The 72,089-nt window shown below is 36.3% G+C and overlaps 1 long non-coding RNA gene across 2 annotated transcripts; it reads right to left on the reverse strand.

Annotated features, from left to right (window-relative positions):
- Positions 1-1,559: 1,559 nt before the first annotated feature.
- On the reverse strand, positions 1,560-32,852 carry LOC132561011 (uncharacterized). Of its 2 annotated transcripts, none has more exons than XR_009554677.1 (3): positions 32,316-32,852; positions 4,677-5,918; positions 1,560-4,644 (listed from the first exon to the last, which is right to left on the reverse strand). It is a non-coding gene; the product is annotated as an uncharacterized LOC132561011 (long non-coding RNA). The 2 variants fall into 2 exon arrangements; XR_009554678.1 differs by having other exon boundaries at positions 1,560-3,400; positions 3,531-5,918.
- Between the last annotated feature and the right edge of the window lie 39,237 nt (positions 32,853-72,089).

A 72,089-nucleotide genomic window follows, 5' to 3' on the forward strand; every position in this document is an offset into this window, starting at 1 on the left:
ATAAGCAGGTGAGAAAGCTAATCCTATCAGTAGTGGAATAGGCTGGTACACAGCCTTGCACTGCAACAGCTTGGTGTCCTCTGCTCCACCAGTACAAGGTGATTCATTCTCATCACCAACTGCCTTTGTCTAGTGGGGCAGTGAGGCGGACTTCAGCTCTTTATAAACTTGGTCACATATTGGAGAAATGTTGTACCTCTGGACCAAAGTTAATCTTTAAAATATCCCTTTTTGATATTAATTCATATTGATAATACAACATCTATTTTCAGAGTGACATGTCTGGTAACACATTGAAGCTTTAACATCTGAAAGGGCTTGAATTTCTCTATGATTATATTTATTGCATTTATTCATTATCGTACTGTCATTGTCTGATATTGAATCTCAGATTACTCAACTTTTTAAAAAGCTATCAAAATTTGCATACTTTATTATCATCACAGCATCAAATGGAGTCCTCCTTTAGGTTAATAAATATTAAAACTTTTGTTTAGAGATGTAAGTTTAGTGTTAAAATTACTTTCTTTGTTGCCTAGTTTGAATCGGATAGAATGTGATGAGCCTCCTGTACATTGTTCAGTGTGGTAGTCACTTGCTACCCATGAATTCAGGAATTAAAAGCTGACCACCTAAGTTTTTTTACCAGTTCCAAGAACCCAAATCCAAAGCTAAAATAATATCACCTTTAACTGTTGAAAACATCAGGTTAAGTAAATAGCAATATGCTTTATTATTGTCCCTTATGAGGTGACAATATGGGGGAGAACAATCTATCATAAACAAGGTCAGTTGTAATATTAGTCAAGGCACGACAGCAATGTGTATGATTAACTATCATCAGGATGAACATAAATAGAGTGGTATTCGACACGAAAACCACTACAGCTATAGATACAAGATATAAACTGTACTGTTGTGTATTGTTCAAAAATTAGGATGAAATCGGTGAGGACAAGTATAGACAACTGCCTTTATTAGCTGGAGGTCAGGGCCAGGGTACTGAAGGAATTCTTTACAGTCGTATAATGATGGACAACGAAGAGATTGATATCTTTTCCATTTAATGAGTCAATAGGAGATATTACCTTTCCTTTTACATACTACCAATAGAATGGGTAATAAGTCCTTAACATGGCTATGTGAATCCATTTAAAAGAACCTAGGGGAAATCCATTCATGTACATGGAATGTCTAGCCATCTGTTAATCAACCACAACTGCTTAAAACTATGACAAAGTGTGAAATATCTTTTAAGATTATTTTCTATTTGTTTATGAGCCGATTTATACTTATGGGAGGATGTTACAAGATATAGAACAATATTTTGTACTTCTCGGCAGGATAATTAAATGAATAATGTAGATTCCCTTCATATTCTTACCTAAACTTTATGACAATTATATCGTTTCAACAATATCTAACCAATTCTTAATCTGCTGTAATACTATAACTGGTGCAAAATTTAAAAAAAGTCCCAAATATCTTCATTTAAATCAATTATATTCTTTCCTTTAAAGTGTTAAAAAAAGAAAGAATAAAGTCTTTTCTTGGGCATAAAAAAACATAAAAGGAAATAATCCAAGTAATTATTTTGTCATTTTCATCCTAACTATAGATTATGAATCGAGTCTAAATTTTTCACATGTATAATGCATTATATACAAGGAAATGGTACACCCAGCACTAAGAATGAGAAGCCAAGTAATGTTCAGTGGGAACCCTATGTATACGGTTATTTTCTGTTTATCATGCCCTTACTACTACCTGCAACAGAAGCTATCAGGCAACTTAGGGGATCAAAGCTTTTATCACAGACTTACACTAATCAGCCTCCCTACAATGCAAACAACAGATAGCATAAACACACACTGATAAGCTTTACAATGTTGCAGTGGAAAAAGTCTAATTTTATCTATGTCTGAACTGAACTCTCTGCCTCAAACAGACACTGATAGCACTGTGATAGCCCTTACATACAATGACATGTCTCTGGCGTAACCTAGGTGTTATCACCTAATGATTTTCATAACTAATGCAAGTACAAGCAGGATTAAATACAAACACAGGTCATAATGCCCCAAGCTAACATATTTCAAGCTCCAACTATTATATCAACATCCTGTCTGTATTCTTCAACCCATAAATTTCCAAAAAGGCTAACCAGCTAGCCCCTAAGCTGGCCAACCAACAAGCCTCCAACCTGGCTGTTCAAATCAAACCCCAACTGTGATACTTCAAATCATTAAGATACAACTTGGCCGTAATGCTACACAACCAGCTATAATACACCAACACAGAAATTTCCATCCAGCTACCCCTCAATCTCACATATCTCAAAAGAAGTTCTTATGCTTCAACCTACAAATCTCCAACCAGGCTGTAATACATTAACCGAGAAATCTCTAACCAGGCTACCTCTCAATCTCACAAATCTCCAATCAGGCTACCCCTTAATCTCACAAATCTCCAACCAGGCTGTAATACATTAACCCAGAAATCTCTAACCAGGCTACCCCTCAATCTCACAAATCTCCAATCAGGCTACCCCTCAATCTCACAAATCTCCAATCAGGCTGTAATACATTAACCGAGAAATCTCTAACCAGGCTACCCCTCAATCTCACAAATCTCCAATCAGGCTACCCCTCAATCTCACAAATCTCCAACCAGGCTGTAATACATTAACCGAGAAATCTCTAACCAGGCTACCTCTCAATCTCACAAATCTCCAACTAGGCTATCCCACAAACTCACAAATCTCCAACCAGGCTGTAATACATTAACCGAGAAATCTCTAACCAGGCTACCCCTCAATCTCACAAATCTCCAATCAGGCTGTAATACATTAACCCAGAAATCTCTAACCAGGCTACCTCTCAATCTCACAAATCTCCAACCAGGCTACCCCTCAATCTCACAAATCTCCAACCAGGCTGTAATACATTAACCCAGAAATCTCTAACCAGGCTACCTCTCAATCTCACAAATCTCCAATCAGGCTACCCCTCAATCTCACAAATCTCCAACCAGGCTGTAATACATTAACCGAGAAATCTCTAACCAGGCTACCCCTCAATCTCACAAATCTCCAATCAGGCTGTAATACATTAACCCAGAAATCTCTAACCAGGCTACCTCTCAATCTCACAAATCTCCAATCAGGCTACCCCTCAATCTCACAAATCTCCAACCAGGCTGTAATACATTAACCGAGAAATCTCTAACCAGGCTACCCCTCAATCTCACAAATCTCCAATCAGGCTGTAATACATTAACCCAGAAATCTCTAACCAGGCTACCTCTCAATCTCACAAATCTCCAACTAGGCTATCCCACAAACTCACAAATCTCCAACCAGGCTGTAATACATTAACTCAGAAATCTCTAACCAGGCTACCTCTCAATCTCACAAATCTCCAACTAGGCTACCCCTCAATCTCACAAATCTCCAACCAGGTTGTAATACATTAACCCAGAAATCTCTAACCAGGCTACCCCTCAATCTCACAAATCTCCAATCAGGCTACCCCTCAATCTCACAAATCTCCAACCAGGCTGTAATACATTAACTCAGAAATCTCTAACCAGGCTACCTCTCAATCTCACAAATCTCCAACCAGGCTGTAATACATTAACCCAGAAATCTCTAACCAGGCTACCTCTCAATCTCACAAATCTCCAACCAGGCTGTAATACATTAACCCAGAAATCTCTAACCAGGCTACCCCTCAATCTCACAAATCTCCAACCAGGCTGTAATACATTAACTCAGAAATCTCTAACCAGGCTACCTCTTAATCTCACAAATCTCCAACCAGGCTGTAATACATTAACTGAGAAATCTCTAACCAGGCTACCTCTCAATCTCACAAATCTCCAACTAGGCTACCCCTCAATCTCACAAATCTCCAACCAGGTTGTAATACATTAACCGAGAAATCTCTAACCAGGCTACCTCTCAATCTCACAAATCTCCAACTAGGCTACCCCTCAATCTCACAAATCTCCAACCAGGCTGTAGTACATTAACCGAGAAATCTCTAACCAGGCTACCCCTCAATCTCACAAATCTCCAATCAGGCTACCCCTCAATCTCACAAATCTCCAACCAGGCTGTAATACATTAACCGAGAAATCTCTAACCAGGCTACCCCTCAATCTCACAAATCTCCAATCAGGCTACCCCTCAATCTCACAAATCTCCAATCAGGCTGTAATACATTAACCCAGAAATCTCTAACCAGGCTACCCCTCAATCTCACAAATCTCCAACTAGGCTACCCCTCAATCTCACAAATCTCCAACCAGGCTGTAATACATTAACCGAGAAATCTCTAACCAGGCTACCTCTCAATCTCACAAATCTCCAACTAGGCTACCCCTCAATCTCACAAATCTCCAACCAGGCTGTAATACATTAACCGAGAAATCTCTAACCAGGCTACCTCTCAATCTCACAAATCTCCAACTAGGCTACCCCTCAATCTCACAAATCTCCAACCAGGCTGTAATACATTAACCCAGAAATCTCTAACCAGGCTACCTCTCAATCTCACAAATCTCCAATCAGGCTACCCCTCAATCTCACAAATCTCCAACCAGGCTGTAATACATTAACCGAGAAATCTCTAACCAGGCTACCTCTCAATCTCACAAATCTCCAATCAGGCTACCCCTCAATCTCACAAATCTCCAACCAGGCTGTAATACATTAACTCAGAAATCTCTAACCAGGCTACCTCTCAATCTCACAAATCTCCAACTAGGCTATCCCACAAACCCAGAAATCCCAAACCGAACTGTAATGCTTCAATCCACAAATCTCCAACAACAAGGTTTTAATGCTCCAGTTAACCCTAAAATCCGTAGAAAGGCAGTATTACTCTAGCCCTGAAATCCACAAATCTTGAACAGGGCTGTAATGCTAAAACAAACAAATCTTCATGACCTCTAATTTGCAATAAGCTGTGAAATATTCTTCAATTATTTAAGTTTTGTGACCTTCTTAATTGATCTAGATTCATGTCATTTAATAATCATGAAAGCCTTTCACCTCCATCAGTAAATGACAATAGGCCTATTGCATGTAGGGCCAAGTTATTCATTTCAAAATACAATTCAGATCGATTTCAGTTGTTTGGCAATAATTGGGATAAGATAATACAATTATACTGTCGGCTTAAGTCATGTTTGAGGTAAAATCCCTGACTGTCTGCTGAAGTCCATGTTAGAGGTAAAATCCCTGAGTGTCTGCTGAAGTCCATGTTAGAGGTAAAATCCCTGACTGTCTGCTGAAGTCCATGTTAGAGGTAAAATCCCTGACTGTCTGCTGAAGTCCATGTTAGAGGTAAAATCCCTGACTGTCTGCTGAAGTCCATGTTAGAGGTAAAATCCCTGACTGTCTGCTGAAGTCCATGTTAGAGGTAAAATCCCTGACTGTCTGCTGAAGTCCATGTTAGAGGTAAAATCCCTGACTGTCTGCTGAAGTCCATGTTAGAGGTAAAATCCCCGAGTGTCTGCTGAAGTCCATGTTAGAAGTAAAATCCCCGAGTGTCTCCTGAAGTCCATGTTTGAGGTGTAATCCTTGGTCATTATATCCATCCATTTGTTCATTTTTAAACATGGTTAATCAAATTTATCTAGATGAATTCCATGAAAACAAGATGGAATATCAAGGAAGACAAGTAGAAATCGTGGTAACCAATGGTGAAATAGGAAATATCATCCTCAATCATTGGCTGTTTTGTTATTGTTCCAAATCTGTTGTGTTTTAAGTTGATAATATTAAATGTTATCCAAGTGTGTTTCAGCTCTGTAGTTAGCATAGGCAAAACAATATTCTGGTTAATTGGTGCACACAAGGTCCGAGCTGTCTTTCCTGCTGATTCACTATTCCTTCAGTTTGAACACATGACCTGAAAGTAAGGAGAGAACAGTTAATATCAGTGTGCCTTTATTATGAGAATCTTCAAACAAGACTTAGCCAAATGATAAAAGTAGACAATTATATAAAGTTAAAATTGGTGTGATAAAAATATATAAAAGAGACAGGACAAGAGAAAGATGGACCAAATGCCTGTGCCAGACTGAGGCCAATGCAGAAATCCTGAATTTGAAGTCAGCCTATGATATAACAGGGAGAGCAAATTCAGTTAAAATTTGTTCAGATATTAAAATGAGGCGAGCTTTACTTATCTATATTTCCACGTTGGCCCTTCTCAATGTGTTCAAAGGAACTACATCCTTTCTTAATAATAAATTCAGTCATAATTCTCTTTGCCATTCTGAGCTAATTTGTTTTTGTCTTATAAAAGAATGGCTAATGAAGGGTGGAAGATGGGATGAGGAAAAACTTCACATGACACTCCAGTTAAACTAGAACGTTACATCAATTTTTTTTTCACATTTTCATTAATGTTTGCAGTAATTAATTGCAATATTTTATTTTTGCAGAGATTTTTTATCAAAATATGTCATTTGGTACAGTTACATAATGTGGTAATTCGTCTATATTTAATGCATAAGATCTATAACTGTTCTGAACACTTCATAGCTATAGATAGTTCCCAACTGGATCAGTGCTGATTAACATTGGTATAGAAAAGGTGGCCCTGACCTATAACAACATATAGGTGTATTGGGCCGCCCAGTACACCTTACTCTGCCAGATCAGTACATGTAGGGTTCATAATTACTACTATGGGGATCAAAGTATGTACTATAGTTGAGGTATACTACAAGCATGTATTAACAGAGTTCCTATGATCAAGTACGTATACAGTCATGTAATATATCGTATCACAGCATTGTGAGCTGAATTAACCTGTCCTTGATATAAAGAATATCAGAGCAGTTGACCTACTACAGCTGTGTTGTGAAATATTTCAATAATACATTTACACCTCTATCCGAAACTCAACATATAGGTAATATCTATTTATATACTTTACGTTTCATGACATAGTGTTTCTATTTGGTAATACATATATATTTTGCTGTCAAGAAATTTTAACATGAGGAACACTGTGATACTGAGTTTGTTGAATTGAAAACTGGCACAACACACATTTTTTATATGTGAAAAGCACCTTTCCATACAATTTCAGAGTTAGTATAGTAAGGTCAAATAATGAATTTAATCAATTTGACTGCATCACACGGCTGTTTTTGTCCTGCTAGGGCTTGTCAGTAATGCCAAGGCCCAGAATTTTGAAACCTAGGAGGTGAAGGAAGAAAATCACACTGAAAATTAGAAATGCCAAAATCTAGATTGGGAGGTGTAACATGCCCCTAATTCAATAATTTTTGTAATTTTCATATATCTGATAACAGAAGAAAATGTGTATTCTGGACATATACAGAATGGTTTGTTAAACTGTCAGCTAAAACCTGATTTTTTTGTACCCATTTTGGGTTTGGAGAAAAGGATCTCAACTAGAGCCACAAGCTGTGACAGACCATGCCACCTTGTTGGAACCACCTGTTGTCCAATATAACAATGTAGCAGAGAAGATTAGTGTGGCTCACCAGCTTGATCACAAGTCCCCACCCGTGGCTAATGCAGCATATATATATCCGGCCTTGTATAAAAATACACTGTGATGACAAACATTTACCATCAACTACAAATTAAATCCTCCCTGCATATTTTTATTTCATGGAGCAAACTGCGATCAGTCTGCATTTTTAATCTGTTTATCTGTCTATCCTTATTGATCTATTCCAAAGGATACATTTCCGTCATAGTAGGGAGTACAAAGGTGGGAGTGGGGACAAAAACAGGTGAACAATGTCAGTGGACGTTCAGGATATTTGAGTCTTTAATCAGAGAGAGGAAAACTGGCTTAGGATGTTTTATCAGATTCTTTTATATTATATTGTAATATTGGTTAAGTCAAAATATTAACTAAATAATTCAGTTATCTTTTTCTCAAATTAATGCTATCATGAGAATTTACCACATACATCAATCATACATTATAGAATTATTTTTTATCATCAAAATAACACAGGGCACAGATTCAAACGATTCATAGGCACAAACACATGGCAAAAAGTGTAATGTCTGAATATAGATGGGAGATGAGGGTATACAATAAAACTAATTATGCCTCTATTAAACCTGATGGAATAAACATTTAGAAAGACAATGATCCAATCTGAATTCAAAAATGTTTAAGGTTTATCAAATCTATTTCAAGACACATTTCTAAATGATGTTACAATGAAGAAAGCCATATGGGTAATAAAGGTGTGGGTGGACACAGCTGTTAAGGTAAACCAAGGAGAGGTCTGTAAGTGCATGTCTGAGACAGGACTCTTTAGTTGTAAAGCACACAATAAGTAACACATTAGCCTGTCTCACAGAATGATGACTATAACTTGTCCTGGTTAACTTCTCACCTTCTAACTGACCTCACTTGACCTCTTCATCATCTCCTGGACAGAATGATGGCTAGTAGGAACAGTGGTCACAGTCCATCAACACTGTCACTCTAAGCCAAAACTCTGACCTAAATCAATGATGCCTTAGTATCATAGTGTATTGCCCATCATGTTGAAAAATAGATATATCATCTTGAATGTCTGCATGACCTGATTCAAATACTTTCATATACCTACACTTCCCTACAATGATAAACAGTCAACACAACCTATGTCTCCATATTGTCACAGGCAACCTACACCTCCCTACAATGAGAATCTGTCTACAAAACCTGAACCTAACTCTTGTGAAAGGATGTCAACACAACCTACATCAACCTACAGTGACAGTTTGTCAACACAACCTATACCTCCCTATGGTGACAGGCTGTCAACAAAACCTTCACCTACCTCTTGTGAAAGGATGTCAACACAACCTACATCACCCTACCGTGACAGTGTGTCAACACAACCTACATCTTCCTGCAATGACAGTCTGTCATCATCTGCAGGGACAAATGATAGACAAGACTTAAAAAAGGACCACATCTGAAGGGACAGCTGATGGACCGGACTGAAATCAGCCATATTTGAGAGGACAGCTGATGGCCTGACTTAAAACAGGACTACATCAGTGGGGGCAACTGATGGCCTGACTTAAAACAGGACCACATCAGTGGGGACAACTGAAGGCCTGACTTAAAACAGGACCACATCAGTGGGGACAACTGATGGCCTGTCTTAAAACAGGACCACATCAGTGGGGGCAACTGATGGCCTGACTTAAAACAGGACCACATCAGTGGGGACAACTGAAGGCCTGACTTAAAACAGGACCACATCAGTGGGGACAACTGAAGGCCTGTCTTAAAACAGGACCTAATCAATGGGGACAACTGAAGGCCTGTCTTAAAACAGGACCTAATCAGTGGGGACAACTGAAGACCTGTCTTAAAACAGGACCTAATCAGTGGGGACAACTGAAGACCTGTCTTAAAACAGGACCACATCAGTGGGGACAACTGAAGGCCTGTCTTAAAACAGGACCACATCAGTGGGGACAACTGAAGGCCTGTCTTAAAACAGGACCACATCAGTGGGGACAACTGAAGGCCTGTCTTAAAACAGGACCACATCAGTGGGGACAACTGAAGGCCTGTCTTAAAACAGGACCACATCAGTGGAGACAACTGAAGGCCTGTCTTAAAACAGGACCACATCAGTGGGGACAACTGATGGCCTGACTTGATGATAGTCCAAACCCGATTGTCTCTCACTGAATTATATTTCTAAAAGCCTGCTGTTTTTTTTTCTTCAAATCAATCATTCCATCTCAAAAGACATTATTCTATGTTGCAAATGCAATTATTTTCAATGAGTTTTGGTCTTTCGCTATTTTGAAGGACAGGATATCAATTGCATAATAATAGTTTGTAAAAAAAGAGTCTGGTCTGTCTTATAATATATATGAAAAGTATATAGATATTTTTTAAACGTTTAGTAATTCTATGACGATTTGACCAACCGAAATCAGCATCCTTTTTTTCAGAATATTGTGTAATTTTTAATCAAAATATTTCAAAGAGAAATGGCAGATGGATATATATTCAGTATGCCAAGTTTGTGAAAATAGGTAAAGTAATAGTTTATGTACAAGTGCTTGGCAAATAAATCTAGAACAGAATAACCTTATCAACATCATTCTAAAGTCATAAAAATCAGAGCAAATAAAACATACGTCAAATTACATATCCTCTCACTTCTTACTGAATAAGAGAGGTATGTAGGGCCAGTCCACAACTATCATCTAGGTCAGTGGTATTAACAAGTATTTAGAATGTATACATATAGGTTACAGTGTGTTTACCTAAAGGTCTGCTGTACTTACAACTCCTGCTGTGTAGCATAATTAGCAGACATAGGACAAACTCTTACTGTTAACTTATTAGATTAATTCCACAAGTCATACTATCCCAAGAGACGAATATTAGTTCAGGGGCGGTCAATACTGCTAAAATATCACCTTCAAAAGATCCTGAATTGTCTAGAATCTGTGTAAGCCTTATGTTACTAGAACAAGAAGCTGTCTATAAAAAAGGTTATGATAACACTGCTAGACTCATCAGTAGACAGAAGCTGTGGAATTGGAATGAAGACAAAGGACATAAATGTTCTGTTCTAGTAATCATCTAATGGCCACCACTTAACCAACTCCAGGCCCATCCAAGTCTTGTAACACATTGCAGAGTTTGTGACAAATTAGACAAAAAATTATTAAATTAAGCAATTGTGATAAAGGAAAGCTCAAAGAAAATGACTTTTTTTTAAAATGAGAAAAAGTAGGCTGTAGCAGTATGTCCAATAAATGTAAAAAATCTAATTCATTTTTACCCATTTTTCAAACCATGGTACTTTTGACAGCCACAGTTTATTACATTTTATTTTTATAAATATATTTGAAAACTAAATAATATTTATAATTAACATTTTATTTTCAAATGTAACAACTTTCCTCAGTCTGTGGCATGATGTTTTGTGAGTCAAACAAAGCTTTAAACTATGATTTTTCTGAAGAATATGATAAATATGAACACAATGTTATGAGTCATTAATCAGTATCCTTGGCCTGAATAATTAAATGTTGTGTAATGCTGTCACCAACCATATACTAAGGATCAACTGTAAAGATGAACTAATTCTGTTTCACATTTTAGAAGGAGAGAGATATCATATCTCTGATAAGATAACGGAAGAAATTCAAGTATACAACTTGTGTCTATTTCTGTAATAAAGTGACACGACATTGTTAGATAAACAGTACAAAGGCTTTTCTTGACTTGGTAAATGGTGAGAATGTGCCAACAGGCTCACACCTGTTGATGACCCACACATATCAGGACCACAATTGTGTCCATAGTTTACTGTTTCATGTGTTCCAGGAAATGTAAAACAAACCGTTTCATTTTTTCTGTTTTTTACTTAATTAATTATTTAGGTTACATGACTATATAAAATCCATTTTTCATTCTTTCTGACAAAAACGTTTTTAAAACAATCTTTGTTTCTAACTGAATATTTAATAAACGTCACTTTTGTTACAGGACTCATACCTAACAAAGAAAACTAGATCGGCTTTCCTGAGGCTAACTTACTACACTGTATAACTGTATCCCTTACTGAAGTCACACAACTATGTTTGGTATAAAGTTCTTCTAACATAAACAGAAATCTGAAAACAGATATATTTCCAAACAAAATCATCAATATCTAAATTAAATTAAAGAAATAACCTTTTTGTCTTAATCAAGTTTTATAAATTCTACTGGCAAGATGGACTCCTAAAATGTTTTAAACTATGCAGGTATAAATGATGTGTATTATTTGAAACAATCAAACTTAAATAATATTAACTATATTGGTCAATGCAAGACTAATGAAGCCATCTTTGAATCCACAGACTACCCCAGTATATAACTTTTTCTCAGGAAGCCAAAGGCCAGAGTGACTGTCTGATGACTTAACAGAGAGTAAATACTTAAACGAAGAATTAAGAAAGTCACCTTGAAAAAGAGAAAGTTATAACCAAAGGTGGCTATGCCTATTAGACCCCAAAATATTCATCTTGATTCTTGATATTGAAAGGCTACATATCATTACTGTATATCTCATGGTTCTCTAGACAAGTTTTTTTACATTGTTTGATCATTAACCATAAAGGAAGGTCAAGGTTAATTTTTTTAACAAATCTGACCTATCAATAACATTGCCAATTATCATGATTGTAATTATTTCAGCCTTTCCACACATTTGATTTAAGGACAGCAATCAAAAAAGGGTTCATTCAAGTGAACGAAAAATCTATGCAAAATAGCATGTCAACTGACAATGAAGAAAGACCTCATAATATTGTGAGAAATGAAATTAAAGGAACAGCAAAGAAGTATAAAAAGAAAGAACACAACAAATCAAATTAAATCAAAGCAGCTGAATTCTTCAGCTACAAAAACACTCTGTATGTACATAATACACAACAATAAAATGTTAAAATGTTCTGAAGCTGTTTGTGTTGTGCTTTGAAAGTTAAAAACCAGTCCCACTATTACAAATGGGAAAATGTATCAATACACATCAAGTACATATATGAGACATGTAGGTAAATATACATCTGATAGGCAGATTTTACACCTGTAGCCATCCATAAGCAAATGTACACCACAATGGACATGTTTGTGCAAACTGCAGTCAATCGGTATTGCCGATTTAAAAAGTTTCTATACAGATCATCATTTTTGTCAAGTCTGAATAAAGGGACCCCTGTGTTCCTAGTGCAAAACTTGGTGTTAGTTTCCCACCTAGAAGTTAATTCAGTCCAACTGTTGTATGATTATCCCTACAGGAGGCTACCCTTGCTGATGCATTTCACTTGGAAACACTTACAAGCTGTTTGTAAACCACTAGCTACAGTTGTGCAGGCTGTGGTTACAAACACATTAACATTTTTTACTTGACTTTAGCTATGAAATAGCAATGGGGAGTTTTCCTGCTTTATGGTCTTCCCACAAATCCATTGTCCTTTGGTCTACAAAACTACATTGGCTCTCTTATCTGCTCCATCAGCTCTTGGTAGGGGTCAAAGAGCCTTAGACCAAGGGAAAATGTAGTCCTACCCCAGGTCATGTGGGGTCACTGACCCCATAATCTAGACTACTTTTGACCTTGTCACAGTGACATATATACACCCTCACTCTCACCTCTAATAGACATTCCAGTTATCATACTCTTTCTTTTTTAAGATTATTCTACACCAGCACCCATGTACTTCTACTGGTACATCAGAGAAACATACTGTTGTAACACATCAGCCGTGACCATTTCTTACCTTAAATACAAAAGGACGACCAGTTTTTTCATTTCATTATGTTAGCTACATAGAATTTGAACAGTAGCACGATTTTCAATTTTCAATTCAATTCTCTTTATTAGCACAATAACAATTAAATGTGTTTCTTTACATTTTTGCTTTCAACATCATGCAAAATTTTGCACATACACACACACACAACCACTCACTCGTGCACACACACACTTTCCTTGGCCTAGTCCATTGTAGTGCAGAAATGACAAGCTTTTAAGCTTCAATTAGATCCAATGGGAAACCTTGAGGACAAAGCATGACATGTCAAACTTAAAATCAAGGTCAGACAACGATCACCTCAATCTACCTTAAATATTACAATCAATACTTTAAGCACAAAAGAAACTGTTAGAGAACCATCTCGTCCATCAGAGATATTGAAGTGATCCCTTTTGAAATGAAGCTGATAACAAGAGGATTATGCTTTTAAAGATATTTGACTTCTAGATTTGTTTTTTCACTTAATACATAACGCTGCAAAAGAAAGACAAAATTCTGTGTAGATCTCAATGCAAAGCTCATTATATTATCAATCTCATTTTAAGTCATCCAGTAATTCCATTTTTCATTTACTTCATAAATATAGCACAAGGACACAGATTGAATCGAGGATATGAAATCATGTCATCACTTCATTTGATACAATAATCAATTGAGCTATAATCATATCCACAAATCACACCAAATTAAGGAAGAAACACTCTTCCATCCCAACATCTCACAACATGTCATCAAGAGTGAAAAAAAAAAGAAGAAAAAAACACCTGAGATGCCACAGACAAGGCTTCTACAAACAAAGGGTCACAACTCTGTATATTAAGTGCCAACTCAAGAATGAAATAACATACAACTACTTGCAAGTGAAAACAAGATGTAGTACACATTTTGCCTTCGACATAGAAAAGAGTGTATGCCTTGAATATAGTCCCTCCACTAGGAAGTACCAAGCATTGATGGAGGACTGTTTAACCGTAAAAGTGTCAGTCCAATTCTTAATACAACTCAAAATTGTAGTGACAAGAAAAGGATTTATATTATCCTTTCTGTTTTAGTACAAATACATAGTTCTTTCTTTTTCTAAAAAGTTATCTAAATCTGTCTTGTTTTTGATGATAAAAATCCTAGCATTCATTTTTTAGTCTAACCTTGGGTGTCCTGCCCTGACCCTGTCCTAATCCAGTCTAGTAACCCTGGTTTACCTTTATGCTACATATGACCTGTGACATTGTAAGTATATACATCCAATTAGGAACAAGTTTCAAAAAGACAAAACAAACCTTCCAAAATCACCTCCCTATAGCACATAAATCACACTTTTATCAGAGAATTATCTTTCAATATTCAAGACAAACAATGAAACGGATAGAATGTGCAAGATATCATCGTCACAATAACCCATTGTACTTAAAGGGTGTTATTCAACAATACATTTCAGATGTCAGGTCAATTTGATGATGAGTGTATTTTTGTCCCCAATCTATTACTACATAATTACTGCTGTTATGCCTACAAAGCTCTGCCCACCATGAACTCAACATTATTCTACAGAATCTAATACCCCTCCTGGCGATCATTCCTTGAAGTCTTCTCGTACCAATTCAGCATTCTATACTTGTATGACAATCCTGGACAACAATAAATCCGAAATGTCAACTGATTTACATCCTATTAAAATTCCTTACTTGTTTTTTGGAAGGAAAATTAGACACTCAGCTTCCAGGCCGATGATAGAGACGAGGTGTGGGGCGATGTTTGATAAAGAGAAAAAAGAGAAATAGACAATTGCATCAATTACTATCATCGCCTTTCCTAGTGACACCCTAATAGTAGAGTGTAATGACAACAGAGGCTACTTTAAAACACTCTTACCAACATGAAAGGAAAGATAGTACAGATGACCTGCAATCAAATATAGCAGTACACAAAATTAAATAATCCAAAGCAGATATATGATAGTAAGATTGATAGTAACTTTGTGCAACTGAAAGCTTTAACTTAAGGGCTGTTGTCTGTGTTTACACAACCAGCCACTGTACCATTACACAGTTATATGTCCGGTTTGCTGGGTCATTTCCCGTTCTACATAACATTATATCCCCTAATACCAATCTAGTATCCTGCCTGTTTCCGCAATTCCAGGATGTGCCTATCATTTGAGGTACAATTGTACTTATGTAATAAGCTTTAAGAGCTGTGGTGAGAAAAACAATATGGTACAATTGAGGAAGTGACAATGCGTTTCATGTCAAAAACAACTTAATAGCAGAAATATCCATCTTTCCAGCATTCTACCACAGTAAAACTGCTTTACAACAGGATCCAAAATTATTTTTCCCCATGTTAATTTTCAAGATTTTTCATCAATTGGAAAAAAACCCTCAAAAATCAAAGAATTTCAGGACAACTGACAATAAATACTACTTTAATGTGCAGGTTTCCTCTTTCCAGTTAAAAATTCTTATTAATACATTAGACTACAGCAGCATGTAGACATGTAGGTAGATCTGTTGTGTCTGGTGGTTGTGAAGCCTAATGACCTATTAGTTCAGTTTGTACTGCCAGTTAACCAGGACTAGTACAGGGGATGGGGACCTACCCTTCCCAATCCTTTCACACACTGTTATGTATGCACTAATTTTACTTAACAAGTATTTAATTGCCATAAGATCAAATGGGTCAGGTCAGGGTGATCTCCCTTGACCATTCTATCACATCTGGGGGCCCCCTATAGAGGTCAAGGAGGTCATACTAAGGCTAAAGATATTAGGTGTTTCTTTAATAACCATATCTAGTTATCTATATCTAGACAACAATCAAGAAGTTGTTTGGGATCAGTCTTTATCTGATTAGAGGTTATATGGAAAGTTATTCTGAAACAGCTTGTTATAACAGACTGACCACTGTTCCTATGTCTTCACAGTCATCAATCATATGCTGAATGTGATCAGTGTGTCCTCCATAGATTCATCACTTTCCATCTTTACAAATGTTGATATTGCAATGCCTTAATGTTCCATGAAAATTAAAGTCAATTTGCTTTTAGAAATCATGGAAAGAAGGGGGCAGTAGCTCCTAAGCATTTGCATCAATTTTACATGATAAATTGATCAGATTTCCTTTCAAAAATACATGAACATTTTCATTGAAGACACCAAAAAATGCTCAAAATATATGTTGAAATCTCCTTATCAGTTTAACAGAAAATGTTTAAGTTAATAGGAGCCCCATAAGGCCTGTATCACTCATCTGCCTTTGTTTTTTATCCAAACTAAAAGAGAAAGATTTCCAATGGTTTGTATTTATTTCTCCCAGTTGCCCCACCTCTATGCCCTCAGGAGGTCAGTGAAACAATTTACACAAATCTCCTTCACCCAAAATGCTTCAGAACCAAATAGGGATAGAATCCCATCATTACTACAGAGGAAGGATCTGAAAAAATTGGGGCTTCATTTCCCATATTGGGCCCTGCCCCTCCAATCTTGAGGCAGAGACCCACTGTGTATACAAAACTGACTCTCCTTCATCCAAGGATGCTTAAGACCAAATTGGGACAGAATCCACACATTCCTACAACACCCCGCTTCTCAGGCCCAAGGATTTAGGGGTTAGGTTGGTGTTGGGGTTCAGATACACCATTTATACAAAATTGAGTGGTCTTGCTCAAAGGGTGCTTTTCACCAAATTTGGTCAAAATGCACTCAGTTGTTAGTAACTATTAGTGTCTTACAGAAATTGTTAATTGGTGACAGGTGCCATTGTATGGCCTATGCTCACATCAATCCTTTGCTAAAAGTCGGAAATTTCAAACAGGCCGAAGTAGACCATGGATTATTGTGTAAATTATAAATGTAGATATCCTATTTACAAAATGTCGCTAGATATCAATTTTTGATCTACTGCAATAACGGGTCATGTTTGCTTAACAGGTAACGTGAAAGTGGACAAACTTTTCCTGTATAGGTAAGTTTATAGTTAATTGTTGTGTGTGCGTCAGTCATGGTGGTCATGTTGTTCTTGTCTAGTCAGGTGATCGTGTCCTATCCCGGTCAGGTCAGTCTGAGATCTCTTTATACCAATTGGTTGGTAGCCGTCATGCCACCTCACCATAACGGAAATGTCAATACTTTCAGTCTGTGTAATAACATTTGTTAGTCTTTTCTTGAAGAACAGATTCAAAATCTGTAGCAAAATTACTTGTAAAAGAATTTTCATAAAATGTAAAAGATAATATCAACGGACGTCTTTCTAACAAAATAATTTCCTTACCAAAAGATCAATAAATGAAAATGACCTGACAAAATCAACAAACAAAATGCCTTGATAGTCAATATTTTTTCTGGCTGTCTGTGAAGTCCTATCTTAGAATTGGATCAAACTTTGTCTCAAGAACTTGGCATGTAGCTCAACATATACATATGTGAGTAAACTTTGTGAGAGTTGTTCATTCATATCATAGGTGTTAAAACAGCTCAGGTATATACATTTGACAGATTATATAGGAATGCCATGTGTTATATATACAGTACCTGTCTCAATATATTTAACATGTCCCACATTCACTACCACTACTACAGTCACGTTTCTAACGACACATGACCTATACAGTAATCTTTGTCTAAATCTTCACTTACAAAGTTTGCTCAGATGAATCATAAAATATTTTAAAATCTATAAACAACATTTACACAGGCAGATATTTTAAACAAATAGACTTTTCAAAACATTTCAATATTACTGTTGGCTTAGGACTAAAGATATTTGACTCGCTTCATTCCATCACGCTTCAGTCAAACCATACACCCAATAGCAGTAAAATACACACTAACTTCAAGCTATTCTTACATACATTAATCAGTGGTTTTAATATTTCATTTTTGAAACTTTATCAGTACAGGATTTTACTTTAACAAACAAAAGATGGATATGGACCAGGATATGAAACCAGCAATTCTAAGCAAATCAAGCAGCTTATCATCTGGCCCAACAATATGATGAGGATCTATCTGAATTTTCATGGCTATACCCCTGAACTGAACCTGTAGTATCACTGATTCATGTGCTTACAAAATATCAATATTGAGTACTGTGTCATTAAGAAGTTGAACTTTTTTTCTTCTATCAGACATATTCTAGTCATGCCGCAATAGGAAGGAGAAATAAAAGACACCACATTGTTTGAACTAGCGACCCTTCAGTCTCTAGCCAGACACTGTACCGCTTGGCTAAAAGGTAATTCCCACTAGCCACGGCAAGCGAGGCGACCTGAACTCTCAACTTCTTCACAACTCCTTTCTTCATAAAGTGTTCAGGCCCAACGACAACAACAATCCATGTTTGATATCTCCAAGAAAGCATCTCAATCTCCTATAGCTTTTAGCATTGGAGTGGTCAACAGCACTAATACATTAAAAAGTAAAATCATCTTTTGTTCCACCATCCACTAATAATACAGGCAGTTGAGCAACGTCCACCATTAATGTTCAGCTGATCACCATTCATTTAGTATTAATTTGATACTGTCTGGATCTCAACACAGACACACTATAATTCATTAATAATGAAAAAACATTCAACAAGATTATTGTCCAGTTTAATAAATGCATGCAGTATTACTGTCATTTATAACTTTCTCCATTATACATTCTGTATTCTTTCCTGAGGCTTCTGTAAATGACAAATAGAAATGAAAAGGACATCTCGACTGACACATTAATAAAATTTTGAGCACAAAATAAATGTTGTCGTACTGTATCAAACAGAACTTGGAGATCAGTCTATGGCACTGTTATCAATTAGCCCCAAAAATCTATCACAAATAAGCAATTGAAATTGAACAAAGCTAAAGTGAGCACTTGAGGTTATTGTACTAAAACTACAGGATCCTTTTCTCCACGATACCTGAACAAAACTTTTTAAGAAATATGATGAATACAACAAAAGTTCTCAAGACCTGTACCAAAGGAACAATGGAACAGATATTCAAACCCACTAATGCTACTTCTCTAAAACAGCTATCTGGCCACAAAACACATTTTAACTTCTGCATAGAATAATTGCATAGCAATACAGATGAATTGTGTTGAGATTAATCGTAATAATTGGTGTGGGGGCGACAAAGTATCTAGGCATGTGAATGTGGTCAGTTTGGAAAACCAAGGATGGACACCAAGTGTGGGTACAAATGCATCATTTTTCTTACTTATCTAGACAATCACTGTGGGTGGTATATACACTTGTACCCCCAAATGTCCGCAACACATTCTGATCTAGTAATTTAGGATGCATCACAGTCCTTGGAAAGAAAATAGCCTTGAAGCAGATAACCACTGTAGTTAATGAGAGCTTGATGTAAATTTTTTATCTGATCTCATTAGCATAAAACATTAATGTCTATACTCATTGCCAAGTATACTCATAAATTGTGGTTATGACAGACATGCATAATACATTTAGAAAACAATCCTTATTACTGTATTGGTCAGCCAGGAATGTATCAAGATCCAGCAGTGCCATCAAACACTAAACATCAGCAGTAGATGATGTATTTGACACTTTCTTGGCAAAGTTGATCATAGTTTCTGAATAATTTACTAATAAAATTTGTATTTTCTGCTTCCTGTCTGGAATATGCAGAGCCACAATGAATTATTTTATATCAATTTATTATCATAAGAAGTTTAAGAGGATAAATTCCTTGTCCAATACATATAACAAGCATTACACACTGTATTCACACTTCATGTGACATAACGATATTTTCTATGTTGTTCCATATCTATTATAAACTGAATTCTGACACCTGTCTAATCTAACCATTCTTTAAATTATTTTCTAAATGGTGACAGTCAAAAATTGTCTATAAGACATGAATGCCTCCTGCTCCCATGCATAGTAGTATCATTGTTTGATGAATTTGCTGAAGTTAATTGTCGAAAGTGACCTTTGGTTTTTTAACCTTGGCCTATGACCAGTTTAAAACAATAGGGTGAAGAACTTGATGTTAATGTACTTTTGGGTAAAATGGGATAAATATCAACCAAATCTGTATATATATCTTTCCTTCCACCCCCTGGAATGATGACAGCATAAATACAATGACCTTGCAACTTAGGGGTAAGTTTTGGGAATATTTTTCCATGTGTTTCTCTATGGACAATATTCTGTCAAAAGCTTGATGTTGAACTTGTTCAGATCAGTCATGTACAAGTAACTGACCTGTCAATTATAGTACACCTATAGTATGACCTGTCAAGGGCCATAGGATAAGTGGTTGTGTACCTGCCCCCTAGGAGGTGGTGGGGGAGGGAAGACACCATCAAACGGGTGCAAAGACATCCTAGTGTCGTGACTTCACAATGAAGGCTACAGGCTTAGAATAACTAACAACGGTGTCACCATACAAATGCAGCTAGTGTGAAGAGCTAATTATATTTTATCACTACCTATTCACTTATCAGTATGTCATGATTTTCTCCATGACTTATTCATATTAACCTGCACTTGGTTGCTGTGATCTGTGTGGATCACCTTACCAATTACCTGTGGTCCTAGTACACTTGTAGGTACTGTGGCCACACAAACCTAGCAGAGTGGTATTGACATTTCTCTATTACCAGTCTCACTGACAGACAGAGGGCAAACAGTGACATGTTGCACTAGTTTCAGAAGTGAATGAAGGTTCATAATTACAGGTACACTAGAATACATGGTAGAGGAAATTGTAGGTGTACAATTTTTATGTTGTATGTGTTCCATTTCATTGTAGGCATTCACTAGCCTGTTTGAGTAAGGAACAAAAGAGATCATTTGTGCTGCTTTAGATCACACTGGTATAGCAGGTTGATTACAGGTGTGACATCCTGTACCGATATGACACATGATTTGTCCAGCACAGAATACCATTCCAAATATAAGACATGATAATTCATTTCAAATATACCATTTAAAACCGACAACTGAAGAGAACAAGCAATCTTTTATTGTATTTCAAACAAAAATATTCCTGAAATCTACTATATTTCAATATCAGTGTGACTTTATCATGTAGACAATATGCAGGATAATCTATGGATTCTTCTTGAATCTGTGACTAAAATTTCTAGATAGCCTACAGTCTTTCTTAAATTACTAGCCTACAGTCTTTCTTACACTACTAGTATCAATCAATTTTCCCACAATATATAAAACAAAGTGTTAATGTTGAAATGAAACAAAGTTAACAAACTGAAACATCACTATCTTATATATGGTTCATAAAGTACATCTGGAGACACACAATGTCCATATATGGCAATATCAGATCAGTTTAGGAAGTAAACACCCAGTATACAACAATGTATATCAATGTGTTACAATTAGTACAACTGTTGACTGACAAGTGCCTTTCTCTCAATAACACCTCATCTCCTCATGTAAAGGTAGATCTGATAGAACAGGAGTATTCAGCTAATGACAGTCCACACTAAAAGTGAAATTATACGCCATGAAGGCAGTGTAAGTACCCAAGAAGTGTAGGAGATACAGCGTGGACAAACTTTGCTTTGATATAGGTCAAAGATGAAAATGAAGGTCAGAGTGCCCTACTTTTGATGTAAATCTGCAACACCCCAAAATAACAGGAACACATATGAGGTATGTTTTTTTTTAAATTATCAATGAAGTACTTCAACAGACAACCCAATTCCTTCTTTAAAATATTAATGCATTGCATGTTTTTGAAAACAAAATAAATTTTTCTTGTCTGTCAAAAACATCTAAGTGAATCTAGGTACAAAATCAAAATTTCAAAGCCATAAAACAAACACTCCAATATATAAAGATTAAGAATATAAAATGGTGATTGTATTTTTTTTTAATTCCCAATCAGCAAAACCAATGCTCTACCAATATTGTTACAAATGTCAGAAATCCAGTCTGGTTGTTCTCATAACATTGTACCAACAAGCATGTATATCAAATGGAGTTTTTTAATAGCTTTGTAACTCAACCACATCAATTATAAACGTATACACATGAGTAAGCAGGTTATTGTCATATATATGCTTTACATCTATCCCACAGCATGCCATATCATCCAGGAGGTCAACAGCAGCTCATCCTAAACCCAAGGCCCTAATGATGAATGAAGACACACTGCCTTAATCATACAAAGATAGCATATTTTCTCTCAATGTTGGGGACAATTACTCTGACATGTTCAATGATAAGTGATATTTGTTTATTTTGCTAAAGGCTGATGTTCGACATCACATCCTCCAATGTGTGTTTGATAGTGGGAGGGCAGTCGAGGTTAACCACCGAACCTCAAGGTCACCAATGTAATGCTAGACAACGGCTATAAACATAATACTCCTCTTTTAAAGTCCAGGGACCCCAAACAGAAACCTGAATCGGACTAAGAGGCATGTGAAGTTCAAGGATAAGCAACCAATAACACACCAGAGTAAACGACCTTCATATAGGAGGTGAATGGTATTGGTAGACAGACATTCACTCCCCCTTTGTAAGGATGTAAACATTGGACAAAAACATAAGCTACTGAGGCCTACAAAATATCAATATGTCAATATTCCATACAAACTTTCACCAGTATTTGAATGATCAGAGATCAATTATCATGAACAATTGTATTTTTTCTTTCCAAATTTCAAGCATAAAACAAAATGCCTACACAATGTTAAGTAGCACTCAATAATTATCAGGAATGATTATGAAGTTGTTGAAGAGCAAATAATCAAATAATTCCCTATACACCCAACTGTCAACACTATCTATTGCCAATTCTAGACTGGTTCCCCACATCCCCAGTTTGCCATGTTCTGTACAAGGCGTTTTACAGTGAAACAACAAGAGATGCATTTAATTTGATAATGTTTTGATGACGAAAGTTAATCATCATGCATTTATGGTTCTTTCACCAAAACTACCTCTTGTAATGTTTTGACTTATAAGAGAGTTATTACTGTAATGTCTTGCAGTGGAACAAGGGTCAAAGCCATATTCTCTATAAGCCACTCAAAACCTGAACTAGGTATCAGGATGGTTATTGTCACAAAAACATCTAATTACAGTTGTTCTATAGTCATACCATCAACACAAGACATCCACTGATAATTTGGCAGGGGAATGGTGACAAAATGCCTTTATAATATATCTTCAAATTTTCTAGGATAAGTGAATATATATATTAACATGATGATGATCTACAGTAGTATTATTTTTGAAGGTTTTATTTATTGTTCTGTATAAAAAGCAACAAAACACTTATGCCAATGACCAGATGGGAGATTGGCACTAAACTTGTGAAGTGTTAATAGTACCTCTATAATACTACACAAGCTTTCTGAACGGCTGTTTCACCTCTAGCCAGGTAGTTCAAGATAACTGGTGGTACACAGAAGGAGAGCAATGTAATGTATAAAATATATAGGGCTTCAGCTTCTATTCACTTTATAGGTATAGCACGTGTATACATAAACACATGGTCAGTTTCTGCTCCAACTAGGTCACAAAAATGTAAATATAGAACTCTAACAACTAGGACCCTGTGTAGAAATGATATTTTGGAACTGTTTGGTTTACACAATATCTACTGGCAAGCCTATTTGTGCACAAGGTTTGCTAAACAGCAAGGCATGATAACAACACATGAATGCACAACTTTCTAATACTTATGATACACAAGCTATAGGAAAGGTATCATGATGCATCAATTCACCTGTTCAGATTATTGGTGATTTCATCTGTTGTGGATGTTACTTTGCCTGTATCCAAGTGACATCAGGGTTTTTTTTATGGCTTTTTGGGGCTGATAATGAAATTATTTCATATTGAAGTCAAATGCCTAAAAGTTGCAATTTACTTTTGAAAGTTTTCTTCTCATTACAACAATTTTTAACTCAAAATGAAGCCAAAATGCCCCATCCCAAACCAGTGAAACCTGCCCCCACTTCTCCCAATGACATACAACAAAAAGAACAAGCCATTTGATTAACATGACACACTGTCACACAACAGGAAATCTAACTAAACAACAAAAGTGACATGACATCAGTCCTAAACAAACAGAGTAAAATTATACTATCATCATTTTCAAATTGTTCATTGCAGTTGGACTGCCTTTTGTCAACCAGAATACTTTTCACCCTGGCTGTATGTTTATAGACCTTGAGGAAGATTTCCTCAGAACTGGAGGTATCTGTAGACATTTCACCCTGGCTGTATGTTTATAGACCTTGAGGAAGATTTCCCCAAAACTGGAGATATCTGTATCTGTAGACATTTCACCCTGGCTGTATGTTTATAGACCTTGAGGAAGATTTTCTGAGAACTGGAGGTATCTGTAGACATTTCACCCTGGCTGTATGTTTATAGGCCTTGAGGAAGATTTCCCCAAAACTGGAGATATCTGTAGACATTTTACCCTGGCTGTATGTTTATAGACCTTGAGGAAGATTTCCTGAGAACTGGAGATATCTGTAGACATTTCACCCTGGCTGTATGTTTATAGACCTTGAGGAAGATTTCCTCAGAACTGGAGATATCTGTAGACATTTCACCCTGGCTGTATGTTTATAGACCTTGAGGAAGATTTCCTCAGAACTGGAGGTATCTGTAGACATTTCACCCTGGCTGTATGTTTATAGACCTTGAGGAAGATTTCCTCAGAACTGGAGGTATCTGTAGGCATTTCACCCTGGCGGTACATATAAAGACCTTGAGGAAGATTTCCCCAGAACTGGAGGTATCTGTAGACTTGAACAGCTTTTGTTTCTATTGACTTTATTCTGATGCAACAAGTCTAGAGTACGTAAAGGTCAAGCTTGTCCACATGATATAAACTTGTGATGAAATACAAAGGCATTATTACACTATAGACACCCAGTCTGTAGCTGATAACTGCAAAGTTACACATGCCAACACTGTAATGAGGTCTTTTTATGCATGTATCAACTTAAATAATAATTAAAGCTATCTACATTAGTCTAGTAGTATAATTAGTCATTCTTCCCACAATGGCCTTATAAACGACTACACACTTAAATTTCTATAGTGTAGTTATTTACAGACTTGGTACTTTAATTATCTACCTGCACAGTTGTTAATATACATGTTACAAATAATACTAACATTTCAAAATGAATCCAATAAATATACAAATTTGGCACATTTACACTAGATAAGGTAAGGATGACCGACTGGGCAGTAGTCTAGATAATGAAGACCAAGGCGAAGTACAGGTTGACGTGACCATTACTTATCTGGCTCCTGTCCACCTGACACTTGACCAACCATCACAGTGACTTCTAAATGTGTAGTGGTCATTTTGGCCTTGCATTGCCGAACCTAAACCATACGGCAGTAGTACTAGTATGTTCGTACATTAATTGGTAAAGACTATAATAAGCCACACAAACACAACAATTCAAAGAACTGCAGATAATTAGGGTCAAGGTTGGTGGTCTGAAGCCAAAAGATGAAAAGGGGACAAAATGACCTGGTAGCATTGATCAGCATATCTGAAATTTTTGTTGGTAAGATGCACTCTTAACAAAGATAAGAGGTACAGAACAATTGCCAAAAGATATAACCAGGGCGTAAATCAGTCAGTTGACCAAGGACAAACAAGGCAACATTGGTTAGTGGACTGAGGACACCAGGATATAAATTTGTCAGTTGTTCAAAGACAAACAGGGCAAACATTGGTTAGTTGACTGAGGACACCAGGATATAAATTTGTCAGTTGTTCAAGGACAAACAAAGCAACATTGGTTAGTTGACTGAGGACACCAGGATATAAATTTGTCAGTTGTTCAAGGACAAACAAAGCAACATTGGTTAGTTGACTGAGGACACCAGTTGACTGAGGACACCAGGATATAAATTTGTCAGTTGTTCAAAGACAAACAGGGCAAACATTGGTTAGTTGACTGAGGACACCAGGATATAAATTTGTCAGTTGTTCAAGGACAAACAGATTCAAATTGGTTAGTTGTCTGAGGAAACTAAGACATAAATTGGTCAGTTGTTCAAGGACAAACAGGGCATAAATTAGTCAGTTGACTGAGGACATCAGAGCATAAATTGGTCAGTTGTTCCAGAACACAGGGCACAATTTGGTCAGTTGACTGAGGACACCTAGAGTACAGAATGATTGTCTTTAGATGATATAGTATATATATATATATATATAGAAAAAACTTGATTTGACGAGATGCGAGTAAATTATAAATAAAAATGATTTTTGACAAAAGAAGAAAGACGTCACATTTTGCACTAGCGCTTTCACTGTATCGTTACATTTTGCACTAGCGCTTTCACTGTATCGTTACATTTATCATTATATATATATAGATGAAAGGTATAAACAAAGATGACAGCTGAACTGCCTAAGTCATAAAAAAGTACTTCATTGGCACTTATACTATAATGCTGACTAAACACTAACTTTCCAAAGTCAAAGATGACCAGCACTGGTGAGATATAAGTCAAATATCTATAGAATGACACATTACACCTGCACAATGACTTTATAATCAAGACTTTGTAACTGATCTGGATCAATATATTTACACAAAGCACAGGTCAGATGTCTGGACAAACCATCAGTATGACAATGGGAAGTGACCACTGGACACTGACCAGTACAAATGAGATAGCCTAATAGCCGAAGACAGTGTTTACACCTGATTAGGTTGTGAAGAAGGAGTACAATGCTTCATGTATCACAGACTGATGATAAGCCCAGATTGTATCACTACTTCGCATTCCACACCTGAAGAATTGCAATTTGAATTCAATCAAATAAAGAGAAAGTAGAAGTACTACATTTACAATGTAAATGCCAATCCATGGTCTCAGTAAAGCATGGTATTATTAACCATTGGAGAATGTGATACGTCACCTCCAGCTAGGAAAACTTCTAATTGTTTGAGAGTACCTACATCTCAAGTCATGATAGTCTGATGCAAATTTATACACGTATAAAATTGAATATTGTTATAAGCCTGAAAACAACAACTTATTTCTGTATTGCATGAGAATGAACGATTGAAAGAGGATTTAAAATCAATACCTGAATATACTTGGGAGTTAGTTTAAAGTATAATATCATATGCACTGAAGTCTTATACCAATTGCTTGGAGTGTTTGGCCTTTCAACTATTTCTTTCCGACAGATCTACAATTTTATAATCAGGCACTTTCAACATATGCCATTATAATTAAAATGATGGTTGCTTTTCTGAACAATGACAGGTTCAAATAAAAGCTGAACAGGACATCCGGAAAATGAACTTCATCCCTCTACGTCGATTCTCAGTTTCTGAACAATACTACAATAATAAGAACCATAGAGATTCTGTAATATTACTGTTATTTATTGATGGGATTTGTTTTGCATGACTGAATGGTGACAATCTTTGCAAATGAAATGTTTGGTTCACAAAATTATTGCCATGGGCAGGTTTGTCATTGAGGTGTTTTTCACTAATATATATCTTACAAGGAATTCTATATGAACGTTGCTTTTAAAATATTTAAGTGGAAATTGCTGTTTCTTTTGCAGATAACATGTTTGTGTCAAGGTAGTGTCAGTGCTTAGCTTTAATTACATTACATCAGATTTCAAACAGTCCCCAGGGTACCTAACTTTTTCTCTACTTCTTGATTTATTTCAAGAACATCATATACATTGATCACATGACATCATCTATGGACTTTTCACATTTAAATAACTCAATTTTGTAAATGTTTCAGTAAATACACAGAAATAGGTAATTTTGGTACAAGCGACATGTACTACTTAGGAATGCCTGGAATCTTATACACACCCACTGGGCAGTAATATGTGTAAATACTAACAACACCAGTGTGATCTGAGGTCAACTAGAGATCAACGATATTGTTATAGTAGGCAAATCAACAAACATTTTATTGTACAAAACCTGATACAATCTCTTTTTAATTCAAGTTTTTTTTAAAAACACTTCATCATATTCTAAATCTGTAAGAGAGAATTGAAATCTGTAAGAGCTATCGTAATCTAGCTAGAATCAGCCGATAACTTAACTGTCTTTTTTAACTTTATATCCTGCTCCTACCAGAATGTGTAATTAAGACATGGGTAAAACTTTGCCACACAACTTTTTACTTTTTTACAAATAGAATGAAAATACAAGTTGGGTTAAGAAGGGTATCACAGAAAACCTACTCATATATATTTTTTAGTGTGCTTTCTAATTGAAATCTACTTAATTTACATATTCAAAGTCATATGTCACTATTAATGAGGACTTTGAGAAAATAATCATCTTAAATGCAAATTGTCTATCAAATAAGGTCTCCAAATAGCTTACAATATATAAATGGATGGAACAATTCCTATGTTTAGACAACTCTAACACAGAAGAAGTCTTTACTGTTACAACACATAGAAAACACCTTATATAAGAGTAATTGCTAATAACATCTACATCTACATCAAACACCTTTACAACTATAAGATGTTGGGTGGATGTGATGAGATATATACCGAGAATACAAGCAAACAATTGCCACTTAAATTCTTAACAAGACAAAAATATTGTGGGATCATCTATAATGGTTAAAAACTAGATATTTGAACACTTAAATAAAACAAGATAATTTCAAGTGAGCTATGTTTCAGTGGTTCAATAAATAGGGAAACAACTTTCAAATAAAGGTTACAGTGACCTAGTTTTTATACAAAACAATCCTTCGTACAATTACAAATTTCCTTGCCAAATATGGTATTACTATCTTTGAATACAGGTTGTTTGAATACAGGTTATATTGCTAAGTATCAAAAGATTGATGACAAGAGTAATTTTCTGAAGTCAAATGCTAGTAACAGACTTTGCTAGAACATAATGCAATACCCAAGCAGATCCACAGGACAGATGGATTTCATGATGTCAGTCTGCAGCATCTCTCTACATGCTTGATTTTACATGCTACTGACCTACTATACATCAGTGAATTAACAGTAAGTCTTACTACATAGTATAGAAGGATAAATCTGGACTATATACCAAGCTTACAAGACAAGCAGAAGTTAACCGAGATTATGCTAGATAACATCAGGTATTCCATATCAATTGGAGTGTAAACATATCCCCTGATATATCTAAATATTATCTGAACGTGAAACAAAAACATCATGTTTTGACAAGTTCATCTAACAGTGTTACAGGTTAGTGTTCCATGGCTGACCTGCCTGATAATTGACCCTAATTCCACTGCAGTCACAACAATGTTAAAACATGTCTTCTACTCCCCAATTTACTAGTCTATGTATCAACATGCTATGCCATACAGAAGATTTCTGAAGCTTTTTGAACAAGCAGGTGCTCTTTTAATGTGAAATTTGTTTCATACAAAGTAGTGACAACAAAGGACCATGTCAAGTAAAAAAGCACCAGATTAAAAAACTGTCCATTTAAACTACTTTTTATTGCCATCAGATTACTAATAATCTCTCTATTAGTTTTGTCATATATATCAATTTAGTACTAGGAGTTAACAATCCAAAAGATATGTCTACCACTTTAAAAGAAAATACTGAAGGTATTAAATGAAATTGAACGGTCAGCTGAGACCAGCTAATGCTTGTCTACATTAGGAGATCAAACAGATTAAAGGAGGCTCATACCTTTATTAGCCTCCGGTACTGGAATTAACTCTTAATACTTTCATTTTTCAGCCCATATATAAATTGTGGTCTTTATCTTTGAAAGGTGGGGGAATAGGGTGCTGCTGACCATTACTTTGGTCAACAACTGGACACAAAGTTTATTATCTTATAAATACAATGAATTAAACCAAATGTTCAGTATTGTTAATTTGTCACACCTCGGACCAGTTACGTAGAAAAATCATAAGATCTTGTTGCTGACACACTCACACAAGACATTATGTAACTGGATTTAGGCCAGACAGATTCCTATCTATCCAGATGTAACATGGAGCTCACTCTCATTGATAATGACAAGACTATTGTTTCTCTACACACGCCATCAAGATGATCTTTGTGCACCACATACCAAATTTCTGTATCCTTTCTTCATTACCATAATTCACCTAAGAAAATTCCAAAACTCCAACCTGGTTAATTTAGGATGCCAGGAAGAATTAAATTTTCTTTGTCAAATTATTGCTTTGTTTTTAATTTTTTTCTTTTATCTCTTTTCTTTGGATGGGTTTATCACCTTGTCAACACCAAGGATCATTTTGAGGTAGGGTCTCCATGCAGAAGCTGGCAGTTACCTCAATGAGCAAAATATTGGGGCCCCATCTCGTGTCATTCAGAGCAATTAGAGTACTTTGTCCAAGGACACAACCAGGACAGCAAAGACTTGAGTTATCATAACCCCTCATTTCATAAATGTAAGATAAAATACAAGCATGAAGTAGACAATAAGATGTAGTTGTACTGCCACCATTTGTCCACTAATTTTTTCACATTATAAAGGGATTACCAGATGAATGATATCACAAGAAATTGTGTCAATTGGTCCTCAATATAACAATTGATTTCTTGTTGTTCACAAATCCAAAAGCAAGTCCAAAACTGGAGCTGTATTAAGTTTAGACTTCCAGCTTTACTATGTTTATAAATTTCTGATGTTATCACCAGTTTTATAATGAAACTGGATGTTCATGTTCAAACAGCAGTTATTATGTGAATGGACACCCACTAGACAGTCACAGAGCCTACCTTCTGACAACCATGAACACTAGACAGTCACAGAGCCAGCCTTCAGACAACCATGACCACTAGACAGTCACATAACCTAACTCCAGACAACTATGACCACTAGGCAGTCACAGAGCCTCACTTCAGACAACCATGACCACTAGACAGTCACATAACCTAACTCCATACAACTATGACCACTTGGCAGTCAGAGAGCCTGCCTTCAGACATCCATGACCACTAGGCAATCACAGAGCCTACCTTCTAACAACAATGACTACTAGACAGTCACAGAGCCTACCTTCTGACAACCATGACTACTAGACAGTCACAGAGCCAGCCTTCAGACAACCATGACCACTAGACAGTCACCTAACCTAACTTCAGACAACCAGGGCCACTAGGCAGTCACAGAGCCTGCCTTCAGACAACCATGACCACTAGACAGTCACCTAACCTAACTTCAGACAACAAGGGCCACTAGGCAGTCACAGAGCCTGCCTTCAGACAACCATGACCACTAGACAGTCACCTAACCTAACTTCAGACAACAAGGGCCACTAGGCAGTCACAGTCTAATTCCATAGACCAGGATGATCAGCTGCTCATACTGAATCACTACATACTCCCTAAAACAACTGTTCCTCCATCTGGTGCCAATAAACACACCTAAGTGTGGCCCTTTACATCCACTGGGGGTCACTTTGCTCTGATGACCCAATAAGGTCTAATTGGTGCTCACAAAAAAAAAGTTGATACATTAATTGCACAGAAGTCAGATTATCATTACAAGGCTGGTTTTATATGGGAAGATGAAACAGCTGTTTAATTGCTACCAAACATCGTCACAAAACCCATCGAGTGTCTACAATCATATGCATGATTTGTCTACAAGATTGTGTTATTACAATCCCCAAAAAATAGCCCTCAAAAAACACAACTTATATGCTGCACTAATAGACATAATGGAGAAAAATTATGAGTTACATAAGTTAACATTCCTACTGACATTCTTATATAACCATATATTTCTACTATTTTAGATAGGAATCTGTTGATCAAAGGAGCATGGTGGGACAGCACATCTGTAACATGATGACACCCCCCAATATGCCCCTAACCACCAAAAATTTATGCATTTTAAATCCAACAGAAACCAAACAGCTGCTGTGTTCTGTCTTAATTTTACTTAATATTTACTAGTTTTTTAATGATAGTTTTTTTATTAAACAGAAAACTGAGAAAGGAAAAGCTCACCTGATGTTACTGATGATATTTTCTTCAGTAATTTATATCCTTCAGAATATCAATTACACAATATAATCTTGAATGTGTTAAGTAGAAGTATCCCACTCAATTATTGTTTCCTGTCCCATCTTTACATGAAGAATGGATGTAGCCTTTGGAATCTGATGTCCATTTTGGGCAGGGTCACATCTTTTCTAAATCAGAACTGCTACCTCAGTATTAAGTCCCAGTACATGGTTCTGAACCATCTGATGAAGCGGTCGAACACTTGTTGGGTAAGTTTGAACAGCAAGAGTTAATTTCTATCTTACATATCGTTCATCAGTGCTGGAATGTAGGATGTGAAGGAACAGAAATTACCATGTACTTGAAAAACTCATCCTTCATGATTATCGTCCGACACATATTTCCACAAATAATTCCACGTATCACCTTTACTGACCAACAATTTGGCCGAAATCTTTTAAATCAAGTTGTTAAAGATGGAAGAAAAAACAACTTTACAAATAATTTTCCAATCTGTGGTAAAAATATTATACCAATCCAGATCAATTGACTTTGGGACAACACTATTTATATACAGACAGGTTGCTTTTTTTCTCTCTTCTGGCGGGGAATATTTTCATAACATGTTGATAACCTCACTTGTCACAACACTAGGTTGATTCCCATGAAGGTTCACACAAGGCATCTCTGCCAGCATTCACTATTGTTTGCTTGGTCTTTTCTTTCCTTGAATCAGGTTATTTCTTCAAAATGCCCAATTAAACTTCTGGCTTTCTTCATTTCTGGAAGTTTCTGTTGATAAACCTGTAAAGGAAGAAAAGCATTATGAGAAGAAATCCTTAATTTCACTCTATAGAAAACCATCTAAGAAAGCACATGCTAAATACTTATAATTATCAAATCAAACTCATTTTCTTATCTATATGACTGACAAGGGACATCCCAAAATGAAATAATTATGGTGATCTATAACAACCCTTTTATCACTTTACAGAAAGCAATTAAGGTTTAGATTTTCAATATACATACTTAGTACACATTCCAGTGGAGGTTTTAGACCTTATATTCCTTGGATTCTTAATTTTGTTTGGATACGGTCAGTATCGTTTTAAAAATAAACACCCCATAACACTGCAAAACATTGTAGGATATATGCTTACCAGGAGATACCCAAAAATTCAGATAATGGCGATATCGTTTTTAAACATTTGCAATCGACAGTAGTAATATCTTACTGTGATAACCTATTGAATTATTATAGCTGAAATATAAGCAATGCATTAAACTGTATAAATATCTAGATATTCATTTTGATTTTTCTTCGACAGAGATTTCAAAATTTGCCATGTGCAGGCCCTTAAAATCAATGATGAGATCCAGAAAGATGAAACATTTGTATGATTCAGTTAAATTTATTGTTTGAATCTAAAGTGTAAAATTTTAAATTTGTATCAAAGTGTTATTCACTTTTGTATCTTTCATACAACCTTTAAAATTCTTATACAAAATGTCAATGCACTAAGAAAAAAGCTTTTGCTAATATCTGTACATTACAATAATATGTGGCCACAGATTCCTGAGCTGTGTACACTATAAACAATAGGTCTATAACATATCATTATTATGCTCTAATTTGTTGTGTATTTCAGTAAACAGAAGGTGTCTTTAGTAGAACATTACTGTAAGAACTGAAAGTTCACAGACCAGTTGAGTTATTGATGACAGCTCTATAAATCAGTCATTAGTTTGTCTGGAGGGCCTATGGAATGACAATATAACACCTGGTGCCGTGTAACTTGTACACATGTTTACAGTAAAACCAATAGGTATACCTTGATACAGAAATGTCTGTTCCTGATCAACACGAGCTACATGATGCTAGAAATACCATCAGTTCTGACAAATTCCATTGAAAATGGGTCACTTTCATTTCATTATTTATTCATTCTTCCTAATCCATCACTTCTAATCCATTTGTGCTAACTTTGGACAAGAAATACTTTAAGCTAAGGTTGCTAAAGACACATTTTTTTCCTTTAAGCAAATAAGGATTGCTAAATTTATCTATTTGTGCTATATCTAGACCAGAAATCCATTTAGCAAAGGTTGCTAAGGGCACACTTTTTTCTTTAAGCAAATAAGGAGACCATTTTTTCAAATGATGATGACATAAAGTTTGACGGAAAAACAATTGCCGTTTCTATGTGAGATGTGCTCTATGCCGTGTTATGGTTGTCACAGGGATGTCTTGTTAGCATGAAAATTTTCTTGGCAGTACCAGGGAATTCAGATTTCTGAAAGTCTCAATCACCATGATGTATACATTGAAAGGGATACTGAACATTGATATCTCAAAACATTTATTCAACCTTGCTAACTGACATTTAAGTCAATCGTCTCTATAGAATAGTCAGCATGGGAAAATGAAAAGTTCTTGATCATTTCTGTGACAGAAAAATCCCTATATCCCAAATATAGCCAAAGCGGTTTTTTTTTCTTTTTCAAAAAAATTGATTAAATTTTGTTATTGCCAAAAGATTTAAGAGCTGTAAGCATGATTAAAGTCCATAATTTCTAAACCATTATGAATCCATCATTTCTAATAATCTAATTTGTATTGTTCTATGTTCAAGATGAGACCTGAACAATTACAGTCTATCTAGGTATCGGGTATATGACAATTGAAATATGAAACACATGTAAAACACTTGGATGCAGATCAAATTTCTGAAACAGCTGCAAATTTTTTTTTGAAAGAACATGTAAATTGAACACAACTTAAGCCTGGCAACAGCTTGAAAGATCCTAAATGCTATATTAAGTGTTTTATGATGTACTGGTGGTGTAATTCATGCTGTTTGTGGTATTGATCCAGACAAATCACAACCACTCGGCAGGAACTGGGAGCTTACAGCAGAGAAATACATCACTGCTGTATATGACATCGAACGACTTCTCATCTGAAGAAAATCAACCTTGTTCCATGAATTCATAATCAGAACCAATCACGACTGCCTTGTACTACTTTATTTCACAAGACCTTGTCAAGTTAACATACAGAAACATGTCATAGGTATATCACTATAGGCATGTGCAATAATATTCTGCACAGCAACATTTGATGTAATCTCTTTGGTAAAAGGCAGCCACTGACACATAATCAAGTTCCCTTCACTTGAAATTTACCTTTGAAAAAAAAACTGATATGATTTAGTTTTTTTCACACGCGTGACATTGAGAACGAATATCAAAGTATAAAATGGACCTCACAACTACCAGTAATGTTTAAAAAAGTTCAAGGAAGTGTAGAAATGTCTGAGGACATAAATGAACTTTATGGCAGGTAAATGATAAACCCACTGATAATGTGTTATTGTGTCATCACTGATTAAATTGTTAGTGTTCAGGGTTGTAACAATATCAAGTTATAAGAAGATTTATCCTGAGTACAGATATATTCAGATAGCTTAATGTTGGATTTGTGATTTTTGTTTCTTACAAATGAAGTCGAAGTTGACACTGATCTTTGATCATGGCAGTGATCTTGTCTGTAGAGATTACAGATTTACAATATTGGTATACTGTACACCTACAGGTAAAGGTTGTAACATCAAACCCTTCACTAAGTGAGTAATGAAGGACAATCAATGGCTGTACTCTTGTAATGTTGACAGTTTAGTCCCCCCGACTAATGTCACTATACAATCGTCATCATTTGAGAAAGGTACGAAGACAGTGTCCATTTCCAAGCTGTCCAGGGCTGATAGGTGACTATCAGTTTACAATGTGACAGGAACTGTTAACAAGTCCTTTACGATGACACAAGTGTTACTGGGAGGGGGTGGCAATTACGACCCAGACAACATAAATGTATGTCTACGAACTTTTATCTTACACAAGCAAACATAGGTGGCATCAAGTCAAGACTTATGACCACCTAGAGATCTTACAGGAAATGACCAGTCTGTCCCCTTTAATAGCCATTTATTGTTGAAAAATCAGGAGCTAATTTTTGATCTTGTTACTGACCCAGATGTCAGAGAAAGTTGTATTTACTACTGATATAGTGCTGACAATATTTCATGCCTCTCGCCTTTTATCAAGTACCTTGTAACCTTATGCATATTGCATGCAATTGATATGTAAGTGCTGGCTGACCCTGTGCAGAATAATGACACAGTGTCCTTGTTACTGTCAAATAGACATCCCTCCCCCTCCATCTCATCCCTTTGTAGTAAATTTTGCCTTAGGCAGCTACTGCATACTACAAAATATCATTAAAGGCATTGAAGTTTAATGTGTTTTAACAGTTTTGAAGATCTTGTTTCCTGTTCATGTGAAGATTTACTGTGATTTTTTAACCTTTAAGACATCCGTTCAACTGTATGAAGATCATACTGTGACAAACTGATGTACATATTCATCAGGATGCTTCCTGACGAAGTCCTGCTTCATCTTAATAATAATTGGCATTTTGGGGGAAAAAAAAAAAGAAAAAAAAAAAAAAAAGAAATGAGAATAACTTGTGCGAATTACACAACAGTAAATCAGAAATAAATGTGGTCTTGAATCCCAAACTTCCCTTGATAGCCAAGTACACACACAGTAGACTGATGTCTGTGTTTGAGAAATCTATTGGATATGATTAACCTTTCTATCATTTGTCACCTTGGTTAAACAAATCAAAGTTTTATAAAAGGGGAGCTGTATTTGACAGGAAGTACCTTTTGTATGCAGCCCTACAGTGAGAGGCTAAGCCCCAAGTAGAGGTCAGCTTAATCCCCTGATTCAACATCCTAATAAGGGGTCACCTTAATCCCACTACATAACAAGCTCTACCAGGTATGTCCTTGAAGCTGTCCAATTTGTTTGTGACCACTGTTAGGTTGTTACACATAATGATCATTTCCTCCTCTGTTTACGTAACAGTTTCTGTGTTAAACCAAAGTTTTCTCAGAGCTTAAAGAACCATAGACATTTGACCTTTATCATAAAGCCACAAAACCTACACTTCAGACCACTTTTCTCTACACACAGCTTAATTATTTTTGCACCTTTATGTCTTGTAATGTAAACATGCTTTAATCTTGTCTTTGTCAATAAAATAGGAACAAATAACTTTGTAGAAATCTGACCAGCCCCTGTATCTACAAACCAGATAAAGGGCAACATATAACAATTAAATGACTCTTTCATAACCAGGTTTCTAATTTCATAAGAAGGAACTAATAACTTTGTAAAAATTAGACCTGCCTCAGTATCTACATAAAAGCTGTATACATAACAGTTTTAAGTTTCATTTTCCCTAATGAATATCTTTCTAGAATATCCTGAATAACAATTGACTAGGGAATGTACAAATAAAAGCTTATTCTTGTTCAGATTTAAAGTTACTAAGGCATCTCAAGAATATGAAATTGTGGTGTACTAGCTGAAGACATCCATTGATTCACAAACATTGCTATTCAAGGTTTCATGTTTCTAAACTCATCTATAATTTTTGACAACACTACATATTAACTAGATGTCTTTATCATATTTTCTATCACAATGAAGGTAACATTATGGTCAGGTAACTCTTTAGTCCCACCCCGAGACAGATAATTTAGCTGGTTGACCTTTAGAATTAATCTTTGGTACCCCTCCTTTATATCTCGGGTCAAGTAGCTGGGAAAAACGCTACTGGTCTTTCTTATCAATAGGTAAACTTCTAATAGTCTAAGATAGCCTTATGCCTAATCCCGCGTCCTATGGGGGACATCATCTTAAGAGGATTGCAAAATCTTTAATCTCACCGTGCAGCTTTATTTAGAAGTGTTTATCTTGTATAAGTTACAAAAGTTCTCAGTGACAAGCTGCAGGTACCTACATGGTTTCTTTAACAGTCCTGAGAGTACATACAAACCCAGGCTTCCAAGAATTACTGTCAAGTCACCCTAATTACTATACCGGTATTTCATTTCCCTCCAAAATCTTTAGTTTCCCCTTAAGCAATACCTTGGTTTGTCTAATTCCTAAAAAAATAATCTGTTTTTAAAGTAACCTTTTAACGAAAGGAATTTGGAAGTTACATTTGAAATATATCCACTTCTAAACGACGTAGAAATGTGGAAAGATCATAATTTACCGGTCCGTCTTCAAGTGAAAAGTGTGATGTTAGTTGAGATTTGAACAATTTACATATCTAGAAAACTTTATTAAACAATCTTTGTATACACCTTTTATTGCTAGTCATTTAACAATACAAACCACAATGTCCTGCGAAAAAAAACCCTTTTTATTGCTAGTTATTTTAAATAAGAATACAAACCACAGCTTCCTGTATTCTAGTTCTTAAACAACACAAATCAGAGGTTGAATCCAGAAATACTACCAAATCAGTAACAACCTTCTATATCTGTTGCATCGTAAAATAGAACATGTAAAACCTCTATGGTCGTGAAGGTGTAAACTCCAAACAAACTCTTCCTAAGTTGTAGTAAAGAAAACACTAGTTTCCACCTCACCTTTTCTTTAAAGAAAGAATCAAGCTTCTTACTCTACTTGATCTTAGAAAATACCACATTTAGAAAGTTGAAGTATCACCTGACCAGCAAGATTCTTTTCATGCAAATATGCTAACAGAATAAAGTTATTCTTTTCAAGTCAAATTACCAATGAAAAATCAATAACATTTAAATCTAATGATATTTTGAAAAGCACATCCTATAAAAGGCTGTGGGTAAGTTGACATGGTGCCTAACGCTGGGTGGAAGAGATCATTGATTAGCAAGCTGAATAAGAAGCACCATGCTGTCATTCAAAAAGCTGATCAAAGGGTTCTTCAGTCAGCCAATACTTTGCCGCCATATTTAAACCCATGTTTACTTGCCCGGATACACAACTTTGAATGGCATCATAATGTTTTTGTTATGAGTGCAATTACCTGTGAATTTGAACAGGTTTTCAGAATCTGATATGTTTTCAATCTATCTTTCATTGGAAATTTTTCATGTAGCTAATTTCATTGATATTGCTTTCTACAAAAATTCATTTCAAATTTGATGTGACCCAATTCTTTGGAATATGTGAAAATTCTTTTTGATGTAGTAGCCATAATAGTAACACAGAAACAGGGAGAGGGCGACAATGACTCAACCGTCATTGTGTGGTCGATGTAGTCTAAGCTCTGAAAAAATACTGGATATCAGTTCCAATTGTGTTAAATACACTGCAATTCTGGCATCAGCTAGGCGAACTAGACTGGTACTCTTGTACCTAAATCTTAGAATAGTCAGATGGCTATAATGTATCTGACACCATTCCCCACCAGACACAAGCTACCAGACAGGTAGGACAATTGACTTCCCTTGGACAGGTAGGGGGAGTGTCACGCCGTTCTATATTATCATAGGCATTCATTCATCTCCACACCTCAAACTACCTAGATACCAGCAACCAATCCAGGTATTCAAATAGTCTTCAATTGAATAATGTGGAAACGGCAGAAGTTTTGAATTTCAATGAACAGTTTGGTTTTCAATTTTATGTTGAACTTAGGGGGGATAGTGAGGGCTTAACACTCTATTGAGTTTTAATTCTGTGTTAAAACATGGCAGTTTATTTTAAATACACTGAGAAAACAAAAAAAGACTTTAACAACAAAAGAACATAGCAGAAAGTTAAATACATGTAAATAGAAATGAAACCAAACCAATATATTTGTGTCTGGAAGCTAGAGAGAAAAAGACCAAATCCTGTTGATACAGCTCTTCTTCTCTATATATTACACAGGAAGTTTGCAAAGAAAAAAATAAAGTCATGACATTTAATTATCAGAAAGGCAAATTGAACTTAATGACGAAATGACTTATACTATTTCAACTTTCAAAGCACCAGGTATTTTGAAGTAATTGTACAAAGACACACAAGTGAATAGCCCCTTTATAATACAATTTCAGAGTTCGATACAGTAGTGCCAAACAATGAATTACACTGCATCAAACAGCTACTTTGTCTTTCTTTGTAATTTTGAAGCCTAAAATTTGCAGATAAATTTTTAATATATGTGAGTCTTACTTCCAAGTATGGCCTTACTCACCAGATTAACAATGTAAACATGTCAGAAAATCCATGCATTGAGTTAGTCTCTGAAGATGTCAATGACCACAATATTATTATCATTATTTTTTTTATTAAGTAACTGACGTACACTTTCAGTGATTTTTTGTTTTAAACTATCAGGAAACTGTAGGATAGGTAGAATATCATATATAATGTTGTTATTTTATTTCACTTGTTTCAATTTACTTGCAGCTATATATTTATATTTCTTTTTTTGTGATTCGTTACTTTTTGGAGACATACATTAGATTTAGTCATGAAGAAATCTGGTTTAGCCATCCTGACAGCACAAAAACGCTTATTTATATACAAAATGTACTGAATAAAACTTAGGTGTTAACTTACAAATGATGTGAAAGCCATACTGAATGAAACTCAGGTCTTAACTTAAAGATGATGGAAAGTTGTACTGAATGAAACTCGGGTCGTAACTTAGAGATCATGTGAAAGTCGTACTAAATGAAACTCAGACCTTAACTTACAAATGATGTGAAAACCATACTGAATCAAACTCAGATCTTAACTTACAAATGATGTGAAAGCCATACTGAATGAAACTTAGGTCTTAACTTAAAGATGATGTGAGAATCATACTGAATGAAACTCAGGTCTAAACTTAAAGAACAAGTGAAAGTCGTACTGAATGAAACTCAGATCTTAACTTAAAGATCATGTGAAAGTCGTACTGAATGAAACTCAGGTCTAAACTTAAAGATCAAGTGAAAGTCGTACTGAATGAAACTCAGATCTTAACTTAAAGATCATGTGAAAGTCGTACTGAATGAGACTCAGGTCTAAACTTAAAGATCAAGTGAAAGTCGTACTGAATGAAACTCAGGTCTAAACTTAAAGATCAAGTGAAAGTCGTACTGAATGAAACTCAGATCTTAACTTAAAGATCATGTGAAAGTCGTACTGAATGAAACTCAGGTCTAAACTTAAAGGTGATATGAGAATCATACAGAAAGAAAAAGACATCTTAATGTAACTTAAACCTGATCCAAAACTTGTGTATAAACTAAAACATGATGTGAAAGTCAAATTTTAAAGTCAACAGCTGATTACATAACTAAGCGTCTTGATACAAAGTTTACTTCCTTATACTAGTAGGGTATGTGCACTGGATGTAGTTAGATCAATTTTTAAATGCAAATATCTTCATTTCAAAGTGTGAATTCTTGGTAATAGTTTATTACCTGTGTGAAATAAATATGTTCCTACATGTTTATTTTGTTTCTACTTGTTATAAAAGTGTGACACAATAAGGTTAATGTGCAATCTTAAGTGGGAGATGACACTGCTAGTGTATCTACGATTGCCCAATCTGCATATGATGGGAACGTACTTCATACATATCATTTCCCCAAATACATGCAGGATGTTGTGCAATTCTGTGGAAGTATCAATAAATACAAAAAAATATTTCAGATTAGGGCATCCGGTTTCAAAACCATTACAGGCAATAGGGACCCCCTAATGCCAGTCAAAATGAATGACTATGTTTCCCTTTAAAACTGTACTTGAAGTCAAAGTAACCCTGTACTTGATGTTGGTGAAAGTGTCATTGAGGACTGAATCGATTCTGAGTGATCAGTTTACCATACAGCTGATATACTACGCTTGTGTTGACTGGGCTTTACATATTGACTCATTCAACTCGCTAACCAGCAGTTGTGAACCATTTACAATGAGTAATGCTGCAGGTTAGTAAGGCTATATATAAACAATTATTACTCAGGTAACATCAATTTACGCAATACATGAAACAGAAACGTCAATGATTAATACAGATCAGCAGCATATCAGGAGGGTTATCATACTTGAGGGTCCTAAAATAATATGGAGTAAGAGCCCATATTTAATATAAAAGGATGATAGTGGCATTCTAAAAGACAAATTCTCAGTGATACAATCTACCAAGATCAGTATTTAATGGAGTCAGTCACCTGGGGAGGAAACAATTGAGTAGAATCAAGAAGATGCGTATCTTTTCTGCCCTACAGCTCCACGTACAATACATCATCTCCACGGTTACAGCTGCACCTTTCACTTCTTACTTTCTTTTTTTTTTTTAAAAAGAAGCTGAAATACGTCACCTAACACTGTATAGCTTCGATAAGATCATTGTTACATTAGATCTATGTATCATAGGGCTGAGGACAAAGAGATTTAGTATAGGCTAACTTTACATGTAAGTCTAGACAAGGGTCCCATTAGGCCACGCCCCCTCCTGTCCTGATTGGTCAAGATGAAAAGTAGTTCCAGAGCTTCATTACATATGTGAATGTAATGCTAGCGATTTCACAATCATCAGACACCATCCGCTAACACTATATATAATTCTTACAACTTCATGGTTGACCGACTCTGGTAATACAGGATCCATATCCTACAATTTATATCAACATATCCTTCAAACAGCTGCCTATCAACCAGAAAGTAGCGACAATACAAACAACGACACATAGTTAGTCATCTCACATACCTTTCCCTTACTATATACATTATATCTCTACTAACTAATTATAACAAGTACTCAGATGTGGAATGTCCTGAAATAACTCTCCAGTGGTGTCCTGTAACCGATAACCAGGTCACATGTATAACTTTAGTTCTAGAAATTACCCTGGTTATTGAGATGCCGTGTACATAAGAACCAGTTTATGCCCAGGTTTACATTAGATACACATTATCTACTAAGATTTATCTCACATTTACTACAAGTTGACCTGTCCTTAATACTTTATCATAATAACATAAAGAGTATTCCAAAGTATTACACCTTTTACCTACAGAAATAACACTACTTCCTGGTACTTTTGTCAATAGTAAAACTGAAACAAGTATCAGGTAGTCAGAATAACAAATGATCTGTCCATATACAGGAGACAACTAGCACCTCTTTATCGCCCCAGTAAGCTTATACGCAGCCACACCTCTCCATACACACACTTTCCACTATCTAAAGTTAGACTGCAGGTCTGAAAGTGATCAGCTCTAATAGAGACAGGCCAGTCAGTAGTAGGGAGGGGGTCCTGTCAGTACTTGGGAGGGGGCGGGTCCAGTCAGTACTAGGGAGGTGAACCAGTCAGTACTCGGGAGGGGGCAGGTCCAGTCAGTACTAGGGAGGTGAACCAGTCAGTACTAGGGAGGGGGCGGGTCCAGTCAGTTTTAGGGAGGGGGTCAGTCATTAGTAAGGAAGGGGATCAGACAGAACTAGGGAGGAAGGTCAGTCAGTTGTAAGGAGGGGAGCAATTAGTACTATGGAGGGTACAAGTCAGTACTAGGGAGGAGGACCAGTCAGTACTAGGGAGGGGGGTCAGTCAGTAGTAAAGATAATATCAGTCAGAACTAAGGAGGAAGGTCAGTCAGTAGTAAGGAGGAAGGCCAGTCAGTTGTAAGGAGGGGGATCAGTTAGTACTCAGGAGGGTACAAGTCAGCACTAGGGGGGGGGGGCAGTCGGTACTAGGGAGGAGAGGAAACCAGTCAGCACTAGGGAGGAGGGTCAGTCAGGTTGGGGTGGGGGTGGGCAGTCAGTACTAGGGTAGGAATCGAGACATGACATAGTGGGGGAGACTGAAAAGTTAGCACTAGGGTAGGAATAGGATATGACATAGTGGAAGATGATGACAAAATAAGTACTAGGAAAGGAACAGGGACATGAAATAGTGGAATAGACTTACAAGTTAGCACTAGTGTAGGAATCAGTTTATGACATAATGGGGGAGACTGACAAAATACTAGGTTAGGCACTAAAGAGGAAGGCCGGGAAACACCAACAAGTGTAACTAAGCTGAGACTAATCAGTACTTGTTTTGGGAGACAAGGGAGTGGAAAACTGAGTCAGTGCTAGAGAGCTGAAGGGGAGGGGTGGTAAGGCTATATGAGGGATGGGTTAAACCAATTCATTCTTTACAGAGTCCTATGGTCAATTCTCCCACAATAACTGCCAAAAATACATTTCCTGTAGCTGTCAAAACACAGGTCAAACAGGTCTTTCCCCCCTCCACATTGATACAAAATAACAACTTCCATCCTCTGCGTAATTCTTATAAACTTAATTCAATCCAATATGCAAGTTTAGTAATTGAATTAACCTGAACACAACACATGTTATCTGGTAAGATAGTGATATCTGATAAAGATGATATGTTTATGTGTTTATTCTTTCTTTTTCTTCCATATCAAGAGAACAGAAACAATATGCATGGCAAACATCTGGCAGATAATGTCTTGAAACATTCAGCCTTCATTGGAAAACCCCTATAGTAATCTGTAACTTGAGAAACACATTATGAAAGTTTACATCTATTAATTATGTTTCTTCTACAATTTTAAAACTTACAGCCAAAGAGAAACCCTCTTGGATAGTAAAATTGTACAAGTTTTTAACAAAGTTACCTGTCCTTCTGTAACTGAAAGTTTATGTCATAGCTAAAAGTCACTGGCAATTACATTAATGGTTACTATGAATAATTTAGTTCTGTGAGAAATATATCATGTTCTCACGGCATGGTGTCTTGATGTACAATCACTTTCCATGTGAAGGATCAAAATACACAGAACCTTTGTAAGAAATAAATTGGTTATTAATTAAAGATGGTGTTTTAGTGGAATGCACATCACTTGTTAAGAATTGCTGCCTGCCTTCAACTAAACAACAGCTGGAAAAAAAGCTATATGACAGCTGGATGATTGGACACATTCAGCAGTACCCAACTATATATTCACAAAATATAGCCAATACACTGAGCATAATTTCTGTTGTGTGGAAATCAGAAATCGTCATAGCTGATTTGTTTTAGTTCTTTTTAGATAAATTTTATAATCATTTTTACAACTTAACCTGGCATACATATCTTAACAAAATCTGATAACTTTTGTACTTCAGTTATACAATAAAATAGTATATATGTTTTTCATAAAATATCTTTCCAGCAATTACCCTTCGGTCTACAAATCACCATCAACCTAGAAAAAAAGCAAAGGAAAAGGACCAATCCAATTTCATATTATAACATATCTCAAATAGGGTTATTTCACCACTTTCAAAACAGTCATATCTGATTTCTGGACATGTCATATTTTCAACATTGAAGAACACTGACTAAACCTATATAATATATATCTTTCTCTATCAATCTCTATGGCGAAAATAGTGAAACCAGACAAATGAAAACAAAAATGTCCACAATATCACAAAAGTCAATCACTGACTGTCAAGGTTGTATTATAATTTCAGCTCAGAGGATTACTGTCCAACAGGAACAGGCTCACTATGACCTGTATGGTCACAAAACTGACCTAAATACTATCGGAGTTATTCTCTGGTTCTGGACTGATGAAGGCCTTTATACCAGGCACTTGTGTTTTAACAATAATAAAAGATACAGTTTGTACATAAATTTTTGGTATACACCATAGATTGATTACTACTTTATAATGATTTTTCCAAAATTGTCTAATTTGCTTTAGATCTATAACCAAAACAATCACGATGAAAACTCACCTTGAATCTGAAATGATGACAAGACACATATATAATGAGTAGTAGTAGTACCACCACACTATAGACCTGACCTTTGAACAACAAAACCAGGTTTGTCACAGAACTTACTTCAGACTTTGAGGATGACACAGAACTGACCATGGACCTAGATGATAATAACATACCTGACCTCTAACCTAAAATGTCACATGGTTATCATATAATTTATTTCTGACCTTGTTGATGACACAAAACAGACCATAGATCAAGATCATAATAGATCTAACCTTTGACCTTTAAGGTCACATGGTTATCAAATAACTTACCAAAGATGAAATCGAACTTGGACCTGTCGACAACCTCGGACCTAGAGAGTTACAAGCATAATTATACTTCTGATATAATGCCTCATTACAGTATAAAATGATGGATAATGGATGATGGATAACCATACTAAAGCAACGACTAAAAGGAAATGTTGAAATGCTATAGGCTACTACTTCAAAGCATTTTTTTTCACAAAATGTCTCAAACCTAATGAACTCCAGTACAAACACTAACATGACAGGAAATGGAGAACCCTGAGAGGCAACATGCCTTTTTTTAAAGTTGTAAGCAATTGTTTCTAATTTTACATGGAGTATCAAAAAGTCAAGTAGGCTTGACCAGTGAAAAGGATGTGGTATCTGGCTGGGAGTGCAATGCCTTAAAATACACACAGGGTTTGGTACCTACTGGCCTAGAATTGCATTCATCACAGCAAAAAAATAAACAAACAAATAAAGACCACCGATAATTCTTGAAACTTCAATTACGGAGCAATAGAATGAAATGCCACAAAATTTCAGCTAGATTCATTGAAGGGAAGAGAATAGGACTGACTGCATGAGAAAATATCAGAAGAGCACAGGAAATCAAGTACTACAGTCTCACTGACCACCACTTGAGACTGACCTCAAGAATGGCCCTGATCTACGTTTCTACACTATCACACCAACCATGGACCACTAAATGTAGTTAACTGTCAATTACTTTACTACCAGCAACCTGTTAGAAGAGACCAGCATTTCATTAGAAGGAGCACCTGTTCCCAACATATCTAAATATCATCACTGAGAAAGCAAGCAGGGCAAGAATTTACTTTTTCATTCACTGTCAAATTTTAATTGGTATTCAATCTAATTTACATTCTGGGACCAACAACCAATTTAATTTCCATTACAACTTGTGAGAAGCACCTTGTACTAGTGTGCTGGTCAGCTGTTCCTGTTTAGCAGTCTACACAGTCTAGGCACAAAGACCACACCACAAAGTCAACAGACCTAGAACAGTACAAACATCAACCAATGACCCCAAACCCAGAACTAGAAAAATAGAATTCATGGAATTTCCAGGGACCCCCAGAAAAACTTTGGGTATTGTAAATTTGGGAGCAGTAATAATCCAAACAATAAACAAATAATGTTTAACTTGTAACAAATGAATATCAAAGTTACAAAAGACCTTCACTTTGCAAATGGAAAGCAATAATAAAAAGCTACTCTATTTTTTCACACAATCAGTATGTGATTTTAATATGATTTGCTTACATGATCCATTACTTAAATAAAATGTAAGAAAAAAAAAGTCTTTTCTTACTAAGATTTTGACCATATGTCCTAAACACAATCCTGGTTCGAAAGCAATTTTTTCCCCTGATAATGAAGAAATGTGTGAAATTTCAGTAGAATTAGTAGCAAGAAACCAAAAATCTAAGTTCGTTTATGAGCAGAAAGTTTAAGTGACCTTGACCTTCGACATTCAGAAAGGAAAAAATAGCATGTGCAGTGATTGTTTTACTGGCAGTTTACTTGCTTTGCTTTGTCTGCAGGATAATACTCATATCTCAAGTTTTAAACTTGGTAGTCTGTCAATAAGCACTACTAGCAAAGTGAAGTGATTCATATGCTTTATTTCAAAAAGTAAATACTTTATCAACAAAATAAACACCCTTTGTTACCAAAGTTTGACTACCACCAAAACAACTTTCCATTTGATCATTTTCAAATCAACACCTTAATCCAATACAAACGACAAGGTTTGTCTAGCCAAAAATTGTGTATATAACTGAAGTTCTTTCTTTTCTGGACAGTTGACCATGTACCTAGCATATATGTTGCAATGACTCAGGTCAGGTCTAGCTGTTTAGGCTTATCTCTGAATCAAGGTCTTCCCCAACACCAGGGAGGGAAGTACATGTATACTTGCACCACCAATGTCAGGGTTGTGACAGGGTACATACAAGTCATCACTACTCTTTCATCTTTTTCCTTAATCACTAAAACTGTGTTGCTGTCAGTCTAAACACTGGGCAGAGGCCAGAAATAACACCTGTCCCTCTCACTGGCTCTCAGCTAATTACAATTATAGCAATCCTGACCCCAGACAATAAATGACCTGACATTCAATGTCAGCACAGCCAGCTCAAGCTTATTAAAGATTGTATACAACAACTAAACAGCAATCACTTATCTTACTTGGATTGTATCATATACCATGTATCAGGATATTTGTGCCCAATACAACTTTTGAGAAGATCCCCAAAATGTACCGTTTCCAATTTTGGCATACAGTAGAACTTGTCTGTGTTGAACATGCTTGAATCAAATAAATAAGATGTCTCAATTTTTTTCAGTCTCCATTTTTGCTCTTCTTTATCTAAGTAAATTAAACATGGATAATTTGAAAAGCTGAGGAGTCGAATAATGCATTTGTGTCAAATACATTTTCAGTTCACCCCTTCTAAATTCTACCAAATACCCTTTTTTGTGTCAAACATTCAAGCGTCAACTTGCCACAGCCCAATAAACCTGAGTATGATCAGTCAAAACACGATCATTCCTACAGGAGGAGGAGGATTTTGAAGACTTCGCTCTATTTCCCATTTGGGCCCTGCTCTTCTGGCCCCCAGGGGCACTCCATTTATACAAACTTGATTCCCCTTCACCTGAAATGCTTCAGATGAAATTTTGAGCAAAATCCAATCATGATTCATACAAGAGGAGCAGAATTTTTAAAGAATTTGCTCTATTTTCTCTATAGGGCCCTGCACCCCTGGCTGGTTTATGCAATATTTGCTTCCCTTTCCCCAAAGATTTTTCTAACCAAATTTGGACAAAATCTGCTCATTTATTCAGGACTAGTTGACATTAGTAGGACAAGTTAGTGGGCATAGGGATGGACTTGATTCTTTGGACCAGGTGAGCTAAAATTTAGGAGTGCACAAAAAACATTCAGATAAACTGTATTTAATAGTCAGCATTATCTGACTATAACATATACTATACAGCCACTGTAATCGTACTGTACCCTATACAACACAGTCACCACTAATCTACCCTATACTATACAGTCACCACTAATCTGTACCCTATACTATACAGTCACCACTAATCTGTCTGTACCCTATACTATACAGTCACCACTAATCTGTCTGTACCCTATACTATACAGTCACCACTAATCTGTACCCTATACTATACAGTCACCACTAATCTGTCTGTACCCTATACTACAGTCACCACTAATCTGTACCCTATACAACAGTCACCACTAATCTGTACCCTATACTATACAGTCACCACTAATCTGTCTGTACCCTATACTATACAGTCACTACTAATCTGTCTGTACCCTATAATATACAGTCACCACTAATCTGTTGTACCCTATACTACACAGTCACCACTAATCTGTCTGTACCCTATAATATACAGTCACCACTAATCTGTCTGTACCCTATACTATACAGTCACCACTAATCTGTCTGTACCCTATACTATACAGTCACCACTAATCTGTCTGTACCCTATACTATACAGTCACCACTAATCTGTCTGTACCCTATACTCTACAGTCACCAATAATCTAGCAGTAACTGCTATACTATACAGCTGATCCGACTGTACCATAAACTTGGGATCTTGAAAATTGATACTTTTGCTGTCCTGTCAACGCTAGTTATGTATATAGCTATCCGGATAGAGTGACCTTAGTGCCAACAAAACCAAAGTTGAATGTTAACTCTGCTATCAGACCATGTTGTAAAGCCGGAACACTACGAATGGGAGAAACATGGTGCACAGACTGGAGAGAATGCTAACATGTTGATTTTCCTCCATCATGATACACAACTTTAAAACTTTGAGCAGTAAAAGTACTAGTTTATTGTGGAGGAAAATGAAAATGTTAGCAATAGCATTCTCTCCGGTCAACAAATTGAACAATCAATACATAGTTCAGCTAAGACAGCTGATTGTAAGTTCAAACTTGACTGATGATTCATACTTTTTAGTAAGAAGTTAATGATTAATGAACCTTTAAATAGTATCCATTTGTTCTGGTTGTAAGTTTGTAACAAGAAACAATAAACAAACGTAATAAATGCTTATTTAAATGTGTTTTCCATGGTTTTCTACTCCAGATGGTGTGCTGTTTTAACATAATGTAAATCCATTAACAAAAGTCGTCGAAACATCAATATTCAATATATCTCTATTGTTTTTGTCATCAATGACAGTCCTACCTTATACTATACCGCAACCACTAACCAAATTGTAGCATATATTATACAGCCAACATTAACTTGTCTGAACCTGTATACTTCATCGCCATCAGTAATCTGCCAGTACCCTATACTATACAGTCACCACTAATCTGTACCCTATACTATACAGTCACCACTAATCTGGCTGTACCCTATACTATACTGTCACCACTGATCTGTCTGTACCCTGCACTATATAGTAACCACTAATCTGTACCCTATACTACACAGTCAACACTAATCTGTACCCTATACTACACAGTCAACACTAATCTGTACCCTATACTACACAGTCACCACTAATCTGTACCCTATACTATACAGTCACCACTAATCTGTACCCTATACTACACAGTCACCACTAATCTGTACCCTATACTACACAGTCACCACTAATCTGTACCCTATACTCACAGTCACCACTAATCTGTACCCTATACTACACAGTCAACACTAATCTGTACCCTATACTACACAGTCACCACTAATCTGTATCCTATACTATACAGTCACCACTAATCTGTACCCTATACTATACAGTCACCACTAATCTGTCTGTACCCTATACTATACAGTCACCACTAATCTGTCTGTACCCTATACTATACAGTCACCACTAATCTGTACCCTATAGTATACATCACCATTAATCTGTCTGTACCCTATACTATACTGTCACCACTAATCTGTCTGTACCCTATACTATACTGTCACCACTAATCTGGCTGTACCCTATACTATACTGTCACCACTGCTCTGTCTGTACCCTGCACTATAAAGTCACCACTAATCTGTTCCCTACACTATACAGTCACTACTAATCTGTCTGTACCCTATACTATACAGTCACCACTAATCTGTACCCTATACTATACAGTCACCACTAATCTGGCTGTACCCTATACTATACTGTCACAACTGATCTGTCTGTACCCTGCACTATATAGTAACCACTAATCTGTACCCTATACTACATAGTCACCACTAATATGTACCCTATACTATACTGTCACCACTGATCTGTTTGTACCCTACACTATACAGTCACCACTAATCTGTACCGTATACTATACAGTCACCACTAATCTGGCTGTACCCTATACTATACTGTCACCACTGATCTGTCTGTACCCTGCACTATATAGTAACCACTAATCTGTATCCTATACTACAAAGTCACCACTAATCTGTACCCTATACAACACAGTCACCACTAATCTGTACCCTATACTACACAGTCACCACTAATCTGTACCCTATAGTATACATCACCATTAATCTGTCTGTACCCTATACTATAAAGTTACCACTAATCCGACTGTACCCTATACTATACAGTCACCACTAATCTGTACCCTATACTATACAGTCACCACTAATCTGTACCCTATACTACACAGTCACCACTAATCTGTACCCTATACTACACAGTCACCACTAATCTGTATCCTATACTATCACCACTAATCTGTTTGTACCCTATAGTATACATCACCATTAATCTGTCTGTACCCTATACTATAAAGTTACCACTAATCCGACTGTACCCTATACTATACAGTCACCACTAATCCGACTGTACCCTATACTATACAGTCACCACTAATCTGTACCCTATACTATACAGTCACCACTAATCTGTACCCTATACTATACAGTCACCACTAATCTGTACCCTATACTATACAGTCACCACTAATCCGACTGTACCCTATACTATACAGTCACCACTAATCTGTACCCTATACTATAAAGTCACCACTAATCTGACTGTACCCTATACTATATAGTCACCACTAATCTGTCTGTACCCTATACTACAAAGTCACCACTAATCCGACTGTACCCTATACTATATAGTCACCACTAATTTGTCTGTACCCTATACTATACAGTCACCACTAATCTGTACCCTATACTATACAGTCACCACTAATCTGTCTGTACCCTATACTATACAGTCACCACTAATCTGTACCCTATACTATACAGTCACCACTAATCTGTACCCTATACTATACAGTCACCACTAATCTGTCTGTACCCTATACTATACAGTCACCACTAATCTGTACCCTATACTATACAGTCACCACTAATCTGGCTGTACCCTATACTCTACAGTCACCACTAATCTAATCTGTACCCTATACAACACAGTCACCACTAATCTAATCTGTACCCTATACTATACAGTCACCACTAATCTGTACCCTATACTATACAGTCACCACTAATCTGTACCCTATACTATACAGTCACCACTAATCTAATCTGTACCCTATACTATACAGTCACCACTAATCTGTCTGTACCCTATACTATACAGTCACCACTAATCTGTACCCTATACTATACAGTCACCACTAATCTGTACCCTATACTATACAGTCACCACTAATCTGTACCCTATACTATACAGTCACCACTAATCTGTACCCTATACTATACAGTCACCACTAATCTGTACCCTATACTATACAGTCACCACTAATCTGTACCCTATACTATACAGTCACCACTAATCTGTACCCTATACTATACAGTCACCACTAATCTGTACCCTATACTATACAGTCACCACTAATCTGTACCCTATACTATACACTAATCTGTACCCTATACTATACAGTCACCACTAATCTGTACCCTATACTATACAGTCACCACTAATCTGTACCCTATACTATACAGTCACCACTAATCTGGCTGTACCCTATACTATACTGTCACCACTAATCTGTCTGTACCCTATACTATACAGTCACCACTAATCTGTCTGTACCCTATACTATACAGTCACCACTAATCTGTCTGTACCCTATACTATACAGTCACCACTAATCTGTACCCTATACTATACAGTCACCACTAATCTGTCTGTACCCTATACTATACAGTCACCACTAATCTGTACCCTATACTATACAGTCAATACTAATCTGTCTGTACCCTATACTATACAGTCACCACTAATCTGTACCCTATACTATACAGTCACCACTAATCTGTACCCTATACTATAAAGTCACCACTAATCTGACTGTACCCTATACTATACAGTCACCACTAATCTGTCTGTACCCTATACTATACAGTCACCACTAATCTGTACCCTATACTATACAGTCACCACTAATCTGTACCCTATACTATACTGTCACCACTAATCTGTACCCTATACTATACAGTCACCACTAATCTGTACCCTATACTATACAGTCACCACTAATCTGTACCCTATACTATACAGTCACCACTGATCTGTCTGTACCCTATACTATCCAGTCTATTGCAGCATGGGCACTTGTAGTTCAGGTCAGACTTGAGGGTCCCTTGATTCCACTACAATTCTTATGCATCCAAACTAGAGCAACCCGTGGAGAGGATGGAGCTTCTTCCCGTACTGTTGAGACAGACAGCACATGGATACTTTCCTGATCTTCTTAGGGTATCCAGATTTGGACCAGAGATCATTACCTTGGTCTTATTCATGTTGACTCGGGAGCCCTTTCTCCTCCATACTCCAACTACAGAACATTTTTACCATCCTGTGTACTTTTCTTCTATAACTTTTTTTTTCATCTCATTACACCATTTTCTACCATAAGTATAAAGGACTATAGTAAAGGCAAAAAATTGGTTGATTCTTTACCATCTTGTGTACTTCATACGTTGTGTTAGGGCATTTCACATGGTAGTCCTCAAAATAACAAACTTAAATCTTCTACTGGTTGTGTTACAAGAACTACTATTCTATTGACATTACCAACAGGAAGAAAAAGTTCTAAAATGATTGTTACCTATAATCTTATGTGGGCATGTTTGTATCACAATCTACAACCTGTGGAATCCCATGAGTTCAGGAAGTAAAGCAAGTATGATAGGCACAATCACTCTCACAACTAATAAGTTTGTTTTTTGTTGCCTTATTGATACTTGGAGACCAATGAGATGTCACTAGGCACACATACACTATGCTGAGGCTACAACAATTTAATATTAACAATAGGGATATATATTGGCCCAGAATACAATTTGTGTATTAGGGACTGGCGTACATCTGTTGCTAGAAACAGAAAAATATAACACAAAACAAAACAGACTAAAATAGCATGAACGTGTATCTTTCAATTAAATATTGTAAAACGAAATCGAGGTATTCTTAAGTTCACTTTCTTTATATATAAATTCACATTGTATCACTTGAATATCCACAATGACACGAGTGTTATTATCAATAATTCCACCATTATTCCACGTCCCAATACACACGTCCGCCGGTCGTGCTAGATTAGCTATCTTGTAAAATGAAATTATGTACATCAAACGAGTTATAAATCCATACGAAAAGTTACAGTTAATATTGATAATCCAAAGGGTTATATTAACTGTTAACATTTGTACTTAGAAAACGGTCAATTTGGATGATATTTCTTTAGGATTTACAAGCCCCGGCACGTCCCTGTCTTACCAACCCAATACATAGCTGCTCTCTTGATAATACAAGTTCATCTGACCTTTAAAAAGTTTCACACACCTGCTTCATAGATTGATGATGTGAAAACATCTCATTTGGAAGTTCGTAATCCTTCAAATACATGTCTGTATCATGTTTTTCGTCAACACACAAAAGCCACAGTTTAGACCATGTGCTCAGCCGCCATGACACTTGCTAGCAATTTTGCTGATGTTTGCAAATTGATTGAACAAATATACGAAAGGACATATTTTCGTTAAACCGGCATAACAAAATATATATATGTGCAGATGGATTTCGTTGATTTCAACCTACATGAATTATTCCAGTGGTTGTTTCCGACGTCATCTTCTTATAGCGATCATAACAATACATCCTCGTTCCCTGGTGGTTTAACAGGTATCTTCGGAACTGTGCTTTTTAGCATCAGTGTGATGTAAAAACTAGAAACATACTATTTCCGTGTTCGAGGTTGGCTCACGTATAGGCTTGCTAAAGTCTTTATTTTGAAACGAAGATTGCACAAGTCACACAAGTGAAGAGTAAAAATAAATAAGATACATTAGAGTCAGAAAATGAATGAAACTGAATTATTCAGCTGTTTCGTCCTTCTATGACTCGTCAATAATGCTAAGGGCCCAAATATTAAATCAAGGCGACGACAGACAATTCAATGTGACCTAACTGTCAAACTCTAGATGGGGAGGTGCACTCGCCCCACAATTCATCAAATTTTGTCATTTTCATCTATCTTATGTTTTACGGAGAACGTCCAGTACATGTATATATGAATCTCTTTGTGCCATGATATATGGTTGAATTTCAAGAATTTCCGTAAAAAAAAACGTCGTCATGTTGTCTTATTGTTGAAACATGAAGAAAAAAATCATACTTTTATAGTTACTATATGGATGTTCATATATCTAAGTCCGTTCTTATTGTAGTTCATACTCAGAGACATGAGAAATATTTTGGTCTCGGTCATGATCAGCCCGTGACGTATAATGTGACAGAGGTAAGACATTATTTATCGAGCTAAAGAGAAGTTCTCCGTGCAGTATATTACGACTAGTATTTTACCACTGTTACATTATTAACTTCCCTTCTATCAGTCAGAATTCCAGGAATTTACATAATTCTAGGATTCAGTCTAACTCGGAATCTCAAAGTTCGACAAATCGAGCTAAGAGAAATTCTCTCTTGCAGTATATCACGGCACATATTTAAATATATATCTTTATCTAGTGGTTGCGGCTAGTATTTTATCAGAGTTACATAACCCTTCTATGAAATTCCTTGAGAGTTTAGGGGTTGCTTGTGAAAGTAACGCTTAGTATTAGTCCCTAATTCCCACACGGGCGCCCATGTAACATGTGTCTATTTCAATGCCTCCACTGGGATACGAACCTAGGACCTCTGAATTACTAGTCTGACGCTCAACTGATCCAGCTAAACAGTTCTCTCTATCCGTGCGGTATTATAACGACTAATATTTTACCAGGGTAACATCATAAACCTCCATTCAATTAGTCAGAAATTCCATAAATTCCCATAATTTCTTAATTCACCACATCTCGAATAAAAAAAAAAGTAAAATGCACATTAAATATACACATGTCTGCATACCTTTTTCCATAAAATGCTTGGTGAACACGAGTGCTGAATAAACTCTACAGTGCACATTTTAACTGGCTCACGCGACACATTTAATATCACAACCGTCATTAAGTGATTCTGTTTAAATTTAACCAGATCAATTTGTAAAACTGAAATATGACAGTACATTAAAAAGGTTATATTAAACCGTATATCAGAGATCAATATAGGTCTCTGCGTATGCAGCTTCTTCCCTAGCATCACAGTTTTTATTATTTTTTTTTACTTATTTTCTCCTCTCGCCAAGGATAAATCATTCCCAGACACTTGTTTAGGTCCCTAGCGTCCCCCAAATTAATCTATGCTTTAACATTTGCAGACAAAATGGACATCATACACAACTGTCTAAAATTGTATCTCAGTCTCTTATTGTGGTCAATATGTCAGTGAAACGTCATGTCTCCAGTGGTCTCCACTTGTAACGACAAACTATGATTGAGCCACGTAGATACGTTTTTGTGTCAGGATATATTGTCAATGTTGAACAATATTAACATGAATTTGTATTTGTCTATACATGTTTACGTGACCTTTTCAAATATCATTGCTGTCGCTGGAATGATTGAGGATTGTTGACGATAGAAGCAGTGAACATGAATTTAGTGTTTTGGTTCATTCTTTCGTTTTACCATGTGTGAAGAGGGCATTCATATCCTTAGATAAGGTGTATGTCTTAAGTGCACTAAATATATTCATACTGGACAATGATAAATATATCATATATACGGGAAAAATGATATCAGCTGTTTAGTGATAAAACATTCAGGGTCTACATCCATGCAATGCGTATGTCAAAAACTCGCTTTCAGTTTCTCACAATATTTCTATTGCCAGAGTCCAACATGATATAGTTTAAACTTTTTCAAAGCATTTACAGTTTTAATGGATCCCTCTACCGGTATATGGAGTCGTCTTTCCGATCCATGAGGTGGCAATATCTACAGAAAATAGTTTTCAAGTCAGGTCATTTAATCATGTTGATTTTCGAACGCCGTTTCAATCAAACAATATTACACGACTTGCCATTTGTCAGATATGGTCTATTTGTCCACGACATAGCGAAACATCGATCATTGTCATTTGTGAAATGTTTGCTTTTGTAATAACTGTTCAAAGCTTTAAGTATTAACCATAATTCCATTTTTTTAAACACACGCATTGTGTGTGTTATTTTATATTTATTTTCCTTTTTGATAGCATATATATGTACGTGTATCTGTTGTCCTTGTAAGGACCAGGTGACAACACTTTGTGCTGTTTAACACGTATTTAATTTTATTCAGCTGGCGATTTGATGTTGGTATTTTGTTTTTGTTATTATTTTTTTGCGCGAAGAAAAAACATATTGACTTACACATCGTCTATTGGGCACGGATAGTACAATATTCGATCGCTGGAGTAATTCGTCCTTAAATAACCTTTAGGGAGTAATGTTTTGACATTCATTAGATCCTTATCTGTTTTAGTAGCTCTGGTCAATCAGAATGACCAGGCGCGAGGCTCAGGTCGATAATTGACCGGGCGATCTGTCTAGACATCGAGGTAATGTATCTGTAAGACGTAGAGCTACATACCGCTTTCACAAGTGGAGCAACAAAAAGTCCCGCGAAGATATTGATCATCTCAATCAGGATTCAATTCGTAACCTAAAAGTACACGTTGTAACAAAGCATGCGTGCATGTCTATTTCTATTTTCAAGTATCAAACTGTTCTGATAAAAGGTTACGTATATTAAGACATTGTCATTTCAAAACTAACTACAATATACCGCTGTTAGTGCGACTGCCGATTTGCTATATTGATGGGAAGATGCGTGGCGTCTAGACGGTTCCGTGGTGCAATGATTTTTATCGTGATATCCGCATTTTTGTCAAAATCCTCAAATCACTTTCATCTTCATCCAAAACGTGGGTGGCGCAAGCAATAGTTACGTAACAATAAATATAACAATACGAATGCGCCGGCTTTGTATGCGTTCGATGCTAACTGATGCTGCAAAGAACATACAAAGATGCAGTGAGATAAACCCGACAAAATCAGACAGAATTACTGCATTTTCTCTCGTTTGACTTTATTGAAACCAAAGGGATGATGTTAATAAAGGGATACAAGTAGCCGCCATAGCCTCTCGATAACACTCAACACTATCCACTATCAGTGTAAACTTTATTGTTCCTCTTTGAATTTGGGTAATTTGATTTCCAACGGCAGAACATGCATAGTGGTACTCCCAAGGCTGAAACAAAAGCCGTCCCTCTGGTAGGTCTCATAGCGTTAGGTTATATGGCAATAAAACAGTAGAATTGAATATAATAATAATGAAACGCCCCGTAAGTATATTACAGTTATTGAGTTATATGTATGAAAAGACTGTGGCATTATGACTGATGAGAACGGTGATCTGGTGGCACCACGTAAAGGCCTTACTTCAAAACATGGTCATTCAACAGCTTTGAAGAAGGGATAAGGTGCCAAGCATATTTAAATTCAGAGACATGACACCATTGGTTTGTATACGTCACAACTCTTAACATGATGCAAGGACAGTAATCACTGGCGGCGCGTGCATGAGAACCTGGCAGCAGTCAGCCATCTGGGACCAAAGCCTCGTGTAGGTTACAACTCCAAACTACAATGATATTATCCAACAACCATCTGGGTCCAGTCAACTTCTCTATGTCGAGTTTGGCACTGGCAGAAAACGAGACATATTTGCATCAGATGTGCAGGACACATATCCCATGGAAAAAAAGCAGGACGATTTTTGCATTAATCGATATCTTGATTGAATTCCCCGAACATTGAAAGGTTAAATAAACTGTTTGCAGATATTCCCCTCGTATGATAAAGCTTACGTTCTCTTTTTAACAGATTTCGGTTTGGGGGAATGCCAAGAGATATTGTGAGGGGGGAGTGTGGAACAGTGATACACATAGCTTCAGAGATGACAGAAATTCTCCGCATTGCCTGCAGTACAACTGCAGTCTCCAACGCTATGTGGCACATGTGTTGCAAATATATAGCATCGTTTCATGAATTATGGAGCACTTTTGAGCCTAATGTTGGCATGTACAGAGTCTTGGTGTTGCCCCGAGTAACTTCAGTGACAGCAGTTATAGACTACGACTGCTGGGGGTCTCCCTTCAACATACCGTAGTAACATGGCTACCAGGCAAGGTGCTGTGTGACTGGGCAGTCGCCAGAGACATTTTTGACCCCCTACTTAATGTTTACCACAAACTATCTAGATTTTAATGGATTGCACTTTTTCTCCTTTTTTTTTGTTCAGAGAAATGTGTTGAAGTATCGGTATCTATTACCATGAAAAGAAAAAAAAAGTTATTTCTAGAGTATGTCTCAATCAACGAAGGCGACCTCTATGAGTACGACAACAATTGAAAATCCACGATTGGCTAGCTTGATTTAGATTTGCTACATCGGAAAGCCATGTCGCATTTTATTCATTTTAACTGTCATGTGCTATCAAAAACTTATTTCAATTGAATTGGAATGGCCTGTCCTGGATAAGAGGTATGAAATTTCTTCACAATACGGATAAGGACAATGTCCACTGAATGATCACAGAACTGAAGCAGCATGATTGCCGGGTGTTACTGATGTCGCCTAGCTAATCTTTAAACCACATTAAACAGTCTCTCAAAAATATTATTGTTTCTAGACACTTTAGGATGTCCAGCATCACCGACGTGTCCTAGAGGAACGGACGGGTCGTACGATAGTTGTATACATTACTAAGCTATATTTATATAGCGGTGTGTTATTTGCACGAATGTTATAAGACAGACACCATTGGTTCTATCACCAACCATTCAAAATCTAACATAATCTCACAATACCTTTCCGGACTACGAATTAGTTTGCATGTACATGTAGTTTCTACTTCAAAATGCATGCAGTACCTCCTAGGAATGTTATTTTTCAGTTGTGTTCGTTTGTGTTTTTAAAATCTATCTCTCTCTCTCGTTGACAGGGTAGGTGCTAGTAGGAATTAGATATCGCCATATAAGGTTATAACAGCGAGAACACAATTCCATCTGACATTTGAAATATGATCGAACATTGAAAATTGGTGGAGTGTCCTTCATTAAACGTCGTCAATATTTTTGAATGAATGTATAAAATTGCACAAAGAGATGATCGTGACTGTTACAACTAACTTAATCCACTAGTGTCGTCCACAGGAAATGTGCATTAATTATTAGTAATAATTACAAGGCTATCTTTATGAGCCTGGCTGGTGATGGGGGTGTAGTTACCCATGAGTTGACATATAGACCATATGTCCCGTGCTAATCATATTGTCTGCTTCAGAGTCTGATAACGTTGACCTCAGAGGATGGCTAAGGCCTTGTATGAGTGTAATACACAGCTAGGCATGTGTATGTTAAGCTGACTATTGCAAACAAAATTGTAGCCGTGATTTTATTCCATGTTCTCAAAGAAAACTTTTACATTACTACCTAGCACAACTAGCGCCACAAACTTCATCGAACAGAGCACTCAGATACCGGTTATGATCGAAATCCACACTTTAAAAAATCTTACTGATGTAGGAGTTATTTTCGAACTTCCGGTTGCATGAAATAAATATGTGAGTCACACATCAAACACAGCACAGATGTTGTGAACACGATATCATAGACATTAGTTTCATGTTGACTATCAAAAAGTCTTGTATATCGCATTGGGAACCTGGCATTTTCAAGTGTCTGTATCATAACTGTGATACTTCTACAGAGCACTCACTTACTTTTGACACAAGACATGCTGAACACCTTATTTGTCAGTACACCATTGCTAGGTTACTGTTTTCGCGTGTAATGCTGACATCGCTTAAATTGTTGTCAAACTCCCTGTCTGAATCCGATACTGAATGTAAAGTGCCCGCTTTCTGATATGATGTTAAACGATTTATTTACATTATACGGTTATTGGTCGGTGTACAGTATTCACATTGTATCTAGTTTTCGAACATCAATTGTGTATGTACGTACTGACGGATTTTTCACCTATGAAAGAAAAACCTTTTGCATGGCAGTAGTTGTCAATGTTGCATACTGCAAATTTCCTGTTTGGATATGAGTTTGATTACAGTCCGGGTCTATACAATGTTTTCATGCATGCTGCCCCCAAATTAAAAGCTACCACACGTCGATGTGTGTGATCTGAATAAGCTACCGCCAATCTTTATTCGTCCCCCTGTGCGCTACATATTCTAGGGTCAGTCCTCAACGTATCAAGTACCGTATTTGTATAAAATTAAAAACTTAATAGGTGCAAATTCAAACCGTCTTCAAATTAAATGTTTGCAGAGAAGCGTTTGACAAAACCCCAGTACACGGAGGCGTGGAGACATCGTGAAAAGCACAGGAAACGCATACTTGAAATGTCCCCCTCCAAATGCTTCGATCAATATTGTAATCTGTAGGCTTGCCAAACAGGTAAAACTGTATAGGGTCATGGCTGTCATACAAAGGAACTCTCCTAACGTATAGTAAACGATCTTAAAACATATGTACCTGTGTCCCATTGATAAAATTCTGTCAATGATGTACCCCAGCAACGGTAGTGGTCCCCTGAACACACACCACTATCACCACTGATGTCCCGTTTAAAACCGTTATCACGGATAATTTGTTATATAAGTCTGTATATTTGAAGATTCATCAGAGATGCAAGAACGTTGGGTTGTTTGAAAGTGATAACTTATGTGATGAACCTTGTGTAGAAGATGAATTATTACTTCATCGTATCTGCCAACGTAAGATTAGCGACGAACATTTGAAACTGAGGCGGTCCAAAGTGGGAAATCCCAGGTTTTAAAATTCCTTATACAATTAACCTTCTACTCGGAAATATCAAGCACGATCTTCAACGTGACAGGACAGAAGTGTTACAGTTCTGATCTTTGTAGAATCTAGATTTATTACATACAGGGAAGGACGTGCAGTTCTAACATCTACATGACACTGTAGCCTCACACGACTCCAAATAAAAATTCAACCTATAATTAGTCGTTTTTATTTTAAAGTACTTAATGATATTATCATTTCATCTCGAAACTAGATTCTCGCGGGTATTATATACTATACGTTACATGAGATATTTTCCGCCAATTGTTCCTCATAGAGGAAAGTAATTCGTTTGCGTTTGTTATAGAATTAGGTCTGAACTCAACGCCAACAAAACAGATTGACTTTCTTTACTGAAGGTTATGTTGGACATTTATCTATTATTACCAGTAAACTGCCAACATGATATGCAAATCGACTAACATTTCTTCCTTTGTGTTAAAATATATAAACTCACGAGAAACTAGATTAGTATCAGCTGTCTAGTTAATCACAGTGACAGTTTTTTTCTGTGCAGTATGTTTAGATTCAAACGGCTCGTATAACATTGGGTGTGCCAAATCGTATAATAAAACGTTTTATCGTCGAGATAAATGACTCGCCATTCATGGATTTTCTGGAATTCCCGAAAAATGTGTGAAATCTTGTCTCTCAATCTGGGGCAAAATCGGAACAAGCAGTAATAGAATAGATTCAAATAAGCGCGTAACCTTGAGTGTTGTTTATCTTTTAAGGTAACCGTTAATTCATATTTACTGTGATATATAGTCGTTTCATCACATCAAAGATAGCCGAAATATCACCTGGGGTACGATGGAGTAGGTTATTGTTCCGTCAAAGTACTCCAGAGTACAGACCCTCGTAGTTAATGATTTGACAAACTCCCGACTCATTCAGAACCTCGGCATGACATGTCATTCATATTAAGCTTATCTACCCACAAAAAGAAGACAAGCAAAAAGTGAAGTTTGGTGAAATTGAGTGACTGATGGATATCCGCCTAGCCTCTCGAAGGGATACCACCCCATTATCGAAAGCTTGTTTGTCCAAACGGAATGCCGACATAAAACTGTCCCGGGGGTTAATCAGTTGACCTCACGTAACCACAGGTAGAGGGAGTGTCACGTACACTCAATGCACCACCGAAATCACAAAATATACCTACATAACAGGTGTATTACCACGACAGCGCAGGTAAAACCGCGGGAAACTGAGCGACGTTCTTTGTTTGGAGTAGCCATTAAAATATACACTCGATATATGTATGTTGTCAGATATTACGAGTTGTTAAAGCATAAACGGGGAGTTTACATCAGGTAATAAACAAAACGAACTTTATTGACAGTCTATACGGGAAGTGGTTGTACAAGGAAACACATGTCATTTTGTTATATATGTACGAGTTAAGACTCCTGCATATAGAAGTATTATAAAAGGGCCAAATTATTATCATCATTATCATTTTAAAGACAGTCAGGATACAAACTTTAGAGGTAATGGCAATAAGCTTAACGTTAAAAATAAAACTCATAACTACCTCACAAGCACGGACAAATGCTCTCTTTAACTTCATCACAGGAATGGAAAATTCTGTTTCCATAACTTCAAAACAATGTCTACCTCACTGGTACGAAGTTTTCTATGGCATCACCCCACAATCATAGGTACGGCCAATAAGATTTGTTTTATAGCACCTACCTAAAACCTATGTCAAAGGTACTGACAGTAAGTTTTCCATAACATCAAACCTAGACCTTCCTCCCGAGAACGGACGCTATGTTTTCTTCAAACTAGAACCTACATCACTCATCTCAATATCTACTCATGACGTTGCCGATTCCACAATGTGTTTTCGGTGGTCTGGCGAAAATTAAAAAAAAATAATAATGAAAATGAACAGAATACAAAACAAAGACAGATGACGGGGTCACACATTACATATATACAAAAGCTTATAGTAAATAGGTGACAGAAAAGGAATAAAACAAATGTATGTATCGTTTTTAATTAGCAAAACCTCCGAAATTAGTAGGGAGAGGATGATCTTGACGCCACTGGGTAGAAAACCGACTCCAAGGCCTTTGTGTGCAGCCACGGTTTAACACATCGTAAATCAAAGAAAAACCGTTATCAGTAACGGTAAAGTCTACATTATCGTCATAAAATGGCGAATTTCTGTGTTCAAACTTCCGTGGACGTGCCATGACAGCGTGACATTGTCTTGAGTTACATATTCATTGAGACATTACCTACCAAGTATATTGACGTTTTATTGTCAGTCGTTTGTATTCATCGAAATATTTAGCATATTAATGGTACATATATTTGGAAATTCGTGTCCAAACAAACACTTGTTTACCACCCTGGTTACGGACGGTTACCAGAGTAAATTAAATAAAATAACAACACAAGCGGTTTCGGAGTTTGATTGTGGACAATGGGATAACAAATGGAAAACTGATACTTCAAAAGAAGTCGTCACCAGGAAAGAACACGTTCCTCTTACCTGTGTCACCGACTATTAGTGAATACACATTTTCATAGTAACAAAGCCCTAAAATACCTTTGACACTACTGTAGACTTCTGTACGGAATGGGATAATTATGAATCGTGATTAAACTTGAGACCATCTATATATATAGAGAGAGAACACATGTCGACTCTTGTCGAAATCATTTGTTGTCTGGTAGCTTTGTTAGAATCTTACGATACTACTCTTTTGGTACGAAAAGTAGTCAGAGATTAAATAAGTGCTATTGAAAAGCAGACATCTTTCACAAAATAACATGCACCAAAAGAATTAACTGTATGATATAAAAAGGAGTATACAAAAGACAATTTAATTTTGAAGTGATCCAACGAAATATTACATAACACTAGCACGAGAGTTTTCTAAAGACCGCTTTCTCAAATATTTGTGTTTTGTCATCGCAGTGAGGTTGAGAAGGTCATATCGATCGATTACCATGTTATTTATATGTAATCAACACGTAGGTACAAGTCTGAAGGGAAGAAAGCGCGTCTTTTCACGAGTAAACTAGTGCAGGTGGGTAAGACTCAAGGTGAAATTTCATTGGCTATGCTACCGATCTCAATGTGTTCCAAGAAAAAGCTCATACGACACTTGCGCATCGAAAGTCTGCTATTCTCTAGTCATAGTTGAAAATGGAAAGGTCACAATATCTTCCATACATTTGGATTACTACTTCTAAGGCGTTGTACGACGTTAAAAGGTGAGAAACTGAAGCCATTCTCCAACAGCGCTATTCTTCAAGACTACGCTTTAAATGATATCGAAGTTGCCAATATGTTAACGTACATATGCTCTTGTACTATCCTTCCCAGAAATCTATAAAGCCAAATATCTCGCTAGAGCACCTCTGTCCACTGGGAAAGACACGTTTGTAATTTCTTCGTGAAGAAGTTGACGTCAAGTTTCATATATTGGATGGTCTTCAATTAGATTGCTTTGTCAAAGATTCAATGCCATTGCCCTGCCGAACAACCACGGACGGTGTGTTCCGCCAATCCTATATCACCTTTGAATCCAAATTTACGTAGAGCTAGAAGTGTTGCCGTCTGCCTGGTGATCGACTGTCTTGCCACTACAGTCGTCTGCTCAGAGTCAAGGTCAATCGTGTGACGTAAAGACAATCTGATTTAACTGGTTTCCGACGAGACAAGGTCTTGTCTACAGTAGTAGTACATCCTCAATGATTGATTACTGTCTATGATGAAAATACTCGGCGTTTCTTGTAAAAAGTAAACGTAAGAAGAGTGCCAGGCGACGGCTGTCTTGTTAATGATGCGAAGGTGAAGGCCATCCAAGGTGAAGGTCAACTAGGTCATACCAACATGTTATCTGACATCAATACGTCTGTATCAATAAAACATTAAAGGTGTTGGAAGCGGAGAGTTCATTTGAGGCTAAATCAATGAATTTGTCAACAGAACGACATTTCGGACGTGAAAACATAACGAATAGTGTTGACCGCGAGGAAAATGTCTAACATACCAATCATCTCAAAATTAAGGTATATAAAAGTAACTAAGAATATACCGACATCTCAACATAATCTTAATTCGAACTCGATGAAGCTAGGGAAAAAGATGAACGAAAGAAAGAGTTACACTGAAACTCCTGAATAATCTTTAAGTGTTTTCAGCTTCAACGACATATCTGCTATGCAAATCTTGGTCAATCCAAGTAAATAATGTCACGTTCCCAAGTGAGAACAAGGTAAACCACTCGGCAAGACCATGAACACAAAATACGCCCAACTTTATATGACAAAAAGAAAAAGAAAATTTCGTAATGATCATTATGACGAGCATAAAACCTCTCCATTTACAACATTATGATAGAAAAGTTAACTGCTCGGACGCTTTACGTTGGTGAGCGTGCGAAGTCATGCTTCCGGGTCAGGGGCTATTACTCATCTCATTCAACTTGTATCGTTACACTCATTTACAGGATCAATAGCAACAACTACAAAACAAATATATTTGTATATATGTACAAACTATTAAACAAATGTACATGGATATGTTATATACAACCTATGCATTCGGCAAGCATGTCGTTGACTGTTTTAGGGTCAGTGTCATGCAAAAGTAGAAGGCCACGTATGTGATCATTCTGGCTAGCGACAGTGACGTCATAGGTATCAGAGATCGTATGGGAACCACGGATTCAATGAAAACATTTGTTCGTTGAATTCTGGAATTAATAACAAATTTAAACTAGATACGTATGGTTTGAAATAATTCTGACGTATGATAAACGAATGAATCATAAAGTGACCTGATATATCTACGCCAAGTTAATTAAACTTATATCCGTCCACCTTTACCTATTACGTACAAAGGGTTGACGAGTTATGGTCAGAAAATGGTCTGTATGAACCGGATATATTATTTAGGTCCACGTTTCTCGTGCACACTCCCAGGAGTCTCAACTTCTAACCTACCTGTCACATAAATCTACATGTTGTTAAGATATTTACGTAATTTGTCTCTAACTTTCCACCAGCGTTGACGTGCCGGCGAGTCAGTCTTCTACACTGATAGCTTTGTTAAGTGGTGTAAACATTACTACAACACCAACTGCATAACAACGTATTTAGGACAAGGAGCAAATAAATTAAAAACTGATATATTTTTTTTGTATGTGACGTTTTACTATGAATAGGTGCAACCAAGCCAGAGTAACTCTCTATAGACATAACACAAGAGGTAACGTACAGACGATGACAAATATTTCTCTTAAAGTGCATCTCGCTTAAAACATGTTTGTTATTTTACCAGAAGAGGAATAGGGGAAACGATTTGACGTTGTTTCTAAAGCGAACAAATAAAATCCAACTATTTCGCTGAAACAAAGACAACTCCTGTGGTAAACAATATCACCCCCTTTGTCTCTCCAGACACTGTTCCTTCTAGTGAACGTTACAATGACGAAAAATTATTCTGATCACTTACTTCTGATTTCAAACAATATATTTATCGTGGATTTATATATAAAAGAATCCTTTTAATCAAGATCATCTAATTAACATTTGTAACTACTGATATACACCAGCTAATCTATTTCATGTCCCTGTGAAGGATGACCATGTAATTGTTCTACAAGCTTGATCATACAAGTTTATGTAAAATCATCACGCTTTTTAGCTAGTACATATGATATCAAGCTTATAATACATGTTGTAAATACACCAACGTAAGTTAGGAGTGAATCCTTTATATTTTCATGTCATTTTTTTCATAAATGATACATAGTTGATGGTAACACTGAAGATCAAATGCCTATAGATAAAAACCTGTAAGTATATGTCAACTATGGACTTAGATATATCAAAGTCTGTGTTAACATAATAAACAATTATAGCTCAGAAATGTAGAAGATTATAAACGTTAACCCCAGGAAAACCAACAAAATCTATTGTTTTTGTTTTGTTGTACACAACAAGAAAATACCCATAAAATACAACATTTAATATAACAATTACTTAATTATGAACATGTTTAACATTTTAAATCCAAACACAAAGAAACACAAAGTAAAGCTGTCAAATAAGAGAGAACATCAGAACCAATCAGTTGTTAAGGTGCCGTGCCCTGGGCAAACAGTGCACCGCTGCACACCTCACATGTTCAATCATACTTTTACCTGCAACAGATGCTGCCTGCATGCTACCAAAGAATCATGTCACTACATCAATGTTATTTACAGCTTAGCTTGGATACAACCCAAGTCATCGTAACACAAAGAACTGCAATTCTAATCAATAATTAATTTGGAATGAACTTTAGATATGCCAACAATGAGATAACAAGGTGTCTAATTGTCTCCCTTTGAAATACTTGTGATTGCCTCACCTAACAGTCGTAAATCAAAATCAAGGTCATAAATGTCTCCGAGTTAACTACATGTATGACTTTGGTTTGACTCAATTTGTTAGCAATCCTGATGGCTACAGTGTCGCACTTATCAGTTTAACCTGACATAACAAGAATCCAGTGTAATCATCATGGTGTAGGATGTATACCTCTCCATACCTGGACTACACCTTTCCTTACTTAGGACTACACTAGGCCCCTAATAGAAATAAGCCTGTCCTCAGCTAGGACTAAACCTCTCCTCAACTAGGACCACAATTGTAATAACCTAGGACCATACATACCTGTCCTTACCAAGTACTGCACCTACACCTACCTAGGACTAAGCCTCTTCTCACATACTTCTAAACATCTCCTAAGGACTTCACCTAGGACCGAACTTGTCAATATATAGGACCGAACTTTTCCCCACCATGGTGTTCACCTATCCTCACCTGTCCTTACTTGTCTTTACCTATCCTTATATGTCCTTACCTAGGACTTCACCTGTCCTCGTGTGGGACTTCATCTGTCATTCCATAGGACAACACCTGTCCTCTCCTAGGACTTCATCTGTCCTCATACACTTAGGCCTAAACCTCTTTACCATCATACACCACACTTTTCCCTCATTTAAAACTACATCTCTCATCACCCAGGACTACACCTCTCAATAATTGTCATATCCTAAGACTAAACATCTCTCTATCTATTACATTTCTTTATGCCAAGAGCTCTATATTAAATAGATGAAAGACATGCCATAATAATATGAATTTTATACATTTTTGAAGCTCTCCATTAATTCTAAATAACTCTAAATGTCATGTAATATAATGTTGTTTATTATTAATTGGTATTTCATCTCCCTCTAGTTTTTTTCTGCAGTAAAACAATTGCCAGTACCTGAACTATTTGCATTTAGACACATAATTCATCCATCCACAGGACAGATGTAAATTTCGAATAAACATATTTGTCAGTGTCTCTTTACTACAGACAAAATAATTTGTTTCCATTAAGATGCACAAGCACAGAATACAGTCATATTTCTTATTTGTGAATAACTGCAAAAATATCATTATGATTTACCAATTAACACTTTAAAATTTCAGTTAAGGAAATTCATTTGAATTTGTGATCGGAACACTTAATAGAAGACTATTAGGTACACCCTGTAAATGACTTCCTACAAAGATCTAGACAACACAGTATACAGTACCTAGGTATTGGTATAAAACAGTAGTCAATCTAACATGCAATCTGCCGAGCTCTGATCCTCAGCTGGGGCCCGTCTGATTTCTTACCAGATTATACGCTAGTGATATCATTGGTTAACAAAGAACATGTAACAGTAGCATTCAACAGAGATTAAAAAAACGAAAATGTTCCTCTGTTCTGAAAGAGTAATCTAGAGTATCTTGACAGAGACCGTTTTAAATTATAAAGACAAAGCGTCATGTCTACCTTGTCAGGTTCTATATCTACAAATAAAAAAAAAATGTCATTGTCACACCAAATTCTTTATTCAAATGTCATCAGATTTTTTTTTGCTGGTATACAGCCATGATTGATAAGGCTTTGTTTGTCAGAGAACAATACAATTGTCGTTGAAGCAACTTGACCACAAATAAACTGTGTATGAATAGTCTGACTCTTGAATTGTATTTAAGAGAAATAGTAAATATTTTTTGCATGTTTTGACATTTGTATAATGGCAATGTTTGATAAGTGTCAAAAGAATTCCCAGAAATGTTACGATAGCAGCTTGTTGAGAGCTGACGTCATCAAACAAAGAACTTTACTTTAGTCCAGTCACACAGTACACAACAGAATTGTAGCAAGACCTATCTGTTGGTGGTCTTCCCATGATTTTCAAAGCTTTCTTGTTTTTACTTAAAATAAGCATATTGCTTGTTAACTCTCAGTTAGGGTGGGTTAAACAATCAAGCACTTGTAAGATAATAAATCAATTGTATTTATCATAACAGGTACAGTATATTGTAAAAAGGAATGAAGACGAATATTTCACAGTGGTTTATGGAGAAATGTATTTACTAGGTACACATGAATGAATTACAAACTTATCATCGTGAAGCTAGAACTATATTTATTAAATAATGCAAAGACATGTAATACATAAACGCCTGTTATAATGCAAAATGTACCAAAAATGTTGTACATAGATCATGCACACGCACACACGCACGCACACACACACACACACACAAACACACACACACATACACACACACTACAGTTTTGTGCACACAACTGTGCCACAGGATCCTACATTTTGTGTGGTTTGGTAAAACGCTTCTGTAATATCAAAGACTGAAAGTTAAACAGAAAACTCAGGTAATTATGACTTAATATCGATCAGAAGATTTGATTAGTGTATACAGGTATATGTATATACGTGAGAGGTTGCCCTTGTAACAAACACACTTAAGATCTACATAAGTATAAATTTTTTGTTTACAAAATGGCAGAAAAATGAGAGTAATACAGAAATAATTAAAATGAAATTCCATTCTGGCCAAGATTTTAGATGATTCATTACGGGGACAAAAAGAGACATCCATTTAATGTTCACATATATAATGTATACATAATGAGTGTCGTATACGAAGGCTGGTCACGTGTGGCACTTTGTAAACAAAACACTTTAAATAACGAGATTATATATCTATTAAGTCTCTATCTAATAGATTTACCTGTCCAACCTACAAAAATAAGAAAGTGTATATATCTCTGTCATAATTACAAAACATACTTAGTTGTAAAAGAAAAGAAATTAATCCTATCCTACATTTATCTGTAAGCCATTTCTAAAATTAGATCAACCACAATAAAATTGCACATTTGTGCGATAGAACCACACAACATGTTCATAAATGTGATATGGTTTATTTTGTCAAGTTTTACTATCCCGCACACATCCTGCACATATTGTAATGTTGTGCAATCCCACAACTGCCTTCAATCCTTTATATTGTTTTATTCGATGAAAAATGATGTCCATTACAAATCACCTTAACACTTAAGCACTGTTAACAAACTTTCTTTTGTTCTAACTTTCATGATTTTGGCATCACAATAATCTCACAGCGGTTGACTTGATGAAACATACTAAATTATTCTATAATTGTTACTCATTATATGTTGTAACTAGTGATCAGATTTTGTTTTGTAAAAATAAACCGCAG

This window comes from Ylistrum balloti, unplaced genomic scaffold, assembly GCF_031769215.1.
Source record: "Ylistrum balloti isolate Yb309-2 unplaced genomic scaffold, AGI_CSIRO_Ybal_v1 Utg371136, whole genome shotgun sequence".
Taxonomy (NCBI): domain Eukaryota; kingdom Metazoa; phylum Mollusca; class Bivalvia; order Pectinida; family Pectinidae; genus Ylistrum; species Ylistrum balloti.